This window comes from Anastrepha ludens, chromosome X, assembly GCF_028408465.1.
Source record: "Anastrepha ludens isolate Willacy chromosome X, idAnaLude1.1, whole genome shotgun sequence".
Lineage (NCBI taxonomy): Eukaryota > Metazoa > Arthropoda > Insecta > Diptera > Tephritidae > Anastrepha > Anastrepha ludens.
Genome location: NC_071503.1, coordinates 30,488,308 through 30,560,396, shown reverse-complemented (window position 1 = coordinate 30,560,396; position 72,089 = coordinate 30,488,308). Strand labels below are relative to the sequence as shown.

At 35.7% G+C, this 72,089-nt stretch overlaps 1 protein-coding gene and 3 pseudogenes across 1 annotated transcript; 3 read left to right on the top strand and 1 right to left on the bottom strand.

The window, feature by feature from the left end:
• The first annotated feature begins 22,552 nt into the window (after nucleotides 1-22,552).
• Nucleotides 22,553-30,375, top strand: LOC128869875 (cytochrome c oxidase subunit 1-like; annotated as a pseudogene).
• Nucleotides 30,376-30,452: 77 nt separating this feature from the next.
• Nucleotides 30,453-32,380, top strand: LOC128869347 (cytochrome c oxidase subunit 2-like; annotated as a pseudogene).
• A 25,349-nt stretch (nucleotides 32,381-57,729) lies between these two features.
• Nucleotides 57,730-58,881, bottom strand: LOC128869874 (NADH-ubiquinone oxidoreductase chain 5-like; annotated as a pseudogene).
• A 2,684-nt stretch (nucleotides 58,882-61,565) lies between these two features.
• Nucleotides 61,566-63,102, top strand: LOC128869872 (tigger transposable element-derived protein 1-like). The gene is made up of 3 exons (XM_054112475.1): nucleotides 61,566-61,731; nucleotides 62,016-62,905; nucleotides 62,977-63,102. The coding sequence occupies exons 1-3, from the start codon at nucleotides 61,566-61,568 to the stop codon at nucleotides 63,100-63,102; spliced, it is 1,182 nt and encodes a 393-aa protein (XP_053968450.1).
• Nucleotides 63,103-72,089: the final 8,987 nt, after the last annotated feature.

The window sequence follows — 72,089 nt, the reverse complement described above, 5'->3', positions numbered from 1 at the left end:
TTGAAAGTTTGTATGCGTAATTATATGCATATGTATGTGTGTATGCGCGTTTGGCTTTCTGGACGGATATTAGAATGATATTTTCTCATCAATATAATTTGGATTTGATGAAATAGATTATAGATATATGTACATATTTTCTGTTTTGATTGATTTATATAAAAGTCAGGTCATATCCAGTATGAACTATTTTATACCGAAAAGAAATTTCCATTTATAAAATCCAAAAAAAACAGTATTTTAAAGAAATTTTAATTAAAATAAACTCAAAAATTTTACCAAACTTTCCTGGTTTGAATTGTAAAAAAAAAATGTGCAAGAAAAAAAATATGACTTCAGGACTTGAACCTGAATTATATACGTGCCAAAAAACAAAACGAATAATTCCGCCGACTTTAGCTTCTGCACCACAAACTAACTGCCGCGCGGCCTTCTTAATCGCAAATTTATTCGCTTCGATTTCCTTAGTAGTGTGCCGAAAAATCTTATGAACTTCCTCAGTAGTTTGGTAAACGCAGAAAATATCTGAATTCTTGTCCTAGCGTGGTAAGTAAATATAGAAACCCTCCACTCGCGTCACTCGCGTGGTAAATATCTGCAATTCGCCACTCGTGAGGAAAGTTGAATTTGAAATGACCTTATTATGAATCTACAAATTAGAACTCGAAAAAAGCTCTTTTAACATTTGCTCCTTCTCATTGCATTAACATTCTCTGGTTGTACCGTTTTAGTTTGAGCTGTGGCTGGTGAGCATACATACACACAGCATATACATATGCGCAAATGTATATAAATTCACAAATTTACATTTGCATATGCCATCTTCCTGTGCGCCTGGAAATGAACCGTTTTCTTTAGAGGATTTTGATTCAGTTGAAGGGATTCAACAAAGTTTTACAGACACCAGACATACAGACATAACATATGTATATAATTTTGGATGATTTGGAAAAATTCAAATATATAGGTCATATTAAAGAGCTACCTAACATTCTTTCCTTCTAATCACCAACAAATTCTTATCGACTGCTGCTAAATTTACATAATTCAGCCCCTCACTGTTAATTTTTGTTGAAAAATGTGTCTATGGTGAAATTGTCTTTGCGAGACGAGTACCCCACGAAATTCCATACGTTCCTGTCATTGAGACTTCTCTATACATTAACGTTCTCTGTAATTGTATTCATATGTTATTACATCCACGCACGTTCATACTATACATTCATGCATATATACGCGAGCACACCGCTCCCTTCTTGCTACCGTGTACTTTTGTCTTTCACCAGTAGATATTCCAGAGAACGTTAATGTATAGAGAATTCTCCCGAGCTACGAATAGTGTGAATTGTCAAAAATGAAGTCTGACCGCGAAGACTTTTTCACCTCGCTCAACTCGACAGCGTGGAAGTTCTTAACAGAAATGATTACAGTGAATTATGTACAAGCAGAGAATGTTAATGCAATGAGAACGAGCAAATGTTAAATGAGCTTTTTTCGAGTACTAATTTGTAGATTCATACTAAGGTAATTTCAATTTCAACTTTGCTCACTAGTGGGGAATTGCAGATATTTACCACGCGAGTGACGCGAGTGGAGGGTTTCTATATTTACTTACCACGCCAAGACAGGAATTCGGATTTTTTCTGCGTTTACCAAACTACTGAGGAATTTCATAAGATTTTTCGGCACACTACTAAGTTAATCGACTTATTTCATGCCCACAGCGAAGCGAATAAATTTGCAATTAAGAAGGTCGCGCGGCAGTTAATTTGTGGTGCAGAAGCTACACTCGGCGGAATTATTCGTTTTGTTTTTTGGCACGTATTTAATTAAGGTTCAAGTCCTGAAGCCATATTTTTTTTCTTGCACATTTTTTTTTTACAATTCGAACCAGGAAAGTTTAGTAAAATTTTTGAGTTTATTTTAATTAAAATTTCTTTAAAATACTGTTTTTTTTTGTATTTCATAAATGGAAATTTCCTTTCCGTATAAAATAGTTCATACTGGATATGACCTGATTTTTATATAAATCAATCAAAACAGAAAATATGTACATATGTCTTTAATCTCTTTTACCAAATCCAAATTATATTGATGAGAAAATATCATTCTAATATCTGTCCAGAAAGCCAAACGCGCATACACACATACATATGCATATAATTACGCATACAAACTTTCAGCTAACGCAGAATATGTGCATATAAAAGTACGAATCGAATAAATGAGTGATTTAGAAAAGTTCATTAGTAATTATAGTTTAGCGCAGTCGTGAAAGACGTGTTGTGTATGCAGTACATCGTCCCATATGTTACTCAGGTTCAAGTCCTGTACTCACTTTTCGTTGTTCGATATTTTTATTTAATTTTTTGTATTTGGTTTAATTAGAATTGATTTAAAATAGTGTATTCAGGTTTTTCTAATACCTGTTACAGTCGAACTTCGATAACTCGAACTATGACATGCCACAAAAAAAAATCGAGCTATCAAGATTTCGAGTTATCAAATATAATATACATATGTACAAACCTGATGGAAAAAATAAAACAATCCATAAAACTCAAGGGTTAGCAAACAATTTTATTGATAAAAAAGTACATGCTTCAAATTATGTATAGTTGCTATATAATATTGTATGTATATATTTTAAAATTATATATACATAATTAAGAACATTGTATGAATAGATGTATAGCTTTCATCCGTTTAAAGTAAAAAAGTCAATTATTTGGGATTGACGAGAGGATTTTTTATTATGATCTTCAAAAAAAGCTTCAATATTATTTAAACCATTGTACAGAGAATCGGTTGTATGTTCATTGGCTTTTAAATATGACCGCAAAATCTTGAACGAATTTGCAACTAGCTCGTTTGAAACTGATTGCAGCATATCATTTTGCAAATCATCTTCTATATCACTTTCGCTATCATGCTCAAATTCGGATTTAGGTCCCAATAGCTCCATAATATCTTCATCTGTTGGAAACTCTGAAGTAACAATATCGTCATTTACATGCATAAAATCATTAAAGGTGGCACCTCCTGTACCTTTGATATTTTGGCAAGCTTCATATTCACTCTGCAGTTGAATTTCTTCTTTACTCCTTTCTTTTATGCGTTCGCTTATGAAAACCAAAGGAATGTCATCTTCTTCCTCCCATTCAGAATATTGACCGAAGCCGGCTTTTCTAACACAATCAGAGATGGTTTTAGGCTTAACGCCGATATTCCATGCAATAGTTATTTCATCAACACAGTCCATTAATGTAATGTTAAGATTTCTGTTTTCTTAAAAGCATTTGATAGTATTTTTTTAAATTCTGCGACGATAATGACATTTTAAATTTTGTATGACACCTTGCTCGAGTGGTTGTAATTTTGATGTCATATTCGGGGGAAAAAATGCAAGTTCGATAAACTTTAATCTCTGTTGGATGTCTTTAGGATGGGCTGGGCAGTTGTCAATAAGAAGTAGAATATTTCTTCCGGCTTTTCCAAATTGTTTGTCTAAGTTAATAAGTCATTCTTCAAAAAAGGCTCCCGTCATCCACGCCTTTGAATTTGCTTTATAGTCGAGAGGTAACCATTTAACACCTCTAAAACAGCGGGGTTGATTACTTTTACCTATCAAGAGTAATTTAAATTTTTCTGATCCATCCATATTTGCGGCAATCATCAACGTAACTCTCTGTTTACTGTGCTTTCCTCCATGGCATTTCTGGTTTTTAAAAGTTAAGGTGTTATCTGGAAGACATTTAAGGAATAAGCCCGTCTCGTCTGCATTAAATACGTCCCGTGCTTGATAACCTTCTAATAAATGAGGTAAAACATCACGTTGCCATTTCATACAGTCTTCTTCGCTTACATCATTACTCTCACCACCTGCCTTTTTATGACATATACCAGATCTTAAAAAAAAAAAATAACTTTAGGTGCCAGCTTGCACATTTATTTTATGAATGTACATATGTACATACATTCGTTTCAAATTATCGAGCCAACCAGTGCTTGCCTTGAAATTCGGTTGTTCTGATTTTTGACTAAATTCCAATGCATTTGCTTTAAGTAATCCTCCGGATATAGGCAAATTCCGTGTTCTTGCCGATTTGAACCATTCTAAAACTGCCTTGTCCACATTTACGTATGTTTGCTTTTTTAGTCTCTTTGAACTCCCACTTGCACAACCACTTTCGATTGCAGTAATAACCGTTTGTTTATTTTTTAAAATAGTTGACACTGTATTTGCCGGAATAGCATACTTTACAGCTACATCTTTTTTTCGCGCACCCATTTCTACTTCCTTTATTAGTCTAAATTTTTCATCAATAGATAAAGTTTTTAGACAACGTTTTGATGACATGTAAACAGAGTTTATTTTCGCCTAAGAACTACTAATAAAATACCTGTGGACTTAAACAGTGCAGCGACCCAACTGCTGACATCTGTTTGCTATAAAATAAGCAACACGTAATAAGGGGATTCCCCCGGAAATTCGACTTATCAAAGCTGGCGACAAATATTCTATTCGAGTTATCAAGATATTCGAGTAATAGAAGTTCGAGTTATCAAGTAAAAATTACTCACAATTCTCACTCTAAACGCCATTGCCAAGCAATTTGATTCGAGATATCAAATATTCGAGATATCTAAGTTCGACTGTATTTAGAAATTTATTTTCTATATAACATTATTCATACTTCTTTTGAATTGATTTATATGTAAAACAGCCATAAAGGCAATCATTTGAATATGCATTCCTATATTTAATCTCTTCAGTCAAATCTGAACTACTTACATACACATATTGATGAGAAAATATTCTAATATCCATGGATGCATCCAGAAAGCCAAACGCGCATGCACGCAAATGTATACAAATATATACAAACCTTCAACGAACGCAAAATGTATGCATATAAAAAACAACAACTGCGACCGTCTTCTTGTTCGTCAGTGAAAAGATGGGATATGTATACCCTATGAGCAAAAAGAACCGGGAAGGTGATGTTGACTGTTTCCTTCGATTGCCAAGGCAAAGTCCACCATGAGTACCTTCCATCGGGCCAGACAGTCAATAAAGAATATTATTTATCCGTTTTGAAGCGTTTGAGAGAAGCTGCATGTTGCAAACCGCCGGAAATGTGAGCAAACAATTCTTGGATTTTGCATGATGGTAGCGCGCCATCGCACTGATCACAGAGAATACGACGAAGGAGCTGAAGGCCATGTCGGCCTGCCGGGGGTGTTTGGAAGACTGGGTTAAACGGGTCATATTTTGAAGGAGATAATATAAATTTGCCTGAAATTTAACTCTGTTTTGTTTAATTTAAACATTCCCGGTACTTTTTGATCATAGGGTACATATATGCGGCTTTGCGAATAGAAATGTGTGATTCGCTGGAATTGTTCAAGGAATCTAAGTCGCATTAACTCGCGACTGTCGAACAGTTAGAACACATATTTACATACATATAAGGGTGCATACATACACACGGAGCCGCGGCCACTCGACATAACAAACATTCAAGATTTATCAAATATTGGCAAATAAATCCACGCGAAATATTCCAATATTGACTATTTTCGAATGGTCGCGAAAATTGGCATATGGGCGGCTCGTTTTATGAATGAAATTGAAATATGAGCTCGAACTTAAGAATGAACTTTTTGTTTTTGTTCTAAATTGTTCAGCGCCGTCTCTGATAGAATCATGGCCGCTGCGACTGCGTCTACGAATGTATTTTGTTTTTGTAGTCGCTAGGCTTAGATTTTAGCTTCGGGCGACATGCGCATGTGAGGTATGTGTTTTTGTTGTGTTCTAGAACATTTTAGAATGTGTGCTGGCAAAGCGGCCATCGCGTTGCGCTTGCTGTTGCTTTTGCGTCTATCAAAGTATTGTGTTTTTGTAAGTACATTATTAGGAATATCGACTGGTGAAAGACAAAAGTACACGGAAGCAAGAAGGGAGCGCTGTGCTCGCGCATATATGCATGAATGTATGAACGTGCATGGATGTAGTAACATATGAATGCAATTATTTTGTAAGAAGTTTAGAAGGCAAGTAGGTATATATATATGTATATATGCTAGGACATAAAGTGGGTATATATACATACATAGAGCAGAATTGTTTTTGCACTTGTTAGGAAGAAACTCCTAGTGAACGAGTATGTGCGTATGTGTATTTGATTTCTTGTAAGAATGTGATGTGCTGTGACATGTGTACATATGTACATAAGTCAAGGTTATTGGGCATACATGTATGAAAGGAAGATGATGATCTTACGCTTGCGCATTATTGTTTTTCATACACAAATGTACATACATACATATGTATGTAAATGCTGTCGAATACATTAACTATAAATTGACATACAATATAAAATAAGTGTTGATTTATCTTATACCGTTATTTTTTTCTGAATGCAAATACTTCCTATTGACATGTACATACATATTATGTATATTGTCATATACCATCATTTATCTACATATAGAGTATACGTTCATTTTTGAAGGTATGTAATGAAAAACTTCATGAATTACTTTCAGAACTTTATTAAAATTAATTCGCGTCGCGCGCATGCACAAAACCTTGGTTCACAACGCAGGCGCAGAAATAAACGCACTGCGTATTTATCTTCCCCATGTGACTCGGCATCAATTCTCGGCACAAATTTTTTTTTTATTTTCTTTTTTCAATTTTTTTTTTTTTTAATGTAATCGTAAAAAAATTTGTAGTAAATTTTATGTATCCGCTTATCATTTCAAAAGTAACAATATGGTAAAAAAATAAGCAGTCGAAGAAATAAACGCACCGCCTATTTTTCCTCGCCACATCTTATCAATTCCCGGCGCCAACTTTTTTTTATAATTTTTTTTTTTAATTAGTTTTTTTTAATGTAATTGAAAAAAAATTTTGTGTAATAAATTTTACGTATTCGCTTATTATTCAAAAATAGGAAAATAGTAAAAATTTAATTGGTTTAATGACGAGGTGAGAAATGTGTTGTGTGTTGAGGTGAAAGATGTGTGGTGTTTTCAATTTTTGTGTGGGCAAAACTCAGTGTGGTGTCTATAAACTCGGTGTGCTAAATTTCCTTATTACAAATCTTTCAAATCTCAATTGTACTAAAAAAAGCTCACAGTAACATTTGCACCTTCTCATTGCATTAACATTCTCTGGTACAAGTACATTGGCTCCGCTCAGTTTTTAGTTTCTGTATGAAATCAAACTGACGAATGCCGACGGCATTTTGCAAAGAATTTGCTTGTTTCTATATTCCCGTGAGAAACGTAATTTTGTTCACTTTATATTTTCAAACATATACAATTATGAAATTATGCGCCAACATTCATCATTTTTTCTTTGTTGATTTAATCTAAAAAGAAGAATTTAAACAAAATACAGTATAAAAAGTATAAAAAATAAAGTATGAAATACAGTATAAATTTTTACTAATTGTTTGAGTCGAAATTAATTTTAGACAAGAATTCAAAGAGCATATTGGTAGTAGTATTTAGTACTAGCGTGACTTTTATGTCTGGATTAATATCATTACTTATTTGTATTTTTATATTGCGGAATTATTTACTTTGTCCTTTTTAACACACTTTTATTAGGTCGGGTTGTATGTATGTATGTATGTAACGGAATCTTTGAGCTTAATTTTCACTGGCTTCTAAAAATCTGATCGACTTGAAATTTTGCACACCTATCAGGGATGACAATGCAATAATTTGATAAAAGTTTTCGATTATCCTTATTAGGATTGCCAGGATTAATATTTTCTTTTTTTACCTGTGGGCAAAAAGTAAGGTGAATTTGGTTGTAAAATGAAAAATCTTTATTTATTCTTGTAAATCAATTTCATACCCTTCAAAACAATCCCCTCTCGATGAAATACACTTGTGCCAACGATTTTTCCAATCCCCGAAACATGCCAAATAGTCCATTTCTGGTATAGCCATCAGCACCTTCTTCGATTCAGCTTTTATCTCCTCAATCGACTCGAAACGCGTTCCCCGGAGTGGTCTCTTGAGTTTTGGGAATAGCCAGAAGTCACACGGAGCCAAATCAGGCGAATACGGTGGTTGCGGAACGATATGCGTGGAATTTTTGGCGAAATAGTCACGAAGAACGAGTGCAGTGTGAGACGGTGCATTATCATGATGCAAAAACCAAGAGTTGTTGGTCCATAATTCTGATCTTTTTAGATGAATTGCTTCACGTAAACGAAGCATAACGCTCAAATAATATACCTTATTAACAGTTTGGCCAGGTGGAAGGAATTCATAGTGCACCACACCACGAAAATCGAAAAAAAACTGGCCCTCCACGAAATAAGTTCTTCATCCCGATTACTTCTTTATCACGGCCAATAACTGCATAGCTTTAGACTCACAGTCGATAAGAAAGGAATTAAATATAACACGAATATATCGAATCATTAATTCACTGACTGCAATGATAACAATAATTTTCATTCATAATAAAAAATAGTTCAAAAAAAAAACTAACAAACTTAACTAAACACGCTTTTATTGCTAATCGAACTAAAAAGTAGAAAATAAAAAATAGTTTAAAAAAAACTAAAAAATACGCTTTTATTGCTAATCGAACTAAAAAGTAGAAAATAAATTTTAATGACAAAGAGACCTGGGATGCTTGATATAGTAAATATTACAATCATTCTATTGGCACCTACCAATGTACAGAAGGTTATGAAAGTGAAGCAAAATGCATCCCACGCTTTTAACTCTAATTTGAATTATTCTATTTGTATCTTAATTTTTGTTATAATTCTGTTCTGAGGTAGCTGACTATGACTGATCGTTCAAGTGTTATTACTTCATTATAAGTCTCTTTCTCATTAAAATTTATTTTATACTTTTTAGTTCGATTGGCAATAAAAGCGTGTTTTTAAGGTTTTTTAAACTATTTTTTATTTACTTTAGTTGAAAAACAAAATGGCTTATAATAAAAAAACATTAACCGATCATGAAATTGAAAAGTTTTTTGAGAGTTGTGATTATTTTGATCATGAGGATGTATTTGAAAGCGATGCAAACGAAAGCGACGTGGTGTTAAGTGACGACAGCTTTTCAAAAACTTCTTCTGAATCAGAAGAAGACAATGTTTCTCCGTTTGTTTCTAGAAACTCAGGCAGTGATATTGAAATATCAAATGAAACTGAAGAAGCAACTAGTTCACAAAACTTGGGATTAAGAGCGAATTCACACATCATAACATTTTCGAAAAATATATTACGTGGAAAAAACCTCCACAAATGGTCAACCGTTAAGCCTAAATCTCATCATACAGCATGTAACATAGTGCACAAAGCTCGTGGACCTACTCGCAACTGCAAAAATATCGTTGATCCCCTTAAATGTTTTGAAATGTTTATAAGTGAGGAAATATTAAACGAAATTGTACAATGTCAAATACCGAAATAAATTTAAGACACAATAATTCTTAACCTGCTACAGCCACAAATAGAATAACAAACGCAAAGGAAATAAAAGCTCTGCTTGGAATATTAGTCCTCTCTAGAGAGCTCTTTGATAGTACTTATTCTGGATCACGATATTTGGCAACCATGAGTAAAGACCGTTTTTTGTTTCTTCAAACATGTTTAAGATTTGATGACAAATCGCAACGTATCCAAAGGATCTCTGACAAATTTGCTCCAATTAGAAACGTTTGGGATTCTTTTATACAAAAGTGTATTGAAAACTATATTCCAGGTAATTATATAACAATAGATGAACAACTCCTGGCATTTAGAGGTAGATCGTCCATTCGCATGTACATACCCAACAAGTCAGCTAAGTATGGCTTAAAAATTATTATGATGTGTGACAGCGGCACTAAGTATATGGTTAATGCTATACTATATTTGGGAAAGGATCCAAGTAGAGGAAATATACCGATTGGAGAATATTATGTGAAAGAACTTACAAAAAGCATTCATGGAACAAACAGAAATGTAACGATGGACAACTGGTTTACTTCGGTTCCCTTGGCAAAATCGCTATTTAAGTCACCGTATAATCTAACACTTTATTTTTTTATTTTTGTTTTACAATAATATTTAGTTGCTTTTTTTGTGATCTCAAAATTTTGTACAACATGAAATGAACTAGTACAAAAATTAAATAAATCCTTTTCCTATGAATAAAAATTGAATTTGTTGTTTATATAGATTAATCGGATGTCAAAATAATTAAAATCATTTATTAACAGACTATGTTTGGTTTTAAGCTACATATATCTGTAGTCAATTAAAAAATACGTCGTCGATTCGACGATCATTCGTTACAACGTACGTAAAATATGTTTCGTACTCTAGGGTTAATATACTTTTGCGGAATCTCGCCCCACTGTGCTAAAATGCTGCTTTTAAGTTCGTCAATACTATCATACTGACGATTTTCGGAGTAAACCTTTCTCGCAAGAGATCCCCAACAATTTTCAATTATGTTCAAAATGAGCAAGTGGACACATTTAACTCTTACATTGCAAAATAAAATGAATAACAAAAGGAATACAAACATATTGAAGCAATTTTTAGTTTATTTGTGATTGTGCTATCATTTTGACGCTGACTGTATATGGGACAACTAAGTTCTATTGCATCTTTAATAAATATAGTGTTGCACGCATATGTATGCGCTGAAGTAACATGAACTACCTCACGAGCATCGCCTTATCATATTTCATGCAATAATTAGGGAGTAAATATTCGAATGATCGAATTCTTGCAAATGCTAAAGCAATTTCTTCTGCATATGCATCCACATATTTGCATGTGCGTATATGCACACTTGATGCCCTAACCTATGTATATATGTCGTTCAATTGATTAAATCAATAAATTCTTTATAGAAAACGCTTCATTACAAGGCACACAGCAAGATGACATGTGCAAATATGAATAGATATGTGAATTTTTTATACATATGCTATACTATGGCAACTAGAATCATGGCCTAGCCTATGCACGTACATATTCGTGTTCTGAACTTCAAGCAAAACAATGCTTATTAATATACACATAGCACGGACATACAACCGCACACGCAGGACACTCACTTTGTTCCTCTAAATACGTATGTCGTTCAAAGCTAAAATTCTATGCCTAGCGACTACAAGAACAAAATGCATTCGTAGGTGCAGGCGTAGCGTCATCATTCTAGTTGCCATGGTGCTGAACAGCTCAAAATAGTCGCGACGGCGCTGAACAGTTTCAACAAAAACTCATCATCAAAAAATTCATTGATAAATTTGAGCTCATATTTCTACGAGCAAAGTACTTTCATTCATAAAACGAGCCGCCATATGCCAATTTTCTCGACCATTCGAAAATAGTCACTATTGGAATATTTCGCATAGAATTATTTGCCAATATTTGGTAAATCTTGAATTTTTGTCAAGTCGAGCGGCCGCGGCTCTGTACAAACATATGTATACATCAATATATGTATGTAAATATGTCTTTCTAAATGCTCGATAACCGCACTTGCTGTGCGTCAAGTGCGCGCATGAGCATACAGTAACTAGCAGAAAAAACATAAGTAACTTATAAAAAAGTTCTGTGTCGGACATTTCAATACTAGAAGTAAATTTCGAAACAATTATTTTATGTCCTCTGATAGTAGGTAAATAGTTAATTAGTATATTACTTTACGTACATATGTAGTTCTTCAATTGATAAAAAGTGCACAAAACGTATGCATATATCTGCAAAGTTAGAAACTTACTCTGAAATCAGAGCACTTGAAGGTGACTGTACACATTTCAAGGTTACTGTACATACAATGCTGTGCCTATGAATGTGCGCTGCGCCCATGAATGCGCGATGGATTTCTTGAGAAGTTTTACCGTTTTATTTTGAGCTGTGGCTAGTGAGCTTACATACACACAGCATATACATATGCGCATATGTACATATATAAATTCACAAATTTACATTTGCATATGCCATCTTCCTGTGTGTCTGGTAATGAAGTGTTTTCTGTACAGGATTTGATTCAGTTGAAGGGAATTCAACAAAGTTTTACAGACACCAGACAGACAGACATAACATATGTATGTATATAATTTTGGATGATTTGGAAAAAATTCAAATATATATATACAGTGCACTCGCGATAACTCGAACTAATTAAAACAGGCGCTGTTCGATTTATCGAACTTGTTCGACTTATCAATTGAGTGTGCTATGTTAAAAAAACAGTCATCGATATCGATTTTTCGATCGATTGTTGAAAATGAAAGCCAGTAGAAAATTTCTGTAGTATAGTTTCGTTATACGAATTACATTTTGGTCCATTGGCTGGATCAATGGTGTCACATTCGGCGGCATAAACATAATTAAAATTAAACCATCCTCGGACTTTAATTCGATTTCGTTGGGATGTGATGGGGCATTATCAATTAGAAGAAGAGCCTTCTCAGGTAGTCCCCCATCTTTCAAATATTTTCTTACCTAAATATTAAAGTCATTTAATTTGGTTAAAAAAATTGTTTTAATGAATCTGGATTTTACCTGCGGCACGAACGAATTATGAAACCAGTCTTTGAAAATCGCCGAAGTCATCCAGGCTGATTTGGAATTTTTGTACTCCACCGGACAGTAAAAATTTTTGAAAACACGATGATTTCTTGCTTTGTCAATAACGAGAAGTTTAAGCTTATGGTTGCCGGTAGCGTTAGTGCAAGCCATAAATTGCCTTATCTTTCTTTTTTATAAGACTTATGGTGGACTTGGCTACCCCATATTCCTTCGCTAGAGAAGTAACACTACGTCCACGTTTAATTTTGTTAAGGACTTCAGCCCTCTCTTTTAATGTTAAACACTTCAACCTTTTACGATCCATTACTCACGTGCACTGATACACTACAAATGACAAATTTAAAGCAATTTGGTCAATGCAATATGTTGTTTCCAGAAAACTAACGGGATATTAACGTCGAAATATTCATATGGACAATACACTAGTATACATATAATTTATATACATATACTAATATATTACATATGTATCTATGTACAAAATGTACATGTTTGAAAAGAATGTGTGTACAAATAAATTTGTTTTTTTTGTTCGAGTTATAGCGCTTTTTTATTGTTCGAGTTACAAAGAAGTCAATAGGGGAAAAAATGTGTTCGAGTTAGCACGTCGTTCGACTTAGCGGCTATTCGAGTTACCGCGAGTGCACTGTATATATAATTGGCGCGAACACCCTTTTTGAGTGTTTGGCCGAGCTTCTCCTCCTATTTGTGGTGTGCGTCTTGATGTTGTTCCACAAATGGAGGGACCTACAGTTTTTAAGCCAACTCCGGACGGAGTGGAGTATGAGGAGCTTTTTCATGGGAGAAATACACTCGGAGGTTTGCCATTGCCTGCCGAGAGGCGACCGCTATTCGAAAAATGTTTTTTTTCCTAATTTTGGTGTTTCATCGAGATTCGAACCGACGTTCTCTCTGTGAATCGCGAATGGTAGTCACGCACCAACCCATTCGGCTACGGCGGCCGAAAATATGTAGGTCATATTAAAAAGCTACCTTAACATTCTTTGCTTCTAATCACCATCGATAATTCTTATCGATTGGTGCTAAATTTACATAATTCAGCCCCTTACTGTTAACTTTTGGTGAAAAATGTGTCTGTGGTGATTCGCCTTCGCGAGACGAGTACCCCTCGAAATTCCATACGTTCCTGTCATTGAGACTTCTCTGTATTTTAACGTTCTCTGGATATTCCTAATATTGTACTTACAAAAACACAATACTTTGATAGACGCAAAAGCAACAGCTAACATGGCCCTCACGTTAAACAAAAAGAGCATTCGCACTCTCACAGGCGCCCTCACGGGTCACTTCACCTGCAACAAACACTTACATAAATTAGGCATAACTAACACCAGCACCTGCAGATTCTGCTGCGAAGATGAGGAGTCTATAGAACATCTCATTATCGAATGTCCGGGGTTGACGCATAGAAGGAAAAGGTTTTTAAACAAGTTCATGCTTACAGATGAAGACCTTCAATCACTCCCTCAGAAGGAGCTGGTACAATTCCTAAGCATACTTGACAGTCAATAGACAGCATAGGGTGCACAATAGATCGATATGGTCGCAGTGCTAAAGGGCCACACCTTAACCCTTTACAACCATTAACCATTAAAAGCAAGCGCAAGCCGATGGCCGCTTTGCCACAACACATTCTAAAATGTTCTAGAACACACCAAAACACATACCTCACATGCGCATGTCGCCCAAAGCTAAAATCTAAGCCTAGCGGCTACAAAAACAAAATACATTCGTAGACGCAGTCGCAGTGGCCATGATTCTATCAGCGACGGCGCTGAACAATTAAGAACAAAAACAAAAAGTTCATTCATAAGTTCATTCATTCAAACTGTTCGACAGTCGCGAGTTAGATTCCTTGAACAATTCCAGCGAATCACATTTTTCTGTCCGCAAAGCCACATATATGTACCTTATGATCAAAACGTACCGGAAATATTTAAATAAAACAAAAAAGAGTTAAATTTCAGGCAAATTTATATTATCTCCTTCAAAATATGACCCGTCTAAAGCAACACACATGTGCCAACGTTTAATCCAGTCCTCCAAACACCCCCGGTAGGCCGACATGGCCTTCAGCTCCTTCGTCGTATTCTCTTTGATATCTTTGATCGACGCGAAGGCGCGTTATCATCATGCAAAATCCAAGATTTATTTGCTCACATTTCCGGCCGTTTGCAACATACAGCATATCTCAAAGGCTTCAAAACGGATAAATAATATTCTTCATTTACTGTCTGGCCCGATGGAAGGTACTCATGGTGCACTACGCCTTGGCAATCGAAGAAAACAGTCAACATCACCTTCCCGGTACTTTTTGATCGTAGGGTATACATATCCTAACTTTTCACTGACGGAGAAGAAGACGGTCGCAGTTGTTGTTTTTAACACGCTTTTATTAGCTCGGGTTGTATGTATGTATGAATGAGTGTAACGGAATCTTTGAAAAAGTATGTAACATATTGATTATGTCAGTATATTTTTTTGTTACTTCTCCGTTTCAGGAGTGGGGTAGCCGTTTCTCAGGCTCCCTGCACGAAATAAGTTCTTCATCCCGATTACTTCTTTATCACGGCCGATAACGGCATAGACTCACAGTCGATAAGAAAGGAATTAAATATAACACGAATATATCGAATCATTAATTCACTGACTGCAATGATAACAATAATTTTCATTCATAATAAAAAATAGTTCAAAAAAAAAACTAACAAACTTAACTAAACACGCTTTTATTGCTAATCGAACTAAAAAGTAGAAAATAAAAAATAGTTTAAAAAAAACTAAAAAATACGCTTTTATTGCTAATCGAACTAAAAAGTAGAAAATAAATTTTAATGACAAAGAGACCTGGGATGCTTGATATAGTAAATATTACAATCATTCTATTGGCAACTACCTATGTACAGAGGGTTATGAAAGTGAAGCAAAATGCATCCCACGCTTTTAACTCTAATTTGAATTATTCTATTTGTATCTTAATTTTTGTTATAATTCTGTTCTGAGGTAGTTGACTATGACTGGTCGTTCGATTTGCTATTACTTCATTATAGGTCTCTTTGTCATTAAAATTTATTTTCTACTTTTTAGTTCGATTAGCAATAAAAGCGTGTATTTTAGCTTTTTTTAAACTATTTTTTTTATAGGCATACATTCTCCGTTCGTTGTAAGTTTGTATGCATATTTGTATACATCATATATGTACGTGTGTATGCGCGTTTGGCCTTCTGGATGGATATTAGAATATTTTTTCATCAATATGTGTATGTAAGTAGTTCAGATTTGACTGAAGAGATTAAATAAATATATGGATGCATATTCATATGCATTGCCTTTATGGATGTTCTACATATAAATCAGTCCAAAAGCAGTATGAATAATTTTATATAGAAAATAAATTTTTAAATAACAGGTATTAGAAAAACCTGAATACACTATTTTAAATCAATTGTAATTAAACCAAATACAAAAAATTAGATTAAAATATCGAACAAATAAGAGTGTGTACAGGACTTGAACCTGAGGGAAATCCGGATCAATGTAGCATGCGTATGACGTCTTTCATGCTTGCGCTAATCTATAATTATTAATTTGCATTCCTAAATCGGTCGTTTATTCGATTCGCTGTTTTATATGCATACATTTTGCGTCCGTTGAAAATTTCTATGCATATTTATATACATCATATATGTGTGTATGCGCGTTTGGCTTTCTGGACGGATATTAGAATGATATTTTCTCATCAATTAAGCTTAGATTTGATAAAAGAGATTAAATATATGCATGTTTATATCTACACATTTTTTCTTTTTGATTAATATAAAATCAGTTCATATCCAGTATGAACTATTTTATACAGAAAAGAAATGTTCTAAATATCAAATTCAGAAAAACCTAAAACAGTATTTTAAAGCAATTATAATTAAATTAAACCGAAACATTTTACTAAACTGAATTGTAAAAAAGAAATTGTGCAAAGAAAAAAATATGACTCTCCAGGATTTGAACCTGAATTAAATACCACAATAATGCCATAAAAACCAAACGAATAATTCCGCCGACTTTAGCTTCTGCACCACAAATTAATTAGCTGCGCGCGTTTCTCAACTGCAAATTGATTCGCTTCGCTGTGGGCATGAAATAAGTCGAATCCCTTACTAATCTGGTGAAAAATCTAATGAAATCCCTTACTAGTGTGGTAAACGCAGAAAAAATTTGAATTCCTGTACTAGCGTGGTAAGTAAACATAGAAACCCTCCACTAGCATGGTAAATATCTGCAATCCCCCACTAGTGTGGTAAGTTGATTTTGAAAATCCCTTAGTATGAATCTACAAATTAGTACTCCAAAAAAGCTCATTTAACATGTGCTCCTTCTCATTCCATTAACATTCTCTGATACCACCGACTTATACTCAACTGCTGTTTAATTTGACCAGTTGAGTATATTTCTGTAAACTTTTGGTGAAAAATCCATATGTCCGCGCGCAAAACGACTACCGCTCAAAATTCCATGTGCTCGCGTCATTGAATATCCGTATGAAATTTTGAGGGGTACTCGTCTCGCGAAGGCTGAGACACATTTTTCACCAAAAGTTACCAGTAGGGACTGAATTATGTAAATTTAGCAGCAGTAGATTAGAATTTGTTGGTGATTAGAAAAAAAAGAATGTTAACGTCGTAGGCTATCCATGACATATGTATGTATTAAAATTGTTTCTAAAACCAGTATGCTAAATTCATGGGGCAAACCATCCAAAACCATATACAACTAAATAAAAGACTTATTAATTCCTTTTTTTGTAAAGAGAGGACTATGTCCTATATGTCTTTACTATACTTTTTATTTTTTGCCGGAAGACTATGTCTGCTTAGTCGGACTGTTGATTTATTAATAATTTGGTATGTTACTATCTACTTAATATTAAATGTCGAACAGCAATCATCACATTGAATGCAACGTGAGCTGTTTGAGGTGCATTCAATGCAAATATGTCGTCAGCACTTTAAGTAAATATCGTGAGAAAATTAAATGATTAAATTTGGCACAAACGGAAATGTGTCAGCAATTAAATTGCGACAGAGGGAATTGAGCTTTATTACAATAAATTTATTAACTTTATTAACTACGGAAATGTGTCAGCAATTGAATTGCGACAAGGGGGATTGAACTTTATTAAAATAAATATGTTATTATTAACTCCTCCCTTCTTAAATTGATTGTCCTCAATCATTTAAAAAAAACGGAATATTGTTCAATCTAGGTGGTTTGATTGGAGCTTCTAATGCTATTGGCTTATGGGATTCAGCACAATGTTGCACACTCATTGTCGCATGAGGCTCGTTATTCGTGTGTGGAATTTGAGATTCCCAAACAATTATTTTTTGTGTATTTTTAAACAAAAATCGTAAGCATGCTATGGAAATGATAGTTAGACTAAGGATAACAGAGATTGACCATCCTCCAATTTTCAAATGTTTCTGAATAGTTGAAATTATTTCCGTATTATTAATCTGTAATTCGTTAAGAGCTTCAAGTGATAAGAAACTAATATGGTCGCTTTCAAAAGGAGCGGGCTGCATTAATACGGGGATGATTTGTAAAGGTGAGGCTTCTATATTACTAAAGGCCCTATTGTTAATTTTAATAGTGCTGTTATGAAATTTAATAAGAAGTGTTCCATATATATTTCTCCGAGTTTCATCAACATAAATAGCTGTGTTGCAATCATTTACCAGGATAGCCCCTGGCTCGATCTCTTCGATTAATGGGATATGATGATTGTTGCTCGTTAAGCATGTAGAATTTTGACTGCTTATAAGATTAGGAATACATTTGGTATTTGAAATGATCCTTATTTGCTTTTCTTTACAAATTATTATATTATTATATTTTTCACAATCATTTATTTTACCATGTATAGTGTTGTCGTTTTTTAAAATCTGCTTAAATTCTGAATTAATAACAGAGTTTTTTCTTTTTACCGGTCTTAAAATTATGTTTTCATAGGTTTCCTTTCTTGTTAAGGGAATCTTAACCTCATCATGTTGGTCTCCTTGACGCGGGGATGAGGCTTAAGTGGTGGTCTCACCCCCATATCATGGGGGCCAACCCAACACGAACTAAGAGGGAAGCTCCATATGGGGATTGGCCATCTATTCGCTTTACGGAGTACTTGGTGGCCACCCAATCACCATGCGAAGATCACCGTACCGACGAAGATCCCTTTGTCATCCCCAAACCCCTTACATCCCGTATTTCCTCTCCTAGCCCACCCCCTAATCCAGGGTGTTATGCGACACCGTGCCCATTGGATGGTTTGCAGCCAGGGGGTTCACCAGACCGGCTGTATTTCAACGGCGCCTTCCTAACACCGGGCCGCCTTAGGAAGTAACTGTGGTCTTGTCACGGCATGGGGCGCTGCCGTGGTGGACCGTTTTGAATTCCCCATTATATAAATATACCACTGCGCTCGCCTCGTCGACCAGCAAAAATTTAAGCAACAAAGCTTCCATTGCAGCGGGAGCAGGCTACAGTGGTCGTAATTCTACTGCCAAACACACACATAACGCTCTTCAGCGCGGAGGTGCCGTTGTCCACGAAGACTTGGACCACGAAAGCGTCGGGGGCGCTAACACAGCGGAGGAAGAGGCTCTTCTGCGTTCTCCGGCTGGGTCCAATGGTGCTGCTTCGGATAGCAAGAACAGACCAAGTATCAAGCCAGATAAAGAGAAGCTGAAGGCCAAAGCCCGATACACGGCCGCGGTCAAAGTTTTGTGACCGATTTGGTAGCAAGTCCAACCTGACGAAGCAAGAGGAGGAACGGTTGGCTTGGGCCAGAGAGGAGATCAAAAATGGCCGGGCCTTCTACGCAGCAAAGCCAATGTTCGCAGCCTCCAATCCGAAATATGCGAACAAAATCGAAGAAGAGCTGGCCATCGACGTCGAAAGCAGCGGCAGCGGCCAGTGAAATTGCCAAGAGACACCTCATAGTGGCACTCACTGACCGTAGCGACCAGCTGGGGCGAATGTCGCAAGAACGGTGGAAAGTAGTGGAAATGAAGCTACTGGAAACCCTGTTTACTAAAATGGACGCAGAGCCGAACGCACCCATGCCAGCATTCGACGGAGCAGGGTGGTTCAGCGGAGTCAAAATCATAAAATGTAAGGATGACCCCACGCTCACATGGCTAAAGGAAGCAGTAAAAACGCTTCACGGCCTGTGGGAGGGGGCATACCTAGAAATAGTTGATCGCAGATGCATTCCCTCAATACCGAAGGCAAAGGTTTTCATTCCGCGAGTGGTAAAACCAGAATATGCGCTGCGACTACTACAAAGACAAAACACAGACGTGCCGACAGATGATTGGAAAGTGTTGAGCGTGGCAAAACCAGCAACTGCTGATGGTCAGGACTACATTATCCAAATCAACAAGCGGGCAGAGGACCTGCTTTACTCGCTTGGGGAGTTGGTAGCGTGCACCTTCGCCTCAAAAAGCGCAACCCGGCAGATGACAACCACAGCACGCTCGCTGCGGGGGAGGTGCAAAAGGATCTCGGTATATAACTTTGTTAAATCCCCTTCAACCAAATCAAAAACCTCTATAGAAAACGTTTCATACCACGCCTTTAACACCTTGTGACTTTTTTCTTTGGGGCCACCTGAAAGAGAAGGTCTACGCCAACAGCCCAGGGTCGATTCAAGACCTCAAAGATGGACTTCATGAGGCTATCGAGGACACAGATACCTTACAATTCGGTTATGGAAAATTTCATTAAAAGGATATTGTCCTATAAGTGTGGTCGTGGTGGTTTGGCTGATGTTATTTTCCACTATTAACGGCATACCTTCCTCTTTATAATGAAATAATCATCCGATCTCTTATATTAAAAAATAGCATTTCTCTTTGAATTTGCATACACGCATATAAATATTCTGTTTGTATGTATGTGCACTTCCCACGGCAAAAAATATTACGATAAAAATTCTCAGGAAATCCAGCGGACATTCATAGGCACAGCACTCATAGGCGCCGCACAACTGCGTCAACGAGCTTTAGAATACATATTTCCAATATTATAGTTTTATTATATTTGACTAGAAAATCACAACCAGCGATTGGTTGTGAGCTCGAGCAATTTAAAGTAAATAAAGTTTTTGTTTACCGCACCATTACTCGTTACAATGGTACTGGTAGCATCGCGAAATGTCATGGAGGTGGTTATCAAAAGACTGCAACTTGAAATGGTTCAAAGAGTGAAGAAGCGACTTCAGCAAAATCCCCGACGAAGTGCCAATCAAATCGCGAAATAAGTGATAATATCTGACCGTAGCATCCACCGCATACTGAAAAATGATCTCAAAAGCAAGCCCTATAAGATCCAAAAGGCGCATGATCTCACACCAAAGCAGCAACAAGTCAGACTTAAGGCGAGGCGCTTTTACTTTGAATTGAATAATAGTAATTTTCCCAAATATATTTACGGCCTGTTTAATTGCTAACACTTTGAGTGCCGGACCCTGTAACTTGATAAGAAATAGTATGAGCTCGTAACCCCCCTATTAAATCCTAATAAGAAATTAGAAGATCAACCAGCAACCATAATTGCATATACTCTTAATCTAGTACAACATAAAGAAAAAAATCCTAAATTAAAAGAAAATAACTTCACAAATAAAGGAATATATAGTCAAACAATTAAATAAATAAATAATGAAAAAATACGAAAAAAATAGTAGGAAATATAATTTGACAAAAGAAGAGGAGTTAGTTCCTTGGTAAATAACTTAATTGCATCTCAAAAAGGTTAAAGACTTTATTAGGATCTAATACTTTACATTCCAAAAAAGTCAAAAAAGCTACGCATACTAAAACACAAATTACCAAAATTAATCTACCAACAAAACATAAAATTATTTCCTTAAAAATGAAGTACTATTTGTAATATGAATCACTTACGTAAATTCTAAATTTAGTGCACTAATCTGCCAAAATAGTTATTTATGTTAATAATATTCTATTATCAATATATAGTTACTCTATTATTTGCGCCTTTCCTACTAAAATACAATATTATAATTTATTAAATATAGAAACCAACCTGGCTTACGCCTGTCTGAACTCAGATCATGTAAAGACTTAAGAGTCGAATAGACTTAATTTTTGAACAGCTACACCCAAAATTATACCTTAGTCCAACACCGACGTCGCAAACTTTTTTGTCGATATATGTAAGCTTAAAAAAAATTACACTAGGGATAAGTAACTTAATTTTATAATCATTATTAATGGATCAATAATTCATAAATAAATGATTTTTAAAAATAAAGAGTTCATTAAATTTTAGTATCACCCCAACAAAGCAATTAATATAAAAAAATAAAATTAATCTTAAAAATTTAAATAATAATAATTAGAAAGATTTATAGGGGTTTCTCGCCTTTCAATAAAATTATAGCTGTTTAACTAAAATATAAGATTCTATAATAAATTTATATGAAACAGCTTATACTTCGCCCAACCGTCTGGACTGGTCAAGACTGATATGAGACTTCAATTAAAAAACGAATGACTGTGCTACCTTTGCACAGTAAAAATACTGCGGCCATTTAAAATTATTCAGTGGGCAAGTTAAACTTTAAATATATAATTCAAAAAGACATGATTTTGTTGAACAGGCAAGTAAGAATATAAATTTGCCGAGTTCCTCATATAAACTTTTCTAAATAAAATATCCAAAACTGTTGAAAATGTATATCAAAATGTAAATTCTAGAACGTACTTGTACAGATGTATTTATCAAATTTTGCAATCATTGATGTACTTGTCAAATCTGGAAATAAATTTTTAGTCGTTCGTTGGAAATCGATCCACGTGTCGTGCAAGCCAGAAAAATGAATTCCAGTTATCTTACAAAAGCTGAAATCCATAAGGTTAGAAAACAGTGAAAATATGGCGAATTATGTGACACAAATAGTGGAAACGTCTCAACGTTTAAGAGAAACAGGATTCGCCATTAGTGACGAATGGACCGGTTGTTTGGTGCTAGCCGGTTTACCTGTCGGATTTATGCCTATGACTATGGCCATAGAACATTCTGGCATTCAAATAACTACCGACACCATCAAAACAAGAGTACTTGATATGGAATCAGTTGATGTGAGCGAAACAGAGCGCAATTCCGCATCTGTCGCTAAAGGCTGGCAGAAGAAATGTAAAAATAGCAACAATGGTAAAAATGGCGGACCAACCTCAACCTTGGAAAATACTTCAACCTCAGATTTGAAATCAGAAGGCATCAAACAACAAAAAACATATCCTTACACGCCCGAACAGAATGGGCTAAGTGAAAGACCAAATAGAACCATTGTAGAGAGAGCAAGATGTCTGGGCAGAAGCTGTGAGCACAGTTGTCTATTTAAAAAACCGGTCAGTAGACTCAGGCATTGAAAAGACTCCATATGAAGCGTGGACTGGAATTAAACCAAGATCGAACATATTCGTATATTTGGAAGCACTGTGATGGCTCACATACCAAAGGAAAAAAGAACGGCAGAGGAATTGGAGTCGTTCGAAGACAACCAAGTATGGGAAACTGTTGATGCTCCAGAAAGTGGTAGTGTAGTGCAGTGCAAGTGGGTTTTAAAACGAAAATATAATTGTGATGGTAATGTGAGGTATCGCGCAAGATTAGTGACCAAAGGTTATACACAGAAAGCTGGTGTGGACTATGAAGAGACATTCTCGCCGGTCATTAGATATTCAACCTTGCGCTTATTATTTGCATTAAGCGTTCAGTTCGATATGGACATTACTCACTTAGACGTTATAACAGCTTTTCTTAACGGATATTTAAAAGAAAGTATGTATATGCATTAAGATCAAGTAAAGTGTTAAAGTTAAAAAAGGCTGCGTATGGCGTAAAACAATCTGCACTGGCCTGGTATCAGAGAGTTGAAGAAACATTGTATAATTTAGGATTTAGCAAAAGTAAATTAGAACCTTGTGTGTTTATAAAAAATAATAGCAATGGTGAGAAAACTTTTGTTGGAATTTATGTTGAGGATTTCATAATATTTTCAAATGATAAGTCAGAAACTAATATTTTAATTGAAACCTTGGAACAAAAATTTAAGATTAAAAATTTAGCTCAGGTAAAGCCATATTTAGGCATGTGGATTAATATTGATAAACATGCGAATATAATTACAGTGGATCAGGAGCAATATAGTGAGCAATTGATTAAAAAGTTTAACATGTCTGAATGTAATACAGTTAGTACTCCTTTAAAAATGGATTTTAAAGTTGAAGACTAGTACTTTGCGACGCCGTTGTGAAAAATTAAAAAAAAAACTTTACCTTGCTAAAAAAAAAAATTAAAAAAATGGCCAAAATCTGCATTTTTTGACTATTTAACATCAAATTGCCAAAAATCCTGACGTGCTGGAGCATTTTCAAGGTCATATGCGTTTTCAGCATAAAAAAACCCTTAAGAAACACCCATAACCGTTGTAGAAACTGTACCTCGCATTTTGGTACATAAACTTTATTTTTACTTAATTGTAAAATGTGAAAAATTGATGGGTGATATAACTTTTTAATAATTTTTTTCGTAATCAGGACACCAAATTACAAAGTAATTAGTTAAAATTATCGAAAACGTTTTTTGGTTGTTGGCCTGTTTTGTTATTCACATGTTCCATGGAATTATGCTAAGAGAATTTTAAAATATTTGTTAAAAACAAAGCATTATTTTTTAAGATATTCTAAAGAGAGAACAGAACAAGAGGGGTAGAAGATGCAGACTGGGCTAGTGATAGCATTGATAGACGTTCTTATACTGGCATCTGTTTTACTAAATCTGGATCTGTCATCTCTTGGGAGAGCAAAAACCAAAAGACTGTTGCTCTCAGTAGCTGTGAAGCGGAGTATATGGGTTTGTCAGAGGCTTGTCGAGAGGCCATTTATTTAAGAAATTTAGAATATGAGTTGACAGGTTGTTTCAACAAGATAATATTGTATAATGATAGCCAAAGTGCATTAAAACTGGCAAATAACCACCAATCTCATAAACGATCTAAACATATTGATGTAAGGTATAATTTTATCAGAGATGGAAGTAATAACTGTCTAGTTGAAACTAAATATTTGCCAACTGCTAACATGCCTGCAGACTTATTGACTAAGGGATTGTCAGAAATAAAACACTATAAATTTATGCAAATTCTTGGTACTGTTTCATATTAATTTGTTTTAACAGTATTTGTATTGTTTGGAATTTTGGTATAGTGGGGGTGTTGAAAATGTATATCAAAATGTAAATTCTAGAATGTACTTGTACAAATGTATTTATCAAATCTTGCAACCATTGATGTACTTGATAAATGTGGAAATAAAATTTTAGTCGTTCGTTAGAAATCGATCCACGAGTTTCATTTATAAAAAAAAACAATATTTCCTATGCATACTAATCAAATCATTATTACTTTTTATTTAAAACTAATAAAAAAATTTATAAATTAAATTAAAACAAAAAGAAATAATAAAAATAAAAAAAAATGTATAACAAATGTACAAATGATTGATGATTCTATGCATATACCTATTTATTAATTATTTAATGTTTAATTTCAAAGCGTATCCCTCAAATATTCAAATTATTAAATTTTTAAACTTAAAAAATAAAAAATTAAAAATTTGCAAATAAAAAACGTTTCTAAAAAACCAGATACTTTTTAAAAACGAATAACATTTAATTCCTAATAATTTATATTATTTAAAATAATTTTGACATATTAACTTTAATAAATTATTTGCTGCTATAAAGTCGAGATTAATAAACAATTATTAATTATTTGATTCTTCTTCTTCTTAATTAGCGCTATAACCGCTTACGTGATTTTGGCCGAGTTTAACAAAGCGCGCCAGTTGGGCACACCAAGTAAAGCCAAGTCCTTCTCCACCTGATCTTTCCAACGCAGAGGAGGTCTTCCTCTTCCTCTGCTACCATTAGCTGGTACCGCATCGAATACTTTCAGAGCCGGAGCGTTTGTATCCATTCGGACGACATGACCCAGCCAGCGTAGCCGCTGGATCTTTATTCGCTGCGCTATGTCTATGTCGTCGTAAAGCTCATGCAGCTCATCGCTCCATCGTCTGCGAATTCGTCGCTGCCAACGTGCAAAGGTCCAAAAATCTTACGCAGAATATTTCCTTTAAACGCTCCAAGCATCGCTTCATCGGATGTTGTCATCGTCCAAGCTTCTGCGCCATACGCTAGGACGGGCATGATGGGATGCTTGTGGAGTGTTAGTTTTGTTCGTCGAGAGAGGACTTTACTGCTCAGTTGCCTACTTAGTCCAAATAGCACTTGTTGGCAATAGAGATTCTACTGGTTCCTAAATACATAAAGTCTTTTACAACATACGAAATTATAACTGTCAACAGTGACGTGGGTGCCGATACGCGAGTGCGCCTGTTTGACTGTGCGACTGTTTGGTTGAAGACAGGAGGTACTTCGTTTTGTCCTCGTTCGCCACCTGACCCATTCGCTTTGCCTCTTTATCCAGTTTGGAGAAGGCAGAACTAACAGCGCGGCTTTTAAGGCCGATTATGTCAATATCATCGGCATACGCCAACAATTGTACGCTCTTATAAAATATTGTGCCTGAGCGATTAAGTTCTGCGGCTCTTACGATGCTCTCCAACATCAGGTAAAATAAGTAACACGACAGCGAGTCACCCAGTCTGGAACCTCGTTTGGTATCAAACCGCTAGGAGAGGTCCTTCCCAATTCTGACGGCGCTGCTGCTGTTGAGCAAAGTCATTTTGCATAGCCGTATTAGTTTTGCAGGGATACCAAATTCAGACATCGCGGCATACAAGTAACTCCTTTCCGTACTGTCGAATGGAGCTTTGAAGTCGACGAAAAGATGGTGTGTGTCGATTCTCCTTTCATGGGTCTTTTCCAAGATTTGGCATATTGTGAATATTTGGTCGATGGTAGACTTTCTAGGTCTTAAGCCACACTGACAAGATCCAATCAGTTGGTTGACGGTGGGTCTCAGCCTTTCACACAATACGCTCGCTAGAACCTTATAGGCGATATTTAGAAGACTAATCCCGCGGTAATTGGCACAAATTGCAGAATCGCCCTTCTTATGGATTGGGCAGAGCACACTTAAATTCCAATAGGAAGGCAAGCTTTCATCCGACCATATTTTGCATGGGAGCAGATGCATGCACCTTACCAGCTCCTCACCGTCATGTTTGAAAAGCTGTTCTTTAGACGTGTCAGCGCTATTCTCACCTCGTCATGGTCGGGTAGCGGAACGACAATTCCGTCGTCGACGACAGGATTATCGGGATCTTCACACTCTCTGTGACATGCGCAGCTGTCACTGTTTAATAGGTTGAAGAAGTTTTCCCTCCATAATTTGAGATTGCTCTGTACGTCAGTCACCAGATCGCCGTCTTTGTTCTTACAGGAAAACGCCCCGGTCTTAAAACCTTCTTTAAGCCGCTGAACTTTCTGGTAGAATTTTCGGGCGTTGTTCCTATTGGCCCACATCTCAAGCTCCTCGCACTCACGTATTTCGGCCTCTCGTTTCTTCTTTCGGATGATACGTCTCTCTTCCTTTTTTAGCTCTCTGTAGCAATCGCAGATGGCTCGCGTTGCGCCTGGTCGCAGCGTGGCTCTATAGGCGGCATACTTTCTTCCTGCGGCAGCATGATATTCCTCGTCGTACCAACTGTTTTTTCGGGCTCGCCGGTATCCGATTTCTTTTTCGGCGGCGATACCTAGGGTACAAGAAATGTTGCTCCATTGTTCGTGCATGCCGGTTTGTTGGGCAGTACTCTCCGAGACCAGGAGTGAGAGTCGAGTGGCGAATCTTCTGGCTGTCTGTTGTGATTGCAGCTTTTCGATGTCGAACATTCTTTGTGTAGGTAGATGTACGGTTTTTGCTGCACAGAGGCGTGTGCGCAGTTTGGCTGCAACAAGGTAGTGATGCGAGTCGATGTTGAGTCGTCGGATCGTACGTACATCTAATACACTAGAAGCGTGTCTTCCATCTATCACAACATGATCGATCTGGTTTCGTGTTTTCGATCAGGAGACAGCCAGGTGGCTTGGTGAATCTTCATGTGCTCGAATCTGGTGCTACAGACTACCATGCTTTGGGCCCCGGCGAAGTCGATCAGCCTCTTTCCGTTACAGGATGTTTTGGTGTGCAGGCTGAATTTTCCGACTGTGGGACCAAAAATTCCCTCCTTGCCCACCCTGGCGTTGAATTCGCCAAGCACGATTTTTATGTCTGGGCGGGAGCAGGAATTTATGCCCGCATCGTCCTTCTCTTCTGCGGGGCGTGGACGCAAATTAGCAATATGTTAAAAAAACGGGCTTTGATGCGGAACGACAGTACCTACTTGGCGACGAAGTCTCTCTCCCACAGCAAATCCAACACCGAATTTGCGCTCCTTTGCATGGCAGCTGTATTAAACGTCAGAAGCTCCTACGCTTTTGTTGCCTTGTACCTTCCATCGCATCTCTTGAATGGCAGTGATGTCAGCCTTTACTCTCACGAGGACATCAACAGGCCGGGCAGAGGCACCTTCCCCATTAAGGGACCGGACATTCCAGGTGCATGCCCTCAAATCGTAATCCTCTTTTCGTTTGCAGTGGTCATCAGTATGGGGGAGGTCTCATCCGACGCTTTTTTAGTCTTTTCATTGGGGGGGATTTTTAAGTGGCGGGTCCCAAACTCAGCGCACAACCAGCTATCCTGGAATGTTTCGCCTTCTTACGTTAGCCCACTCCCGAACGGGTGTTCGGAAGCTATCCAGAGGATGCGGGGGCTAATCCCGGACGTTGTGAGCTGTTTGAACCTTATGCAGAAGAATCGTCCTGGCCACTCCCAAGTGAATGGCGACCAGTAACTTTCCCCACTTGCGTGGACTTCTACATATGGAATCATTATTTGACTACTTGTACAATAATTTTATCTTGTATTTCAACAACCCGCCGTAGCCGAATGGGTTGGTGCGTGATTACCATTCGGAATTCACAGAGAGAACGTTGGTTCGAATCTCGGTGAAATACCAAAAAGCAGGAAAAAGTTTTTTTTAATAGCGGTGGCCCCTCGGCAGGCAATGGCAAACCTCCGAGTGTATTTCTGCCATGAAAAAGCTCCTTATAAAAATATCTGCCGTTCGCAGTCGGCTTAAAACTGTTGGTCCCTCCATTTGTGGAACAACATCAAGACGCACGCCACAAATAGGAGGAGGAGCTCGGCCAAACAACCAAACAGGGTATACGCGCCGATTATGTATATATATATTTCAATATTACGACTAATTCTAGTATCTATTTTTTATGTTTTACCTAAAAACATAGCTAAAAACTTTATAACGTAGCTGAAAACGAATTGTAAAGCTTTAAGTTAAATAAACTAATAACCTTGAAAGCTATAAATACAAGTTAAATCTTTAAAGTGCCTTTAATTATTCTTATAAGTTCTCATTATTATGAAACGGCTTTAAAATTGCAGTCCAATGTCATTATTGACAATAAAGTTTCTAATTACTTTGATAAACTAATAATTTGACTACAAAGAGTTTATTCTTTTAAAAAGATTTAAAATCTATCGGCTAACACTTCAGCCATTAAATATATTTAAAAAAATTAGTTAAACCTTTTATAAGTTAAATTTATTTATTTAATATAGTAAATTCTTTATCGCGACAATGATTATTTTCAAGAAATCATAAAGGTGACCAAATTTATAATGTATCATAATTGTAACAGCTCATGCATTTGTAATAATTTTGTTTTTATAGTAATACCTATTATAATTGAAGGTTTCGGAAATTGATTAGTACTTTTAATATTAGAAGCCTTTGATATAGCATAAATAATATAAGATTCTGGTTATTATCCTCTTTTCGCACGCCACTACTAGTTAGTTAGTATGATAGTACCTATAATAGAAAACAGAGCTGCTACAGGTTGAACTTTATCACCTGTTATCATCTCATTGCTCATGGAGGAGCTTCAGTAGATTAACCTATTTTGCCATTACATTTAGCAGGAATTTCATTAATTTTAGGAGCAGAAAATTGAAATTTGTAGTAATTAAAAAACGATCTATTGGTGTTACATTTGATCGAGTACGATTATTTGTATGAGCTGTAGTATTTGTGATGCTGCTATTATTATTATTACTTTTATCTTTACCAGGAAGAGGAGATCCAATCTTATATCTAAATGTATTCTAGTTTTTTGGTCACCCAGAAGTATACATATTAATTTTACCTGGACTTGGAATAATTTCGCACATTTATAGTCAAGAATCAGCTAAAAAGGAAACATTGGGTTCTTTAGCAAAAATTTGTGCAATAATAGCAATGTTGGAATAGAAGTAGATACACGAGCATGCTCTACATCAGCTACTACAATTATTGATTAAAATTTTTAGTTGATTGACTACACTTGATGGGACTCAATCACAATCACACATTTATTGCAGTAAATTTAAGATTTTCCCATCAACACTTCTTAGAATTAGCAGGAATACGTCGACGATATTCAGATTACCCAGATTACCTACGATTTTTTTCCTATTAATTATTTGAGAAAGTATATTTTCCCAACGACAAGCTATCTACCCTATACAACTATGTATGTTCATCAATTAAATTACTTCAAAATACGCCTTTTGCTGAACATAGTTGTTCTGAATTATCACTTTTAACTAATTTCCAATGTGGCAGATTAGTGCAATATATTTAAGCTCCATATGTAAAGTACTTTACTTTTATTAGAATTATAAACATAAATTATTCAATTATAATAATGACAACACAAGCTGCCCTTGGCCTTCAAGAAAGAGCCTCTTCCTTAATAGAAGAATTATCATTGTCCATGACCATACTCTTATAATTTTAGTAATAATCACAACTTTAGTAGGTTATTAAATATTTATATTATTTTTTAAATCATATTCAAATCTTAACTTACTACATGAACGAACTATTCAAGTAATTTGAATAATTCTACCCACTATCATTCTTTTATTTGAGCCGCTCAATGCACTCATTGATTAACTCCACTTTTTGAAAAAACTTAATTTAAGTGTCAAAGCCCTTGGTATAGTCATAACTTTTTATGTTTATAAAAACTTCCCTGAATAATAAATATTGGCACCGTTAAATGCAAACTTTTTTGGCAACTGAACAATAAGTCATTTATTTCAGAAGCCATTTCGATTAACTCCATACTCTAATATAAATCGTTTCAGTACATAAAGACTTACGCTGCAAACTTCGAAAAAATAATAACATATTCGGATTCGTGTACCGGTCAAAACAGAAATATTAAAACCGTCTTAAGTTTATTGAAACTTGTTCATGGAAATCAAAACTGGATGAATTGACATGATACTTTTGAAAAGTGGACACAGCCATGTGCCCAATGACCCAGATTTTGCCATTATTGAGTCATGTGTGAAAAAAAATCAAAACATCTTTTCACCAGATGATTGGCACCATATAATCAAAACGTGTAAAAAGAAAGCGCCGTTTCATCTAATCCAAATGACTCAAATTTTTTGTCAACAAAACCAGTAGAACAGTCTATCATTGACAGAAAAGTAACCGTCACAGGGCTTCCAATAAACTGGCTAAAATACGCAACGCAAAGGTCCAAATCCTATCTCATACAATTCAAATATGACTATAATGAAGATACAGAATTTCAAGCCATTAATATAAGAAAATCTTTAGTGGGTAGACCGCAAAGTTTGAAAAATATGGATCAGATTTTATTATATCCTAAAGGTAAGCCTGTGACAAAGGAAAAATAGAGAGACATGATGAACCTGCTAAAATTCATTCCTCCTGTTAAACACGATTACTATAAGAACTTGTCAACAAATCGATATGCCGAATCCTCGCATACAGCTGATGAAGAAGACATTATTTATAATATTGCTGAATCATCCCAAAGAATAATGTCGCTAACATAAAGCTGATATAAATTAATTACGAGAATTATTTTATAACCAAACTTCCAACATTCATTTATATGGAAAAGCTAACTTTATTACTTTTTTCAGATGCCAAGTCGATTAACTCCATCAGTCACATAAAAACTGTAACACTACTGACGATTGTTTGTTGGGTATTCTTTCTTATTAATTTTATATACCGTTAGATGAAAGCTATATCTGGAATTATGCATTTCTCGTTATATAATTGAATTCATATTATCAGAGGAATTTTTAAAAACAATATACATTACATCATCGCGTTTTTCAACTTTTCGTTCTATGGAGTTAATCGATATGTGCCACTGAGCGGCTCATTTATTGCATCTCTTTTCGACTCTTATATTTAACTGACGAAATTAATGAACCTTCAATAACTTTTAATTGGGCACCAATGAATATTCAGATTTCATAAATGTCGAATTTGATTTCTATATAATTCTAACAAATGAATTAACAACAGATAGGTTTTGATTACTAGATGTTGACAATCCCGTTATTTTACCAATAAACTCACAAATTCGAATTTTAGTATTAGCTGCAGATGTAATTCACTCATGAACAGTTCCTGCTTTTGGAGTAAAAGTTAATGGAACTCCTAGTCGATTAAATGAAATTAATTTTCTAATATATCGACTAGGTCTATTCTATGGTCAATGTTCTGAAATTTGTGGTGTTAATTTTTTTTATACCTATTGTTATTGAAAGTATTCCTGGGAACCATTTTATTAAATGAATTACAAATAGAGTAAATTCATCATTAGATGACTGAAAGCAAGTATTGGTCTCTTAACCATTTAAATTAGCAGTTACTTTTAATGATAATATACATATGTATTATATAAAAAATTAGTTCAATATTATAATATTAGTTTGTCAAACTAAAATTATTTAACTTTTTAATATTTTTTTATTCCACAAATAGCCCTTATTGGTTGATTAAATTTATTTATTATTTTTTCTCTTACCTTTATTCTTTTTGGAATAATAAATTACTATTCTGTGATTCCTCAATCCCCTAAATCTAATTCCATTCGATTTGCCATCGAATCTTTTGGCGTCCCCCGGACCAGATGCCATGCTGAAGGAAGGCATAGAGTCAGTGACTGCAGCCCTGAAGAAAATCTTCACTGCATGCTTGGCTCTGGCTTATATACCACGCTCGTGGAGGATCGTGAGGGTCGCTTTCATCCCTAAGGTTGGAAGAGATGACTACACCAGCCCCAAAAGCTTTACCAAGCAGCACGACCTCTTTCATGCTGAAAAGTCTCGAACGGCTAGTGGAGTTGCATATGCGTCAGAAGTAGCTGAAGGTTCACCCACTCTCTCCATTTCAGCATACCTATCAAAGCGGTAAACTCTGCGAGTCGGCACTGAAAAACCTTGTTGCTGGGGTTGAGCAGGCCATCGACAGAAGGGACTACGCTGTGGGCACAGATGGGGGCTATAGATGGGGGATATAGATGTTGCTTTTGATAATGCCACTTTCGACAGTAAGTGCAGCTCTGCCAGCAGACATGGTGTAGACCGAGTGCTGGTGAATTGGATTCGTTCAATGCTGTCCCAAAGAATCGTCTCGGTGTGGGCGGAGGATGATCTGCTGGTGCCGTCCGGGGTTAATAGAGGCTGCCCTCAAGGTGGTATGCTGTCTCCATTGCTCTGGTGCATCGTAATCGATCCTCTACGCACCACCTTAAACGATTCGGGAGTCTACACAAAAGCATATGCGGACGACGCTGCCTGCTTGAGAACGGGCCCTGAACATCTATAGAAAAGTACAAAAAACACTGGATATGATTGACACTTGGGGTTGTGCGAATTGGCTATCGGCAAACCCCACCAAAACTGGTATTGTCCTCTTTACGAGAAGGAGGAAACTTGATGGACTCGTTCTGCCTAAGCTAAAAGGAGTCACAATCCCGCTTTCCAAAGATATCAAATATCTTGGAGTAATCCTCGATAGTAAACTTCTTTGGAAGTCACACGTTGAATCAAAAACATCCATAGCACTGACAGCCTTCTGGGACTGCAAAAGTATCTATTTCTCCTAGCAAGGTCCTATGGATTTATACGGCTCTGATGATACCTATTATCATCTATGCATCAGTGGTCTTGACTCGTGGGAGTCAAAAGGGCATTATCGAGACTACACCGCACTGTGGCCATCTGTTGCACCGGAGCTTTTCCGACTACTTCAGACCCGGCATTAGATGCTGTGATTGGTTTGCCACCACTTGATGCTTTCATCCAAAGAGAGGCCTTGAAGGCCTTCTGCAGGCTGAAACACAAAAGGAACCTGTACGACCCCTGTCCGGCATTGGAAAACAGAGAAGGCATGGACTTCGATCCAACGATTCTCTCCATGCGAGGTGACTCCATGCCGTCAAGAGTCATACTTGAAAAGAGATACAGTGCATCGCTATCAGAAGCTCAGTTGTGGTCAAACTCTGAAAATAAGCCCGGCAAACACTGTTTTCGCATTTTCACGGATGGCTCCAGGACCGAGCATGGCTCCGGCTCTTGGGCCTACGTGGAATCCAGCAGGACAAAACTGCACTTTGCCTTTGTGCATGCATTTGTGCTTCAAGCGGAGGTGTATGCAGTTCAAGAAGCGATGAACTTTGTTGTATAAAACCCATCAGTGGCAGATCTATAAGTGTCTGCAGCGACAGCCAAGCTGCGCTTATGGCCTTAGACAGCCCCCCAGCCACATCAGGAGTAGTCGAGTCCGGTAAATCTAGGCTGAACTATGTCGGCAGACATAACAGCCTGATGCTAACATAGGTTCCAGGACACGTGGCTATCGTGGGAAACGAGACCTCTGACTCCTTAGCTAAGATGGACTCTGAAGCCAACTTCTTTGGCCCAGAAGCCGTTTTGCCACTCCACTTTGCGGTCATCAAAGCCACGATTAGCAAATGGGTTACTACAACCCACAAGCGAGCTTGGCAGGCTAACAGAGGCTGCAGATGAACTAGACTGATGTTACCTGTCATGTCCGACCGACTGTCGCAAACCCTCCTGTCACTAAGCAGAAGGTAGTGCAGACGGCTGGTTGGACTGATGACGTGCCACTTTCTGTGAGCGAAGCACATGGAAAGGGTGGGCATCTCAGACAGTGTACTTTGCCCAGCTTGTGAAGAGGAGGATGAGACGGCGAACCATTTTCTTGGCAATTGTTTCGCGTCTACGCAGTGAATGCAATTGGATTCTGCTTTGCAGTATTTTATTTTATGCCCTGATTTCCCGCATCTGATGTACGTATCCCTTCTGTCACGGCCACTGCAGTTTGCTTGTGTGTGCCTTATCCCAAGGCACCGATAGCATCTTTTTATTTGTTCGCATGGTGGCATCTTTGCTCGGGTCCAGCCGATTTTTATATCGCCGATATCGATTAGCTGCGCGGCCCCTTCTACAGATGCCGTGCGGAAAGCACGTACTTGCTCCCGCACATTCAGCGCCGTTATTCTCATCTGTATCTGTTCCTTTTGATTGGTAAGCAGTTTCTGGACTGCTGTTTCTACCTCCACCTTGACCGTGAAGGTGTCGAGATCTCGTATCTCAATCGTGGCGGTCGGATTCAACTCCGCGAAGGAAGCCGTGTCCTGCACAGTGCTTTCCAGCTGGTGCACGAACTCTGTCGTGACTTTCTCTCCCCTACCCAACTCCAAAAGTATAGCCCCAGCCTTCATTTTCCTGGCGGACCGTACTTTGACTGGCTCATCAGTCGTAATCTTCACGCACAAGATCTTCAGCACATCTGCACAGCTAAGGCCTTCCGTGGGTTTTATCAACAGCTTTTGGTTTAGCGTGTTGTGTTCGCGGCTTGCTCCTTTTGCTTGGCACGGCTAGCTTATCGTTCGGCTTCTTTTGGTTGCCCCTCTTGGTAACTGTCTGCCAGCCTTCATCTGTTTTCTCAGGGGGTTCTTTTTTGTTCCCTGTTGGTCCATTTGCCCTGGTTTTCTTACAACTCTCAGGGGCAGCCGGGTTCGCCACTATTCGTTTCGGTTTCATCGTCGCAGAGGATGGAGTATCTGTTATTTGTTGAATGACAGTGTAATTACTTTGGCTTCGAGAGCAACCTTCGGTCTTCTGCTGCCTTCCACGAAAGTCTATAATTCAGCGTTACATCTAGCAGCTCAGCCATTTTTGACTTCGTTGCTAGTGTTCTTTTGACGTCTGAACGCCTGCTGCATAGACCTTATCACCAACTTACATTGGGAGATCGCATCTTCCTCCATCCTCTTCATGTTTTTTATTAGCTCGAGCCGAGGAGACGTTTTAATAGCGTCGATTGACGCAATATCTTTTGTGATGTTCTGCCACTGCAAGACTACTATTTGGCGAATACTGCGCTGAAGGTAGCCCTCCAATGGCGGTATTGGAGGCATCCTTCATCTGAAGGCTGATGTTACTGTGCCCGTTGCCGTTTGCGGGGCTATCAGCTTTGACATTTTTGAAAGCAGTGCGGGCTGGTCCGCTTCCAACTGCATTAAAGATTGGAACGATCTTTGGCGGCGGAGATCTTAGTAGTAAACTACTTGACCGCTAGACCGCTCTTGCATCCACATTATCATTTCGACTATCTCTAATTTCTTCATCTGTGTTTTGCTCGGTGGTTTGTTTTCTAATATGGGTATTCATTTTCAAATTCGTTTGAGTCCCGACTTCGGGCCGCTATCCTTACACGAAAGAACAGTTTCCCTAAGTGTCCCAATGGTTATCTATGCGAGCAGGGAGGTCAGGTGAGGGTTGACTCGACGCTTCATGAGCAATAGAGTTCAGAGCCAGGACAGGAACTAGTCAGGATTTCTCAACTAAGCCTGTACCACCAACTTAATGGTGACATGTAAGGAACGGACCCGATGGCTTGCCAGAGTTTTAACAGGACGGAGGCGATTGTAGCATTAGCCTATCAGCCATTTCGGTGAGATGTCACCCTCCTCTACTGAGGTAGAGGCATATTTTCCAGTATACCGTAATCAGGATCTTACTGGTCTTGATCCTGATGAGATTTACAACCCTGCCGCTGAAGGTACTCGGGGTATACCAGGCCTTTCGAGCCGAGCCCCTTACTCTCCTACCGGATTTAAGTCGCCTTTTACGACAGGCATGCCTTACTGCGGATGTATACATTTCCGCGACCCGCTGGGTCAATTAGCAGCTAAGATAATTGCAGGACATTATTATGAACTCTCCTAGGGAATACTTGCCCCTTATTTTCATATGCTACGATTTCCCTAATAATTATTACCCAAATTGCTTTATTAGTTCTTAATCAGCAGTAGCGATGGTTCAATCTTATGTATTTGCAGTGTTAAAAGCTTTATACTCTAGGAGAGTAAATTAATTTAATGCCAAGAAACTCTAGTCACCCATTCCATTTAGTCTTCAATCACTGACCCTTAACAGGAGCTATTGGGGCAATACCATCAGTTTCACGTTTTGTTAAAATATTCCGTCAATATGATATTTCTTATTTTAATTAGATTTAATAACATATTCATATTAAATATGAGGAATAATTTTATTTATTCTATCAGAAGTTTTATCTTTTGTATTATTTTTTGAATCAGGAGCTTCTTGACCTCCTTAGGAATTAAACCGTTTAATCCATTTCAAATTACTTTACTAAATACAGCATGCAATAACTGCAGATGAAATAGCCATCAAGAGAGGTATATTCCTAGGCGACTCATTAAGTGCCTTATGGTTTTGCATATGTTTAAACCCCTTGTCAAATGCGTTAAACGAAACAAGCTATGGATACAACATCAAAAGCGAAAAGGCCACAAAACACAAAATAAACTATCTCCTATACATGGATGACATTAAATTATTTGCCGCCACTCAGACACAGCTGAGAGGACTCCTTAAAATAACTGAGACAATAACTGCAGACTTAAAAATGCAATTCGGAATGAGCAAGTGCAAATCACAACACATAGAGAAAGGAAAACGGGTAGAAATGCCAACCGAAACGCTGAACAAGGAAACGTTAGAGAACATGGAAGCAAACGAGTCATACTAATATTTAGGATTTCAAAAGAGTACCAAAATATGTAGACCACACATTAATAGAGAAACAACTATGCAGGCAATATGAAAACACCTCATTCTAATACTTAAAACATATTTTAACTCTAAAAATATTACCAAAGCTATAAATAGGATACATATGTTATCCCGGTACTAATACATTCTTTTGAAATTTTAAAATGGTCGGAAACAGATTTAAATAATATAGAAATAGGTTAGTGACTAACCAGACATAGAAAATTACATCCTAACTCATGCATACAAAGAATAACCCTACCCAGAGCAGAAGGAGGCAGAGAGATCATAGATATTCACAACCTACACATAATCAAACAATAGCACTACGTAAATTCTTCCACACACACACATATACAGTATGCAAGTTAACACGCGCTTTGTTAATTCTTCAACCAATAATCGCTGACTTGACACTTACGCCAGTTATTGACCCAAAAGCCAATAATAGCTGTGTCGACTTAAAAATAGAATGCAATAAATTGGTAAACAGGAAATTGTTTTCTTCTTTATTAATGTAATATTTGCAAATTACATTATATTAACCAATAATTGCTGATTGATATTTACGCTAGCTGTTGACCGAGAAGCTAATAATAGCTACGTCGACAGTAATATGTTAAAATTCACTAAAGCAATTAACAGGAAATTATTCTTTTATTCTGCAATTACATTTTTATGCCGAGTAAGCGTCTGGTACATATTCAATGTAATCAATATTTTGTATAAAAACTAAGAAATGTAAATTTAGCAACAGCGGCAAAGAAAAAAAGCTAAGACAAGCAGCAGGAAAAAGCGTAAGACAAGTAGCAGCAGAAATAAAAAGATATTAAGACAGGCAGCAACAGTGAGAAATTTCACCACCGAAAGGGGGACCTCCGGTCTTATAATATAAAGTTTAACTCTGCGATTCCTACGGGACCCTCCAGGGTAAAAAAGCTCTACTTCCCAGAAGGAGTAAAAATCAAAACACATTAAAAAAAGGAATATATATAAACATATATAAGTAAATATATATATATATTAAATACGAAAATACGAACAATCTAATCCGTCCTCCCGTCCTTGCCCCTCAAGCGGCGAATGATAGGCAACTAAGTGTAGAATACTTAAGGGCCTTAATAACGAACATAGCAACAGATATTTTGCAGCAAGAGGGACCAAGAGTAGTACAGGCTACCCTTAATCCAAATGCATTTTTAAGTTCAGCGATAGACCAAACAATTGAGCATAGGCATCGGGGTAACTTGGCAGATTTAGATAAAATACCAGACGTAGTTAAATGTCTCAAGGATTTCTCTGGACGTCCTGGGGAATTTAACTTCTGGAAGAAAAGTGTAGATCGTATATTGAGTATATACGAACCATTAAAAGGAACTCCAAAGTATTACGGAATACTTAGCGTCATTCGAAACAAAATTACGGGAAATGCCGATACGGCATTGGAATCTTATAATAAGCCACTAGATTGGTCAGCGATTGTAAAGTGTCTTGCAATGCATTATGCAGACAAACGGGATATTTCCCCTTTGGAATATCAATTAACCACCTTAGTGCAAGGTAATAAAACTATAGCGGAATTCTACCAATAAGTGTATAAGTATCTATCGTTAATACTTAACAAATTAGGATGTGTAGAAATGGGTAGCGAATCTCTTCGCATGATGACCCAATCTTATATGGACAAGGCACTTGATACATTCGTCAGGGGTCTGAATGGGGATCTACCACGGTTATTAGGTATCAGAGAGCCTGCTGATCTTCCCCAAGCTCTGCATTTATGCATGAAACTGGACAACCAGAATTATCGAACAAATCATGCACAAAATATTAAAAAAGGATACCCAAATTCGGGAAAATATCCAACACAACAACAGTCCTTTTACCCACAATTGGCTTACGAACCACAAGTAAATCACACAAGGTGGAAGGCTAGACCACAATACTCCAACCAAAATCAATCTACTAATGCTCCTCCAAGGCCATCGAAGCCTCAACCGAAGCCAGAACCAATGGAAGTAGATCAAAGCTTACATTCACGAAAAATCTACTATATGAATAGAACACCTCAGAATCAGTTTCACGGCAAAACACCGCCATCGGTTAACAATCAGCCGCCCACCAAAAATCAAAGGACTTTTCATATAGACACATCAGGAGAGGGCAACCAAGCGGAAACTGAATACGACGAATATGCAAAATGCAATGACGTTCATTTTTTAGCATGATTAGATCTTCGCTTCCATACATCGAAGTGAAGATGGAGAGCGGAAACATTTTGAGATTTCTAATAGATACAGGCTCTAGTAAAAATTATGCGAAACCAAATTTAGCCAAAAAACGAATACAAAATGAAAAGCCTTTCTATGCAAAATCAATTGTAGGAGATGTAAAAATAGTAGAACACACCTACGTAAAACTCTTTAATATAGAAGAAAAAATTAAATTTTATCTTATGCCCTTATTGAAATCATTTGATGGTATTTTAGAGCACTAAAAGCAGTAATATACATCGCGGATAATAAGATGATTTTAGGAAATGGCCGTATGGTCAGACTTAAGCAGAAGGATTCACAAAGCGTAAATGCAATAAATATTATATAAAAGAGGAAGGCTTATCCCCCAAACAGAGGAACATTATGAAAGACATCGTAAATACATATCCCAATCTTTTCTCTGAACGATGAAAAGCTAACATATACAACAAAGGTCTTAGGACAAATTAGAACATTAAATGATTCACCTGTATATTCAAAATTCTACCCCTATCCAGCATCTTTGAAAGGCGAGGTAGAATCACAAGTGAAAACATTACTAAATGTTGGTATTATAAGACCACCCAGATCTCCCTATAATTCACCCGTGTGGGTTGTACCTAAGAAACCAGATTCAGAAGGTAACAAGCAGTATCGCATGGTAATTGATAATGGAAAATTCAATTCGGTTACAATGCCCAAAGGTACCCAATACCCGAGATATCGGAGGTAATTTCCAATCTTGGAGAAAGCAAATTTTCCTTATTAGACTTGAAAAGCGGTTTTCATCAGATTCCTTTAAAGGCATCTGATATCGAAAAAACGGCATTTTCAATCAAATCCGGCAAATACGAATTTACTCGTTTGCCGTTTGGGCTTAAAAATGCGCCATCCATTTTTCAACGAGCTCTAGATGACATTTGGCGCGAGCATATAGGTAAATTCTGTTACGTCTATATTGACGATATTATTATTTTTAGTAAACCTGGAGATGAACACCTCAATCATATTAGAAAAATCTTTGCAACTTTAGAAGAGGCCAATATGAAAGTCCAGTTGGACAAATGTAAATTTTTTCAAAAGGAAATTGAGCTCCTAGGATACATTATATCCTCAAATGGCATAAAAACCAACCCTGAGAAGGTCCAAGCGATTGCAAATTTTCCGCAACCCACAACTTTAAAAGAACTTCGAAGTTTTCTTGGTATGTCGGGATATTATCGTAGATTTATAAAAGACTACGCAAAGTTAGCAAAACCCCTAACATCTCTTCTTAGAGGGGAAGAAGGGCGAATATCGAAGAATAAATCTTCAAAAGTTAGAATAATTTTAAATGAAGAAGCCATAATAGCCTTCAAAAACATAAAACTTTCACTTACTTCTTAAGACATTGTACTCGCATATCCCGACTACAACAAAAACTTTCAGTTAGTAACAGATGCCTCCAAATTTGCTCTTGGAGCAGTCTTATCGGAAGACTCTAAGCCATTAGCGTTCATCTCTAGAACTTTAAGTTGAGCCGAAGAACATTACGCGGCTAACGAAAAAGAAATGTTAGCCATAATCTGGGCTTTAAACTCATTTAGAAATTTTTTATACGGATCAGCCAAGGTGGAAAACTTTACTGACCACCAACCACTTACATACGCGCTTAGCAATAAAAATAACAATTCGAAAATGAAGAGATGGAAGGCAGCTCTTGAGAAGTACTCTTACGAATAATTTTATAAACCTGGTAAATAAAATGTCGTGGCCGACGCCCTATCGAGAATACCTCATACGGAAACACAGGTTAACACTTTGTCTATGGCAACGAATTCGGATGACAGTTTATCCCACAATTTGATATACAGTGTTGAAGCACCTACTAACGCTTTCAAAAATCAGATATTCCTCAAGATCAACGAGATCCCCACTTACCAGTTCAAAACAATATTTCCAACATATCATCGTCACATGGTTACAGAAGCAGAATTCTCTCAACAAATACTTATCTCAATTCTTAGGAGATACCTCAACCCATCGGTGATAAATTGCATTAAAACCGAAGAATCCGTAATGGGGAAAATACAAGGATTATACCCATTACATATCAGCAAATATCGTATCAGGTTTTCGCAAGTAGAAGTTCAAGGCATAAAGAGCAGGAGGAAGTTATTATTAAAACACATAATAGAGCCCACAGGAATAGTAAAGAAAACAAAACACAGATTTTAGAAAGGTACTACGTTCCCAGAATGGCAAATAAAATTAAGAAAATTACACTGGATCACAAATTTCAACTTTTTTTCCGCACCAGAGACGCCGTTATGAAATTCCTATGTAAAATCACCGTCTGATTCCGAAAATCAAGGTTATTTTTTATTCTATGGTAACGTTTTCGAGATATTTACGAATTACCGTTATTTCAAAAAAAAAAAAAATTCGGCCCACTTAATCATATATATCTCGAAAACGAATTGAGGGATTCCAAAACCGTTTAAAGCTTTTAAAAGGTAATAAAATTTGCTATAAACTGTGTGTAAAACACTTTTTGCTAGGCCCTGCAGATTCAAAGATAACGAACTATCATAACGGATTTTTTAAATTTTTTTTGTAAAAATATAAAAAAATTTGTACTTTGAGAGAAAGGATCTTTAAAACTTTTTATTTTTTCGTATTTTTTTTGTTTTCACTCTAAGCTCTGTTTTATTACAAAAAAAATAAACTTTGATTCAATAAAATCGATGAACTAATACAAAAGTTACAAATATTCAAGTAAATATATCCATTTAATACTTAAGTACCCTACTGGTAATATGTGTTAGTATTCGCATGTCAGTTAGTCACATGTAGATTTTGGAAGGGTTATTAGATACAAAAAATTGTTAGTGTCGTTATCTCAAACACAGATACATTTCAAGCAAGTTCATATGTTTAAGGCAGGTAGTGTTTTCTATGTACAACTAGGGAACCTTTTTGTATAGGTAGGCTTGCATTTTTAGCTGAATTATACTTACATAGGTATAAATAATAGTACATGTGCCTCGTTCCTTCATAATTTCTGCAAGGATCGCCGGATACTGTTCACTTTATAATTACAGTTTATAATCCGTCATTTACTTAAAAATATAATATGAATAAAAGGGCGTGAGAGTTTGAGTGTAAAAATGATCCAGATATGTTTTGTTTCATCTGCGGGGAATTTATCGTTAAAAGGATGCGACGTGTGTTTTCAAATCCTTTGAAATTTGCATACCATAAGTGTTATGGAATTGAGCCTAGAAACAATGAAAAACCATGGACACCGAATACTGTGTGCACCACATCTCGAGTCGAATTGATATTTTCGGCAATCGGAACCAAAAGGTACATCGTAAAAATTAGGAGTTTTCTCTCTTTTAATGCATATCTGACTAATTTCTTAAACTATCTATTTAGGCGACATATGAAATTTATTACACCAATGGAGTGGACGGAACCAACTTGCCATTCAACGGACTGCTATATTTGTAATATACAAAAGTATTTGGGGTTGGAAAGTGAAGAAAAGTAACCTATGCGAGCGTATCTACAGTGTCATTACCAGAACTAAATTCAACGGAAGCTACATTGCCAGAATCAAATTTAACTTTAGTTCCGGCTCCAGTTTCATTTGTCAAGGCTTTGGACAAAGAAGACGAAGCTTTTCATTATTTGAAAACAATCTTTCCACAGATTTCAGAAGCAAAAATAAAGGAAGGGATTTTTGTGGGGCCGCAAATAAGGAAAATAATGGCCAATACCCATTTCAAAGAACTATTGTCACCAGTGGAGGCAGCGGCGTGGGACTCTTTTGAAAAGGTTGTTACTTCTTTTTTAGGCAAACACAAAAGTCCTAACTTCGAGCGGATAGTGAACGATTTAATCAAAAACTATGCGGAAATGGGTAAATAAAAAAACACATATAAGACCGTTTTCTCAGTTAACTTTAAAACTAAACAAAAAACTTGAAAGCAGAATATATAGCCCTTAATCTGAATTTATTGCCCTGCTCCGAACAAACAAGAACGACCAAAATTTGTTCTGAATTGGAAGATTAATCCAGCCTAAGAAAATTATATGCTAATGTGTCACTTATGTATTTATCTAATTCCCTTTTTAATTTTCTTTCAGGAGTAGATATGTCTTTAAAAATTCATTTTCTGCACTCCCATTTCAATTTTTTCCCGCAAAATCTTGGCGACGAAAGTGACAAGCATGGCGAAAGGTTTCACCAGCAAATGAAAATGATTGAAAGTCGGTATCAAGGAGTCTGGGATGTCGCTATGATGGGTGACTACTGTTGGTTTCTCATAAGAGAAACCGATCCTTATATAAATAAGCGTCAAAACAAGACATATAACTTTTTCAATTATAAAGTAAGATCATAGAGTTAAGACAGAATCAAATGTACATATGCTATTATTTGTAGGGAACTTAAGTTTTACTATATGGATATATTTACTTGAATGCTTGTAACTTTTGTACTAGTACATCGATTTTGTTGAATCAAAGTTTATTTTTTTTGTAATAAAACAGAGCTTAGAGTGAAAACAAAAAATATACGAAAAAATAAAAAGTTTTAAAGATCCTTTCTCTCAAAGTACAAATTTTTTTATATTTTTACAAAAAAAATTTAAAAAATCCGTTATGATAGTTCGTTATCTTTGAATCTGCAGGGCCTAGCAAAAAGTGTTTTACACACAGTTTATAGCAAATTTTATTACCTTTTAAAAGCTTTAAACGGTTTTGGAATCCCTCAATTCGTTTTCGAGATATATATGATTAAGTGGGCCGAATTTTTTTTTTTTTTGAAATAACGGCAATTCGTAAATATCTCGAAAACGTTACCATAGAATAAAAAATAACCTTGATTTTCGGAATCAGACGGTGATTTTACATAGGAATTTCATAACGGCGTCTCTGGTGCATTTTGGCTGTAAACCAGTGTTATCAAAACATGTGTTACATGCAAGGAAAATAAATACGAGCGTAATCCACCAAAGCCTCAAATACAAGCCACACCCATACCTCAATTCCCAGGTCAAATAGTCCATATAGATATATTAATAGTGGGAAAACCACTTATTTTAACAGCTGTAGATAAATTCTCCAAATATGCAGTAGCAAACGTTATTCGCTCCAAAGCAAGCGAAGATATAAGGCAACCGCTAAGGGATATCCTTTTTGCCTTAGTACCAGAAACAATAGTTATGGACAACGAAAGATCCTTTAATTCAGAATCAATAAACTTCATGATCAATAATGAATTTGGCACAGATATATATCGAACACCTCCATATACTAGTTCTTCAAATGGGCAGGTAGAACGCTTTCACTCCACCCTACAGGAAATAATGCGCTGTCTCCAAGGCGATAAATGCCACCGATCCTTCAGTGAATTATTAGAAAAATCCGTCAAGGAGTACAACTACTCCGTACATTCTACCACAGGGAAAAGACCAATAGAAATATTTTTTGGAAGAAGAATTAGCAGTGATCCCAAACTCTTTGAGAAGGATAGACAGGAAATCAGGGAAAATTACAAAATAAACAAAAACAGGATCTTTCTTATCACAACAAAGATAGGAAAACCCCAAAAACGTTCTCAGAAGGAGACACTCGATACGTTAGAATAAACAAGAGAATATGAAGTAAGTTGTCAGTTAGATATAAGAAGGAAATAGTAGCAGAAAATTTTAACACAACCATAAAAACTAAGTCAGGCAGGATAGTTCACAAAAAAAATATTAGACAAAGTTAAATTAGTTACCCTCACTTTTCACAGGAAAATGCTATTAACGACAATATTTGCCATGACATTCGTACTTGGTGTCAAAAGCCAACAAACTGACGTGCAGAAATTAACTAATAACAACGGATACAAACCCATTAAGACAGGAGAATTGAAAACGATTAATCATTACGACAAGGTACTACATTTTATCAACTTAACTACATACGAAGACACGATGTTACGTATTATGGACAACATAAATATTTAAAAAACGACTTCCTCTGAGGACTCGCAAATTATGGAATCCATTACCGAAAATTTTCTATTACTGAAAGCAAAAATAGACAAATTACACCACCGAAATTAAAACGAGGACTAATTAACGTAATAGGTAAAGGCTTGAAATTTATAGCAGGCTCCATGGATAGTGACGATGAACGAGATATCAAGGATGCACTAGATCAGATACATAGTAACGAACAAACGATAACAGACAATGCAATCAAGTTAATGTACTTTAACAATTTTTTAACGCAACAAATAGAAAATATTACGAACCACATAAATAGGCAACAGACCTTTAAAAGCGACTACATAAATACATTCAGACACTCCACAATGAACAAAATAAAAACATTAGAAGACGACATTGAATTTATTGAGCATACTTATAGGATTAACAATGACATAACGCTCTTGAGAAACCACTTAGACGACTTGAACAAATCATATTTTCTACCAAATTGGGCATCGTTCCCACCGACATAGTGACGCAAAAAGAACTGGATCTAATCACGGACTACGACAGCTATAGGAATATCAAGATAGCCGTAATATTTCAGGAAAATACCATTATAAGGCGTTATTCAATAGGTGCGCTTCAACTTATTTCCAATAGGGAGGGCGAACAACGCAATATTTTTTATTTTTCGCTTGTCATTTGTAAACTTCATTAGTATACATTTCATCATGGAACGCTACACACTTGAGCAACGCTTGCAAATCATTGAATTTTATTATAAAAATGCGTGTTCTGTTAAGAAAGTTTAAAGTCGAAAAATCATCTTCAGTGATGAAGCTCACTTTTGGCTCATTGGCTTTGTCAACAAGCAAAATATGCGTTACTGGGCAGAAAACAATCCACACGTGATTCATGAGGCACCGTTGCGTCCCGAAAAAATCACTGTTTGGTGCGGTTTACATGCCGGCGGCGTAATTCGCCCATATTTTTTCGTTGACGAGAACGATCGCCACTTTACTATGAATGGAAATCGATACCGCGACATGATAAACGATTATTTTGGCCGCAATTGAATGGTATGGACTTAGACGACATGTGGTTTCAACAGGACGGGGCCACAAGCCACACAGCACACGCTACAATTGATTTGTTGAAGAGTAAGTTCAATGAACGCATTATTTCCAGAAATGGACCGGTCGAATGGCCGCCGCGCTGGTGTGATTTGACGCCTCTAGACTATTTTCTTTGGGGTTATGTGAAGTCATTGTCCTACAGTAACAAGCCGGCGACGATTTGTGAGCTCAGAGCCATAATTGAACACGAAATTGCTGGAATTTCGGCCGATTTATGGAAAAGAGTGGTCGAAAATTGGGTTCAACGATTGGACCTCGTAAAACGTGCACGCGGTGGTCATGCAAAAGAAATCGAATTTCATACTTAAATGTATATGTTCAAGCTTGATAATAAAAAAAAAATTAGTTAAAAAAGTCAAACCGTTTGTGTTTCATTAAAAAAAAAAGTTGAAGCGCTCTTACTGAAAAACGCTTTACTTACTTAACTTATTCCACAATTTTCCGCAAGTATACTATCCAAAATATAATTTGAGCCCCTCCACAATACATTAAATAAATCAATTGTTTTAAGCGAATATCAAGTACTTGTAGATAATAATAATTGCATTTACAGTTTAGATGTTAGGGATAAATTAGAGAAAAATTTAGTTAGGAAAAATGACGAATGTTTAATCAATATTTTGGAGTTTAGAGAAGGTCAATGTAAGCTTAAAAATTTAACAGAATCTTCAGTAACAGAAATCGAACCAGGAATATTAATACTGAAACATTTTTATGGAAATATAAATCATGATTGTAACAATTTAAAATTTCTAAATAAAGGAACATTTTTGATAAAATTTATAAATTGTAATATCACAATATCAAACGTAACCTACAACAACTTTAATCTAAAACTTTCTGACACATTTATTCTACCAAATTTAATAACGCATATAAGAGAAAAAAATGAAACAAATTTGAATTTAAAAATCAAGACTCTATATGTAAGCCATTTAGAACATAAGAGCGACATTCAGTTGTTGGTAAAAGATAAAAAAAATAAATATATAATTAGCATAAGTACTGATGTAATAATTATGCTAATTTTTATTATTGTTTTTCTCATTTTTTTATAAAAAAAAATTATTATAACCAAAAAGTGCATGTAACTAAAGAGTATGAAACAGACGTACCTAAAGGCCCATTTTTCCAGGTCACTTCATAATTTTATTACACTTGTGCCGATTGAGGACAATTGACCTAAGAGGGGAAGAGTTAACACGCGCTTTGTTAATTCTTCAACCAATAATCGCTGACTTGACACTTACGCCAGTTATTGACCCAAAAGCCAATAATAGCTGTGTCGACTTAAAAATAGAATGCAATAAATTGGTAAACAGGAAATTGTTTTCTTCTTTATTAATGTAATATTTGCAAATTACATTGTATTAACCAATAATTGCTGATTGATATTTACGCTAGCTGTTGACCGAGAAGCTAATAATAGCTACGTCGACAGTAATATGTTAAAATTCACTAAAGCAATTAACAGGAAATTATTCTTTTATTCTGCAATTACATTTTTATGCCGAGTAAGCGTCTGGTACATATTCAATGTAATCAATATTTTGTATAAAAACTAAGAAATGTAAATTTAGCAACAGCGGCAAAGAAAAAAAGCTAAGACAAGCAGCAGGAAAAAGCGTAAGACAAGTAGCAGCAGAAATAAAAAGATATTAAGACAGGCAGCAACAGTGAGAAATTTCACCACCGAAAGGGGGACCTCCGGTCTTATAATATAAAGTTTAACTCTGCGATTCCTACGGGACCCTCCAGGGTAAAAAAGCTCTACTTCCCAGAAGGAGTAAAAATCAAAACACATTAAAAAAAGGAATATATATAAACATATATAGGTAAATATATATATATATTAAATACGAAAATACGAACAATCTAATCCGTCCTCCCGTCCTTGCCCCTCAAGCGGCGAATGATAGGCAACTAAGTGTAGAATACTTAAGGGCCTTAATAACGAACATAGCAACAGATATTTTGCAGCAAGAGGGACCAAGAGTAGTACAGGCTACCCTTAATCCAAATGCATTTTTAAGTTCAGCGATAGACCAAACAATTGAGCATAGGCATCGGGGTAACTTGGCAGATTTAGATAAAATACCAGACGTAGTTAAATGTCTCAAGGATTTCTCTGGACGTCCTGGGGAATTTAACTTCTGGAAGAAAAGTGTAGATCGTATATTGAGTATATACGAACCATTAAAAGGAACTCCAAAGTATTACGGAATACTTAGCGTCATTCGAAACAAAATTACGGGAAATGCCGATACGGCATTGGAATCTTATAATAAGCCACTAGATTGGTCAGCGATTGTAAAGTGTCTTGCAATGCATTATGCAGACAAACGGGATATTTCCCCTTTGGAATATCAATTAACCACCTTAGTGCAAGGTAATAAAACTATAGCGGAATTCTACCAACAAGTGTATAAGTATCTATCGTTAATACTTAACAAATTAGGATGTGTAGAAATGGGTAGCGAATCTCTTCGCATGATGACCCAATCTTATATGGACAAGGCACTTGATACATTCGTCAGGGGTCTGAATGGGGATCTACCACGGTTATTAGGTATCAGAGAGCCTGCTGATCTTCCCCAAGCTCTGCATTTATGCATGAAACTGGACAACCAGAATTATCGAACAAATCATGCACAAAATATTAAAAAAGGATACCCAAATTCGGGAAAATATCCAACACAACAACAGTCCTTTTACCCACAATTGGCTTACGAACCACAAGTAAATCACACAAGGTGGAAGGCTAGACCACAATACTCCAACCAAAATCAATCTACTAATGCTCCTCCAAGGCCATCGAAGCCTCAACCGAAGCCAGAACCAATGGAAGTAGATCAAAGCTTACATTCACGAAAAATCTACTATATGAATAGAACACCTCAGAATCAGTTTCACGGCAAAACACCGCCATCGGTTAACAATCAGCCGCCCACCAAAAATCAAAGGACTTTTCATATAGACACATCAGGAGAGGGCAACCAAGCGGAAACTGAATACGACGAATATGCAAAATGCAATGACGTTCATTTTTTAGCATGATTAGATCTTCGCTTCCATACATCGAAGTGAAGATGGAGAGCGGAAACATTTTGAGATTTCTAATAGATACAGGCTCTAGTAAAAATTATGCGAAACCAAATTTAGCCCAAAAACGAATACAAAATGAAAAGCCTTTCTATGCAAAATCAATTGTAGGAGATGTAAAAATAGTAGAACACACCTACGTAAAACTCTTTAATATAGAAGAAAAAATTAAATTTTATCTTATGCCCTTATTGAAATCATTTGATGGTATTTTAGAGCACTAAAAGCAGTAATATACATCGCGGATAATAAGATGATTTTAGGAAATGGCCGTATGGTCAGACTTAAGCAGAAGGATTCACAAAGCGTAAATGCAATAAATATTATATAAAAGAGGAAGGCTTATCCCCCAAACAGAGGAACATTATGAAAGACATCGTAAATACATATCCCAATCTTTTCTCTGAACGATGAAAAGCTAACATATACAACAAAGGTCTTAGGACAAATTAGAACATTAAATGATTCACCTGTATATTCAAAATTCTACCCCTATCCAGCATCTTTGAAAGGCGAGGTAGAATCACAAGTGAAAACATTACTAAATGTTGGTATTATAAGACCACCCAGATCTCCCTATAATTCACCCGTGTGGGTTGTACCTAAGAAACCAGATTCAGAAGGTAACAAGCAGTATCGCATGGTAATTGATAATGGAAAATTCAATTCGGTTACAATGCCCAAAGGTACCCAATACCCGAGATATCGGAGGTAATTTCCAATCTTGGAGAAAGCAAATTTTCCTTATTAGACTTGAAAAGCGGTTTTCATCAGATTCCTTTAAAGGCATCTGATATCGAAAAAGCGGCATTTTCAATCAAATCCGGCAAATACGAATTTACTCGTTTGCCGTTTGGGCTTAAAAATGCGCCATCCATTTTTCAACGAGCTCTAGATGACATTTGGCGCGAGCATATAGGTAAATTCTGTTACGTCTATATTGACGATATTATTATTTTTAGTAAACCTGGAGATGAACACCTCAATCATATTAGAAAAATCTTTGCAACTTTAGAAGAGGCCAATATGAAAGTCCAGTTGGACAAATGTAAATTTTTTCAAAAGGAAATTGAGTTCCTAGGATACATTATATCCTCAAATGGCATAAAAACCAACCCTGAGAAGGTCCAAGCGATTGCAAATTTTCCGCAACCCACAACTTTAAAAGAGCTTCGAAGTTTTCTTGGTATGTCGGGATATTATCGTAGATTTATAAAAGACTACGCAAAGTTAGCAAAACCCCTAACATCTCTTCTTAGAGGGGCAGAAGGGCGAATATCGAAGAATAAATCTTCAAAAGTTAGAATAATTTTAAATGAAGAAGCCATAATAGCCTTCAAAAACATAAAACTTTCACTTACTTCTTAAGACATTGTACTCGCATATCCCGACTACAACAAAAACTTTCAGTTAGTAACAGATGCCTCCAAATTTGCTCTTGGAGCAGTCTTATCGGAAGACTCTAAGCCATTAGCGTTCATCTCAAGAACTTTAAGTTGAGCCGAAGAACATTACGCGGCTAACGAAAAAGAAATGTTAGCCATAATCTGGGCTTTAAACTCGTTTAGAAATTTTTTATACGGATCAGCCAAGGTGGAAAACTTTACTGACCACCAACCACTTACATACGCGCTTAGCAATAAAAATAACAATTCGAAAATGAAGAGATGGAAGGCAGCTCTTGAGAAGTACTCTTACGAATAATTTTATAAACCTGGTAAATAAAATGTCGTGGCCGACGCCCTATCGAGAATACCTCATACGGAAACACAGGTTAACACTTTGTCTATGGCAACGAATTCGGATGACAGTTTATCCCACAATTTGATATACAGTGTTGAAGCACCTACTAACGCTTTCAAAAATCAGATATTCCTCAAGATCAACGAGATCCCCACTTACCAGTTCAAAACAATATTTCCAACATATCATCGTCACATGGTTACAGAAGCAGAATTCTCTCAACAAATACTTATCTCAATTCTTAGGAGATACCTCAACCCATCGGTGATAAATTGCATTAAAACCGAAGAATCCATAATGGGGAAAATACAAGGATTATACCCATTACATATCAGCAAATATCGTATCAGGTTTTCGCAAGTAGAAGTTCAGGCATAAAGAGCAGGAGGAAGTTATTATTAAAACACATAATAGAGCCCACAGGAATAGTAAAGAAAACAAAACACAGATTTTAGAAAGGTACTACGTTCCCCGAAATGGCAAATAAAATTAAGAAAATTATCAAAACATGTGTTACATGCAAGGAAAATAAATACGAGCGTAATCCACCAAAGCCTCAAATACAAGCCACACCCATACCTCAATTCCCAGGTCAAATAGTCCATATAGATATATTAATAGTGGGAAAACCACTTATTTTAACAGCTGTAGATAAATTCTCCAAATATGCAGTAGCAAACGTTATTCGCTCCAAAGCAAGCGAAGATATAAGGCAACCGCTAAGGGATATCCTTTTTGCCTTAGTACCAGAAACAATAGTTATGGACAACGAAAGATCCTTTAATTCAGAATCAATAAACTTCATGATCAATAATGAATTTGGCACTGATATATATCGAACACCTCCATATACTAGTTCTTCAAATGGGCAGGTAGAACGCTTTCACTCCACCCTACAGGAAATAATGCGCTGTCTCCAAGGCGATAAATGCCACCGATCCTTCAGTGAATTATTAGAAAAATCCGTCAAGGAGTACAACTACTCCGTACATTCTACCACAGGGAAAAGACCAATAGAAATATTTTTTGGAAGAAGAATTAGCAGTGATCCCAAACTCTTTGAGAAGGATAGACAGGAAATCAGGGAAAATTACAAAATAAACAAAAACAGGATCTTTCTTATCACAACAAAGATAGGAAAACCCCAAAAACGTTCTCAGAAGGAGACACTCGATACGTTAGAATAAACAAGAGAATATGAAGTAAGTTGTCAGTTAGATATAAGAAGGAAATAGTAGCAGAAAATTTTAACACAACCATAAAAACTAAGTCAGGCAGGATAGTTCACAAAAAAAATATTAGACAAAGTTAAATTAGTTACCCTCACTTTTCACAGGAAAATGCTATTAACGACAATATTTGCCATGACATTCGTACTTGGTGTCAAAAGCCAACAAACTGACGTGCAGAAATTAACTAATAACAACGGATACAAACCCATTAAGACAGGAGAATTGAAAACGATTAATCATTACGACAAGGTACTACATTTTATCAACTTAACTACATACGAAGACACGATGTTACGTATTATGGACAACATAAATATTTTAAAAACGACTTCCTCTGAGGACTCGCAAATTATGGAATCCATTACCGAAAATTTTCTATTACTGAAAGCAAAAATAGACAAATTACACCACCGAAATTAAAACGAGGACTAATTAACGTAATAGGTAAAGGCTTGAAATTTATAGCAGGCTCCATGGATAGTGACGATGAACGAGATATCAAGGATGCACTAGATCAGATACATAGTAACGAACAAACGATAACAGACAATGCAATCAAGTTAATGTACTTTAACAATTTTTTAACGCAACAAATAGAAAATATTACGACCCACATAAATAGGCAACAGACCTTTAAAAGCGACTACATAAATACATTCAGACACTCCACAATGAACAAAATAAAAACATTAGAAGACGACATTGAATTTATTGAGCATACTTATAGGATTAACAATGACATAACGCTCTTGAGAAACCACTTAGACGACTTGAACAAATCATATTTTCTACCAAATTGGGCATCGTTCCCACCGACATAGTGACGCAAAAAGAACTGGATCTAATCACGGACTACGACAGCTATAGGAATATCAAGATAGCCGTAATATTTCAGGAAAATACCATTATAAGGCGTTATTCAATAGGTGCGCTTCAACTTATTTCCAATAGGGAGGGCGAACAACGCAATATTTTTTATTTTTCGCTTGTCATTTGTAAACTTCATTAGTATACATTTCATCATGGAACGCTACACACTTGAGCAACGATTGAAAATCGTGCAAATTTTTTATAAAAATAATCGTTCTGTTGCTGCTACTTTAAATCCAAATAATTCCAAAAAATCATCTTCAGTGATGAAGTTCACTTTTGGCTCAATGGCTTTGTCAACAAGCAAAATATGCGTTACTGGGCAGAAAGCAATCCACACGTGATTCATGAGGCACCGTTGCATCCCGAAAAAATCACTGTTTGGTGCGGTTTACATGCCGGCGGCGTAATTGGCCCATATTTTTTCGTTGACGAGAACGATCGCCACGTTACTGTGAATGGAAATCGATACCGCGACATGATAAACGATTATTTTTGGCCGCAATTGAATGGTATGGACTTAGACGACATGTGGTTTCAACAGGACGGGGCCACAAGCCACACAGCACACGCTACAAATGATTTGTTGAAGAGTAAGTTCGATGAGCGCATTATTTCCAGAAATGGACCGGTCGAATGGCCGCCGCGCTGGTGTGATTTGACGCCTCTAGACTATTTTCTTTGGGGTTATGTGAAGTCATTGTCCTACAGTAACAAGCCGGCGACGATTTGTGAGCTCAGAGCCATAATTGAACACGAAATTGCTGGAATTTCGGCCGATTTATGGAAAAGAGTGGTCGAAAATTGGGTTCAACGATTGGACCTCGTAAAACGTGCACGCGGTGGTCATGCAAAAGAAATCGAATTTCATACTTAAATGTATATGTTCAAGCTTGATAATAAAAAAAAAATTAGTTAAAAAAGTCAAACCGTTTGTGTTTCATTAAAAAAAAAAGTTGAAGCGCTCTTACTGAAAAACGCTTTACTTACTTAACTTATTCCACAATTTTCCGCAAGTATACTATCCAAAATATAATTTGAGCCCCTCCACAATACATTAAATAAATCAATTGTTTTAAGCGAATATCAAGTACTTGTAGATAATAATAATTGCATTTACAGTTTAGATGTTAGGGATAAATTAGAGAAAAATTTAGTTAGGAAAAATGACGAATGTTTAATCAATATTTTGGAGTTTAGAGAAGGTCAATGTAAGCTTAAAAATTTAACAGAATCTTCAGTAACAGAAATCGAACCAGGAATATTAATACTGAAACATTTTTATGGAAATATAAATCATGATTGTAACAATTTAAAATTTCTAAATAAAGGAACATTTTTGATAAAATTTATAAATTGTAATATCACAATATCAAACGTAACCTACAACAACTTTAATCTAAAACTTTCTGACACATTTATTCTACCAAATTTAATAACGCATATAAGAGAAAAAAATGAAACAAATTTGAATTTAAAAATCAAGACTCTATATGTAAGCCATTTAGAACATAAGAGCGACATTCAGTTGTTGGTAAAAGATAAAAAAAATAAATATATAATTAGCATAAGTACTGATGTAATAATTATGCTAATTTTTATTATTGTTTTTCTCATTTTTTTATAAAAAAAAATTATTATAACCAAAAATTGCATGTAACTAAAGAGTATGAAACAGACGTACCTAAAGGCCCATTTTTCCAGGTCACTTCATAATTTTATTACACTTGTGCCGATTGAGGACAATTGACCTAAGAGGGGAAGAGTTAACACGCGCTTTGTTAATTCTTCAACCAATAATCGCTGACTTGACACTTACGCTAGTTATTGACCCAAAAGCCAATAATAGCTGTGTCGACTTAAAAATAGAATGCAATAATATTTGCAAATTACATTGTATTAACCAATAATTCCTGACTGATATTTACGCTAGCTATTGACCGAAAAGCTAATAATAGTTACGTCGACAGTAATATTATATGTTAAAATTCACTAAAGCAATAAACAGGAAATTATTCTTTTATTTTGCAATTACATATTTATGCCGAGTAAGCGTCTGGTACATAGGTATTCAATGTAGATAATCAATATTTTGTATAAAAACTAAGAAATGTAAATTTAGTTTTAAGTTATAAAATTAACTTCAAATAAAGCGGGCATACTGCCTAGCCATTTTAAGTTCTTAAATTAACTTCAAATAAAGCGGGCATACTGCCTAGCCAAAATACGCAAAAAAGTATTTTATTTACGTTCCCTAATCTTAGAGGAACGTATTTTGCACAAAGCAATAGCGCTGTAGACAAAAATTACTCACCACTTAATCGACATAACACACAAGGAACATTCCCCCTTGTAACAACCAAAAAAAAAGCAATATGGTCGCAGAAACAACTTCATGGAAGACACATTCATATAATGAACGATGCGAATGTAGGTAGGACATCCAGCTATATATGGTTGAAAAAAGGCGAGTTGTATCCAGAAACCGAAGGATTCCTAATTGCGATTCAAGTTCAAGTGATCTTGACAAAGAACTACCAAAAGTATATTCTAAAAGATACAAGGATTATTGATGACAGATGTCGCAAATGCCAAATAAATACAGAAAACATAGACCACATTACTTCTGGATGTCGTCTTTTGGTACGAAGTGAATACAGAGAAAGAGATAACAATGTGGAAAAATACTACACCATGAAATAGCGAATAATCTGCGCTTAAGTACAAATACTTCACCCTATCACGAATACAACCCCGAGAATATATTGGAAAATGAAGAATACACGATATACTGGGACATCGCCATAAGAACAGACAGAAAAATCACCCGCAATAGACCGAATATAACGCTAATGAGCAAACGAACAAAAACCACCATTTTCATTGAAATAAACACACCCATTGATACGAATATGCATAGAAAGTATTCCGAAAAATTAGAGAAATACAATGATGTAACAATAGAAGTGAAAAGAATCTGGATACAAAATATAGTAAAAACCGTACCTTTTATTATGTCTGCAACTGTGGGATACTTCACAAAAGTTTTGTCAATAACCGCAAATTTTTGCACATGAAAGCCGATATACATCACGAAATTCAAAAAGCTATTATCTTAAAAACAGGCAACATAACGCGCAAATTTTTAAACCAACAATAAAACTTAACTAAAAAATAGTGCCAAAACGACTTGCATTCGTTAAATGCCGTCGTGTTTGGTGAAATGGACCCCGCCTCACGCGGTATGCGGGGGGGGAAATGGCGAGGGAATATTATAATAATAATATACTAGTCAAGAAAAAACGAATTGCTTATTGCAATCAGTTTCGACCTAATTTTAGGTAATGAAATACTCTTACTCTATATTAATTTAAATCTATTTAGTAAAATCTTAATTATTAATTTAATTGAATCCAAAAAGAAGCATATCACTGTTAATGATAGAACTGAGCAAGGAAAAGCTGCTAACTTTTATTTTTAATAGTTAAATTTCATTCATACTTCTGTTTATATAGTTTAACAAAAACATTACATTTTCATTGTAAAATTAAAAAACGATATTTTTTTATAAATTACAAAATTGTATTCATAATGTTGAAATGTTTGATAAATAATATACTACACATATAAATAAAAGTTTTAAAACTAAATTATTCAATTTTACAACTCAATTTATAAAATTAATTATATAATTAATAAATTACTATATTATATTCACTATATTCAAGAATTAAATAATTACCCTAATATCTTTAGTGTTATACTCCATAACTTGAGCTACTTGAATAAAATAAGACAAAAAAATCTAAAAAGAAAAGTAATTCATAAAACAAATAATAAAAGATAAATCTTTAAATTATTACTATGTAAAAAATAAACTAATTGAGAATATTCAACCAATTTATTAAATGAATTCTGCCGCCCTATAAATTCTGATCCCCCTTGATCAAAAGGCTTATAAGCAATTCTACCTAAAACTGAAAAAGGATTAATTTCCCCATAAGTAGAAATATAATGATTAAACCTTATGGAACCGCAAAAATAACTTACTAAATAAGTATTTAATGATTTATTAAAATTATATAATGATACATTAGCAATTAAATAACCAAATAATCCTCCTATAATACAAACAAATAGAGTTAACAACTTTAAATAAAATGGTAAACAAATCCTATAAGGAGTTGGAAAAATTAATCATCTAAGTATTCTTCCACCAATAATCCTCAAAACTAATAAACCTCTCATGCCACGTAATATTACTCCCCTTCATCTCTTAACATATTTAATGAACCACGATTCAATTCAGCAGTTTTATAAGTAGAATAATAAACTAAACGAAAAGAGTAACAGATAAAGAGTAAATAATAAAGCCTTAAATAAAACATGATTTAACTTATAAAATCCCATAGACGAAATTCTTATTATTAAACCCAATTGGCTTAAAGTAGATAAAGCAATTTTTTTTTATCAAATTCAAAATTAGCCCCTAACCCAGCCATAAATATAGTTAAGGGAGAGTTACATAATAAAATATTAAAACGAATTAATAAATAAATACCAGCAGTTACAATTGTAGAAGAATGAACTAAGGTGTTAGGTGTAGTCAGAGGACGGAAAAAATGATGATCTTCAATAATTTTTTTTTCTAGTCAATTGCTTTATTTTACAAAAATAAAAACATAACATTAATACATCATGTTTCGACTTGCTATAGCAAAATTAAAAAACAAATTAATAATTTTAAAAGTTATCGCTGTTTGTGTGGAACCCGTTTCTCCAGGAGTGCCATGCGGGGATCATCACAAGTCCTTGGAGATTCCTCTATAATTATCCATCCAGAAGCCCAAACGCGCATACAAACATACATATATGATGTATATAAATATGCGCTACAAGACAGCTGACTATCATATTAGCACTCATATTATCATCATCGCTATCATCATCCAACTACACAATTTTGTTCTAGCCATGGGAAAGTTCTGATAGTTTCCCCTTGTCGGTGTAATATTCTATCTCTCTTTTACCAATAGCAATTTCTTATAACTGAAAAATATATCTACTATGCTCTAAAACTACTCATTTTCGTCATCAAAAAGTAATCAGCACAAACTCCTCAATAACTCCTCATTAAAAAGTAATCAGGCTGATGAGTTTCGTTAAATTGTTTTATTTAGAAATTATAAAATTTATTTTTTTGTTTACATTAAAAAACATTTACACACCAATTCGGTGTTTCATCTACTGAGATTCGAACTCACAAATTTTTAAGTCTTAGCCAAGCATCTACTCGCTCGGCTATAACAACTATACAACAAACACAGCTAAATTTCACACTAGAACTTTTTTCAGAGCACCACATGATTTCCTTAAAATTAATTAACACTGATGACAGAAGCTCCTCATTTTTGTTAAAAAGTAATTAGACTGCGGAGTTTACTTAAAATGTTTTATTTAGAAATTATAAAATTTATATTTTTGTGTTTTCATTGAGATTCGAACTCACGAATTTTCAATATTTTTTTGTTTTCATAAAAAAAAATTTTTCACTCCAATCCGGTGTTTCATCCACTGAGATTCCAACTCACAAATTTTCAAGTCTTAACCAAGCATCTACTCGCTCGGCTATAACAAGTATGAAAAAAACACAGCTAAATCTCACACTAGAACTGTTTTCAGAGCAGCCACATTATTTCGTTAAAATTAATCAACTCTGATGCCTTGGCGTTTAAAGTACAGTAGATATATTTTTCACTTATATAAAATTGCTATTGGTAAAAGAGAGATAGAAGTCACACCGAACAGGGTAAAAAAGAATATCAAATGAAATATTTGATTTCCCCATTAAAAAATGTTGTATATGCTATTCTGATAATGAGCATGTATTAGAGACTCAAAAAAAAAACTTTTCGTCAAAAGTGCTCAGCACTGTCTTGTAGGGTGCATACAAACTTACAACGAACGGAGAATGTATGCCCATAAAAACAACAAGTGCGACCGTCTTCTTCTCCGTCAGTGAAAAGTTGTGTGCAGCTTTGCGGACAGAAAAATGTGATTCGCTGGAATTGTTCAAGGAATCTAACTCGCATTAACTCGCGACTGTCGAACATTTAGAAGACATATTTACATACATATAAGGGTGTATACATACATACGGAGCCGCGGCCGCTCGACATGACAAAAATTCAAGATTTATCAAATATTGGCAAATAATTTCACGCGAAATATTCCAATATTGACTATTTTCGAATGGTCGCGAAAATTGGCATATGGGCGGCTCGTTTTATGAATGAAATTGAAATATGAGCTCTAACTTATGAATGAACTTTTTGTTTTTGTTCTAAATTGTTCAGCACCGTCGCTGATAGAATCATGGCCACTGCGACTGCGTCTACGAATGTATTTTGTTTTCGTAGTCGCTAGGCTTAGATTTTGGGCTTGGACGACAAGCGCATATTGAGGCATGGAGTGAATGCGCTCCGTTTTTGTTGTGTTCTAGAACATTTTGGAATGTGTGGTGGCAAAGCTGCCATCGCGTTGCGCTTGCTGTTGCTTTTGCGTCAATCAAAGTATTGTGTTTTTGTAAGTACATTATTAGGAATATCGACTGGTGAAAGACAAAAGTACACGGAAGCAAGAAGGGAGCGCTGTGCTCGCGCATATTTGCAGGAATGTATAGTATGAACGTGCGTGGACGTAATAACATATGAATACAATTATTTTGTAGGAAGTTTAGAAGGCAAGTAGAAGAAGGTATGTACACCTAATTCTCTTTTTACACGATTTTTTTTTAGACGAATTTGATTTAACACGAGTTAAAAAGAGAAAAAAAAATTTTTTTTACACGAATTGTTTTGTTTTAACACGATTTTCAATATTTTATGAAGTTTTCTTGAATCTCATAGAGCAAATCGGATTCATTGTTTGGGATTTTTGTTTTAGCATATCGGTTTAGGTTATTTGTTTAGGATCGTAGAATATCAGCATGTAATCGCATCTATACAGGATGAGCGGCTTTGGGCTGTTATCGTGTACAGCTGTTGCTATAAAAATATGTGTATATGAGTGAGATTCCCCGAATTATGCATAGAGTAAAGACGTAATGTACTTTTTACGCAATTAAGTTTGGTTTTGAGAGTTGAAAAGAAAAGACGCTTAGTTTTTGTGAGTATTTAAAACATTATAAGTAAAATAAAGTTAGTGCTCGTATAGATTTATTAACTCAATAACAGGTAAGCTTTAAATAATTTTCAAATCTTTGCATTATTAATATGAACAATATTTTGGTAGCCTTAACACAATGTCACATAATTCACCTGTAATAAAAGCCAAGAGGAAGGCGATCAGTTTAGATACTAAAATTAAAATTTTAGATCAACTTACAACAGGACAAGGAGCAACGGCTGTAGGAAAGCATTTTGGTATTCATGAAGCTACCATAAGAACGATCAAGAAAAATGGAACTGCGATTAGAAAATCGGTATGTTCTGGAACGAAAATAAATGCTATTGTAAATCATCGTCATACATAAGAGATGTTGCCAAAGAGAAGATGGAAAAAGCTTTGGTAATGTGGATTGAAGATAAATCACAAAAAAGAATACCAGTAGATGGAATTGCTATCAAGCAAACTGCATTAAGAATTTATAAACGTATTAAAGAAGTTGAGCCAGGCACTTCATCTCAGTCAAAACAACCCGAATTTTCTGCAAGTACAGGTTGGATGACAGGTTTTCTTAAATGACATGCTCTCCATAATGTAAAAATTAAGGGAGAAACTGCGTCTGCAGATGAATTGGCTGTCAAAAAATTTCCTGAAAAACTTAGAAAAATTATTGAAGATGGAGGATACACCCCAGATCAAGTTTGGAATGTAGATGAAAGTGGCCTCTTTTGGAAAAAAATGCCGAGCAGAACTTATGTTGCAAATCGCAGAAAACTGCCGGTGGTTTAAAAGTAGCAAAGGACCGTGTAACATTGTTATTTTGTTCCAATGCTTCAGGAGAACGTATGTTAAAACCACTGCTAGTAAATCGTGCTTTAAGACCACGCTCGATGAAAAGTGTAGATTTCAATAAACTGCCAATTCACTGGACAGCAAACAAAAAGGCATGGATGACCAGTGCAATCTTTACAGAATGGTTCCAGAAATACTTCATTTCAGAAGTTAGACGCTACATGAATGCAAAATGTCTAGAATTTAAAGTTCTTTTAATTCTAGACAATGCACCTTGCCATCCGCTCTTGGAGCACCCAAATGTGCTATTTTGCTATCTTCCGCCTAACACTATATCCTTAATACAACCGCTAGACCAAGGGGTCAATGCTACTTTTAAAAAGTACTACATAAAACGTTCATTCCAATACGTGGTAGACAAACTAGACCATAATGAGGATTCAACAGTCATTGATATGTGGAAAAAATTTTCTATTATGGACTGCATTAATCAAGTTGGGTTAGCGTTAGCTGACTTAAAGCCATCAACCTTGAACTCATGTTGGAAAAATATTTGGCCAGAATGTGTCAAAAGCAAAGATCCTGATCCTGTCATCCATAATAACGCTGTTTTTACTGACATCACAACGCTGGCACATACAATTGGTGGAGATGGATTCGATGATCTATCATTTGCCGATATAGAGGAATTATTAGCTGATAAAAGCTTGAGCGAAAATGAAATTATAGACCTTCCCCTTGAGACTCATCAAGACAGAGAACATAGCGATAATGACGAAGAAGATCCTCCCATTTTAAATGCAACTCTAATTAAAGAAGGTATTGATCTTGCCAGAAAATTAGGTAATCATTTTCAACAACATGATCCTGATGAGGAACGAGCTGCAAAATTTCAACGTGTACTGAAATCATTAATGGCATCTTACTTTATAAAGGTTTATCACGAAATCAAACACAATCTTTAATGACTGATTTCCTTCTAACAACTACTGAATTATCAACACAGGAGCCTAGAGATGATAATCCAGAAACAATTTCACAAGATGATGAACAAAATAATTCTAGTGATGGCAGTGATATTCTAGTCTTACGCAAACGTATGCGTTTATTGTCAGAAAGTGACAATGCATAAACGTTTTTTATGTTTATATTATTTTTACTTGTTTTATATTAATGAATTTCAGATATTATTTTCTTTTTTTCAAAGTATAATTTATTTCTTATAATATATTTAAAGAATTAAAATGTGTTAACACGAAATAAATTCTTTAGTGAACTGTAAAAAGAATTTTTTAGTATTGTTTTCACCTAATTCTCTTTTTACACGAATTTTTTTTTTACACGAATTCTTTGGGAACGTATCTATCGTGTAAAAAGAGAATTAGGTGTATATACATATGTATGTATATATGCTAGGACATAAAGTGGGTATATATACATACATAGAGCAGAATTGTTTTGCACTTGTTAGGAAGAAACTCGTTCACTAGTGCGTATGTGTATTTGATTTCTTGTAAGAATGTGATGTGCTGTGACATGTGTACATACATAAGTCAAGGTCGTTTGGGCATACATGCATATGTACATATGTATGAAAGGAAGATGATGTTCTTGCGCTTGTGCATTATTGTTTTTCAATACAGAAACTATAAATTGACACACAATATAAAATAAGTTTTGATTTATCTCAAACCGTTTTTTTTTTCTGAATGCAAATACCTCCTATTGACATACACATACATATTATGTACTTATATTGGCATATACCATCATTTATGTACATATAAAGTATACGTTCATTTATATATGTATGTAATGAAAAACTTCATGAATTACTTTCAGAACTTTATTAAAATAAATTCGCGTCGCGCGCATGCACAAAACCTTGGTTCACAACGCAGGCGCAAAAATAAACGCACTGCGTATTTATCCTCCCCATGTGACTCGGCATCAATTCTCGGCGCCAATTTGTTTTTTTTTTTCTTTTTTAAATGTGTTTTGTTTTTAATGTAATCGCAAAAGAATTTGTAATAAATTTTATGTATCCGCTTATCATTTCAAAAGTAACAAAATGGTAAAAAAATTAGCAGTCGAAGAAATAAACGCACCGCCTATTTTTGCTCGGCACATGTTAGACTCGATATCAATTCCCGGCGCCAACTTTTTATCTTATTATATTTTTTTTTAGTTAGTTTTTTTTTAATGTAATTGAAAAAAAATTTTGTGTAATAAATTTTACGTATTTGCTTATTATTCAAAAATACGAAAATAGTAAAAATTTAATTGGTCTAATGTCGAGGTGAGAGATGTGTTGTGTGTTGAGGTGAAAGATGTGTGGTGTTTTCAATTTTTGTGTGGGCAAAACTCAGTGTGGTGTCTATAAAGTCGATGTTCTAAAATCCCTTACTACAAATCTTTCAAATCTCAATTGTACTAAAAAAAGTTAACAGTAACATTTGCACCTTCGCATTCCATTAACATTCTCTGCTCCTACTAATTAAGCTATTTTAACAATGCACTTTACATATTGCGGAGGTCCTGATAATCTTCTCAACATAGATATAAAAGAATATTCTGGTAATCACGTCGTGCAGAGGTGTTAATTAAAGCACCGCAAATCCTACATATGTAAAGGGTCCGCCATATAACTTTACGGAATTAAAAATGCTATTAAAAGGAAACTACTCAATCTTTTTCCAAACTGTTTTTTTATTTTGAAGTACAATCCTTCCGGTTAATGATGGAACACAACTTCATTCATATGGCTGCCTCGGCTAGCCATGCATCCCATACGATCGGTCTAATTTTTCAACACATTTTCGATTGTATGGGGCTGTATTTCAGCTATGACATCGCGTATGTTGGTCTTCAGTGCATCAATTGTTGCTGGTTTGTTGGCATAACACTGGTTTTTGACGGCACCCCAAAGATAATAATCCAACGGCGTCAAATCGCAGCTTTCTCTTACTTTTTTCGCAAAGTAACGCACATACGCTTCATTCGGTGCTTTTGTTCTTCCCATTGCCGTACGTAATTTTCGTACACATTCTGCAACATTACCATGATTTTCAAAGTAATGTTGCAGTATTTCCCAGCGTTCTTTGAGCGTATACACAACCATTTTCGTTCAGCGGAAGAATAAAACTAATTTTCTGTCAAATCAGATGACAGCTACCATTCTTCAAGTATTACCTAGTTCAAATCCATAACGATAGATGGTGGACCCTCTATATTCCTTTCTAATAATAAATAACTAAAGAAGAAATTAATAAAAAAAAAGATATATATCATAATCTTATTCAATCAAATAAAACAGTTATTGATGATCTATATACAATAGTACCAGAGAATGTTAATGCAATGAGAAGGAGCAAATGTTAAAAGAGCTTTTTTCGAGTTCTAATTTGTAGATTCATAATAAGGTAATTTCAAATTCAACTTTCCTCACGAGTGGGGAATTGCAGATATTTACCACGCGAGTGACGCGAGTGGAGGGTTTCTATATTTACTTACCACGCTAGGACAGCAATTCAGATTTTTTCGGCGTTTACCAAACTACTGAGGAAGTTCATAAGATTTTTCGGCACACTACTAAGGAAATCGACTTATTTCATGCCCACAGCGAAGCGAATAAATTTGGGATTAAGAAGGCCGCGCGGCAGTTAATTTGTGGAGCAGAAGCCAAAGTCGGCGGAATTATTCTATCGAATATAATTCAGGTTCAAGTCCTGAAGTCATATTTTTTTTCTTGCACATTTATTTTTTATAATTCAAACCAGGAAAGTTTAGTAAAATTTTTGAGTTTATTTTAATTAAAATTTCTTTAAAATACTGTTTTTTTTATATTTCATAAATGGAAATTTCTTTTCGGTATAAAATAATTCATATTGGATATGACCTGATTTTTATATAAATCAATCAAAACAGAAAATATGTACACATGTCTTTAATCTCTTTCATCAAATCAAAATTATATTGATGAGAAAATATCATTCTAATATCCGTCCAGAAAGCCAAACGCGCATGCACACATCCATATGCATATAATTACGCATACAAACTTTCAACTAACGCAGAATATGTGCATATAAAAGTGCGAATCGAATAAATGAGTGATTTAGAAAACTTCATAGTAATTATAGATTAGCGCAATCGTGAAAGACGTGTTGTGTATGCGGTACATAGTCTCATATTTGACTCAGGTTCAAGTCCTGTACACAGTCTTTTGTTCGATATTTTTATTTCATTTTTTGTATTTGGTTTAATTAGAATTGATTTAGAATAGTGTATTCAGGTTTTTCTAATACCTGTTATTTAGAAATTTATTTTCTATATAACATTATTCATACTTCTTTTGAATTGATTTATGTATATGTAAAACAGCCATAAAGGCAATCATTTGAATATGCATTCCTATATTTAATCTCTTCAGTCAAATCTGAACTACTTACATACACATATTGATGAGAAAATATTCTAATATCCACCCAGCAAGAAGAGTGGAGGTCACGTTACCCTTCACGTAACCGCCACGCGTGGCCGTTAAACTGTCACTAACCACGCCCCTTTACAATCACGTTGTTAAAAGCGTTGGGAAAATCGTGCCAAAAACTTTGTGTACGTGTGATTTTTTATCCCTTTCATACATATGGATTCATTTGCCAGTGCCAGTTTCATATAAACGTAGCAACGAACAAAATAACTTTTAGGCCAGCGCCGGCAGCACAGCGCGATAGCCTAGCGGCTAGCAATGTGGGCTTCCGATCCAAAATCCTTGGTTCGAATCACAAAAAAAAAATTTTTTTATACATTTATTTTATTTTGTTTTATGATATGTTTATGAGGAGAATTTTTTCATGGCAGAAATACACTCGGTGTTTTGCCATTGCCTGCTGATGGGCGACCGCTATTAGAAAAATGTTTTTATTAATTTTGCTTTCACCGAGATTCGAACTGACGTTCTCTCTGTGAATTCTGAATAGTAGTCACGCACCAACCCATTCAGCTACGGCGTTTGTTTACTTTGACTGATGCAAAAATGAGGAAAAATATTTGAATCAAGTTTGCTTACTGCTTACACATTTGCCAAAGGTTGACAATTTGATTCTCGGCCTACTTTGATATCAAAAAGAGAGAAAAGATATCTTTTTGACTTATTGCTTTGACAGCCACTTGCCGTTTTCTTTGTTTTTTTTTTCTATTGATGCAAAAATGAGAAAAAATATATGAATGAAGTTTGCTTACTGCTTACACATTTTCCAAAGGTGACGGAGAATCAAAAAAAAGTCGATTGTGTTAGAGTTTCGGTGACGCCCCAGCAAAACCTGCGTGCATATGTGTTTGTAACAAATAAAAACGTGTAATTGTGTTAGAGTTTCGGTCACGCAGGTTTTGCTGGGCATGGATGCATCCAGAAAGCCACACGCGCATGCACGCAAATGTATATAAATATATACAAACCTTCAACGAACGCAAAATGTATGCATATAAAAAACAACAACTGCGACCGTCTTCTTGTCCGTCAGTGAAAAGATGGGATATGTATACCCTATGAGCAAAAAGAACCGGGAAGGTGATGTTGACTGTTTCCTTCGATTGTCAAGGCATAGTCCACCATGTGTACCTTCCATCGGGCCAGACAGTCAATAGAGAATATTATTTATCCGTTTTAAAACCTTAGAGAGATGCTGTGTGTTGCAAACCCCCGGAAATGTGAGCAAACAATTCTCAGATTTTGGAAGATGATAACGCGCCATCGCACTGATCAAAGAGAATACAAATCGGCCTGCCGGGGGTGTTTGGAGGACTGGGTTAAACGTTGGCACATGTGTGTTGCTTCAGACGGGTCATATTTTGAAGGAGATAATATAAATTTGCCTTAAATTTAACTCTGTTTTGTTTAATTTAAACATTCCCGGTACTTTCTGATCATAAGGTACATATATGCGGCTTTGCGGACAGCAATGTGTGATTCGCTGGAAGTCGCATTAACTCGCGACTGTCGCACAGTTAGAAGACATATTTACACACATATAAGGGTGCATACATACATACGGAGACGCGGCCACTCGACATGACAAAAATTTAAGATTTATCAAATATTGGCAAATAATTCCACGCGAAATATTCCAATATTGACTATTTTCGAATGGTCGCGAAAATTGGCATATGGGCGGCTCGTTTTATCAATGAAATTGAAATATGAGCTCTAACTTATGAATGAACTTTTTGTTTTTGTTCTAAATTGTTCAGCGCCGTCGCTGATAGAATCATGGCCACTGCGACTGCGTCTACGAATGTATTTTGTTTTTGTAGTAGCTAGGCTTAGATTTTAGCTTTGGGCGACATGCACATGTGAGGTATGTGTTTTTGTTGTGTTCTAGAACATTTTAGAATGTGTGGTGGCAAAGCGGCCATCGCGTTGCGCTTGCTGTTGCTTTTGCGTCAATCAAAGTATTGTGTTTTTGTAAGTACATTATTAGGAATATCGACTGGTGAAAGACAAAAGTACACGGAAGCAAGAAGGGAGCGCTGTGCTCGCGCATATATGCATGAATGTATGAACGTGCATGGATGTAGTAACATATGAATACAATTATTTTGTAGGAAGTTTAGAAGGCAAGTAGGTTTACTCGTATATGTATGTATATATGCTAGGACATAAAGTGGGTATATATACAAGTTAACACAGTCAATATTCTCTGTTCATAAAAATGCAGAAACAGCAAAATCACATTTTGTGCGAACGGAAGTCATCGCGACAAAATGTGAAGAACCTTACTTATATTCCCTGTTCATAAAAATGCAGAAACAGCAAAATCACATTTTGTGCGAACGGAAGTCATCGCGACAAAATGTGAAGAACCTTACTTATATTCTCTGTTCATAAAAATGCAGAAACAGCAAAATCACATTTTGTGCGAACGAAAGTGATCGCGACAAAATGTGAAGAACCTTACTTACCTGTTCCATTTGCAATTTGATGATTAGCCAATATTTACTTACATGCAATATTTAGCGGAAGCAATCGCAACGGAATATAAGCCGCCGCGACTTCCAACAACAACAATAATAATTACAAAATATTGAATTACACAAATAACAATTTAGCAAGTAAGCAATTTCATTGTAAATTGTAGCAAAATAAGAATTTAGTAAGTAAGCAAATTGTATTAGTAAGTAAGCAAATTGTATTAGCAAGTAAGCAATTTTGTACTATATAAGACAGTATCAAATAAAGCAAGCAGGTTCAGTTGAAACTTAAAATCATGTTTACGAGTCGTGGCCTGCAGTCGATAACTGGCGCCCAACATAAATTAAACCTTCAAAAAAGTGTGAAACGGATAAATCCTACAAGATTTTTATTTAAAAAACAAAAAAGGATACAACATTTTCTAGTTTATTGATTGATTAATTAAGCTCTCAAAAAAAAGTGTGAAATAAAATCCTTAAACCACAAACACTTTATTAAAAATCAGGATCAAATATCCTAGCTTTCAAAAAGTGTGAAACGGATAAATCCTACAAGACTTTTATTTAAAAAGGATACAAAATTTTCCTGGTTATTGAGTAATTAAGCTCTCAAAAAAGCGTGAAATAAAATCCTTAAACCATAAAAACTTTATTAAAAATCTGGATCAAATATCGATGAGACCGCATTGAAGTACAACCGCCTGCAGCCGCCTACTACCTTGTAACGTGACACCACCTGTACCCAAGTAAGGAAATAAACCTCCAAAAAAGGAAAAATCAGGACGTCCAAGTGATGACCAAAGTAACGCTGTTCCTCATATTATTGTAAGTTATTTATATATTAAGAAATTATCCTTATACCAAAATCACAACTAAATTATTTTCAATTAAAAATAAAAAAATGGAAAGTATTGAAAATGAAATAACGCAGTTAACAGGCGCGCTCAATTTGCAAATCGAGCAGATGAGGGTTATGAGCAGTAGAATAGGTGAATTAGAAAATAGGATTAGTCCTCCTTCAACAAATAACCCCGTACCTATTGCGCCAGCAACAGAGGCGGAACTCAACGAAATGAGGAGGTTGCCAGACTGCGTGAAAGATCTGCAAATCTTTGACGGAAATCCGATTCAATATATTTCATGGATCTCTAGTGTAGAATCTATTTTAAAAGATTACGAGGTAGTTAAAACCAGACCCATCTTTCGTGCTATAATGCAGCATATTAGGAATAAAATAAGAGGACCGGCGGATACAGCCCTAATCTCTTACAACATATTTAACGATGACTGGGAAAAAATTAAGACCTGCCTCTCCTTACACTACGCAGACAAGCGTGATCTCAGAACTCTAGAATACGAACTAACAACATTAAGCCAGAGAAATTCTAGTGTAGACCACTTTTACGCCAGGATTAACTACCAACTCTCACTTATAATAAATAAGATTAAGGCTCAGGTACATTCAGAGGAAGCTATAAGCGCTCTGATAGATAGCTACAGGACTAGGGCACTCGATGTTTTCATTAGAGGAGTGCAAGGTGAGCTTTCGAGGATATTAATAATCCAAAAGCCGGAAACATTACCTGAAGCCTATGCCTCCTGCTTAGAAATTCAAAATATGAACTTAAGAAATCATTCGATTTACCCAAAAAGTTCCGGCAATGCGAACTACAAAAAAAAACAATTATTCCGCAATACCAAATTCATCAAACGAATTGAACGTTCGAGAAAAGAATAAAATGTATAATTTTAAAAACCAAAATAACGCTAGGCAAACTCAACTACAAGGACCACCTCCACGGCCTACACAGCCAAAACCACCTGTCCCAATGGAGGTTGATCCATCATTGCATTCTCAAAAGGTAATTTATATAAACAGACCAAACAATGCACACGCTACGAGGTCACAGAATACCTCAAATATACCAAGGAAACAACCAAAACTGTATAATATTGAGTCAGAAAACGAAGAAATTGATGAACAAGAGAATGGCGAGGAAATAAATTTTATGATAGACGCCGATCAAGCCTTCCTTACATAAATTACCACATAAAAAACAATGGAATTCTAAAATTCCTAATTGATACTGGAGCTAACAAAAATTTCATTTCCGATAAAATTTCTGCAGGCTCCAAAAAGTTAGATAAACCATTTACCGTGCAATCTGCAGCCGGACAGGTACTGATAACCCACAAAGTAAGTGGTAAATTTTTCAAAAATTTGGGCATTATGACAAAACTCGACTTTTTCGTATTGCCAAATTTAAAATCTTTCGATGGCATAATAGGGGACGACACCTTAAAAAATTTAGGAGCTATAATTGATAGGAAAAATAATACGCTACGATTAAATGATACCGAAATTAAATTACAAGAAAAAACGGGTAGGCAAGTAAATACCCTAACCACTGCTACTAATGATATAGAAACTACTAAACGAAAATACGCAGAAATGTTTGGTCCTGTTTCGGACAGCGGCACTATTGACACGAGTGTCCGCGCAGAAATTAAAACAACAACAGAGGAACCCGTTTACACAAAATCATACCCCTACCCAGCGAATCTTAGGGAAGAGGTGGATAAACAGATAAAAGAGTTGCTAAAGGACGGCATAATTAGGCCTTCAAAAAGTCCTTATAACTCTCCCTTGTGGGTAGTGCCGAAGAAGCCAGGGCCATCTGGGGAAAAAAGGTACAGGGTGGTTATAGATTTCAAACGCTTAAATGCAGTAACCATTCCTGACACATATCCCATACCGGATATAAATAACACATTAGCAAGTTTAGGCAAATCCAAGTACTTCACCACACTAGATTTAACATCTGGATTTCACCAGATCAAAATGAAGGAAAAGGATATAAAGAAAACAGCGTTTTCAACGGCCAATGGTAAATACGAGTTTACCAGGCTACCGTTTGGACTTAGAAACGCGCCATCCATCTTTCAAAGGATGATTAATGATGTTCTGAAACCCTTAATCGTTCTACACGATCAATAACTACTTAATTAAAACGACTAATAAAATACTGGATGATTACAATAGAATACTCGACGAAATCGACGCAAACGATACAGTTAGATTCGAACAATCCTTATATATTGTAATAAGCTAGGATTAATAAAATATGAAATCTCGCAAATAGTTTT

Coding starts and splice junctions, on each gene's coding strand:
- LOC128869872 (XM_054112475.1), top strand. CDS start 61,566: ATGGAAAAAGCTTTGGTAATGTGGATTGAAGATAAATCACAAAAAAGA. Junction 61,732..62,015: donor CGAATTTTCTGCAAGTACAG/GTTGGATGACAG, acceptor CCAATGCTTCAG/GAGAACGTATGTTAAAACCA. Junction 62,906..62,976: donor TGGCATCTTACTTTATAAAG/GTTTATCACGAA, acceptor TTATCAACACAG/GAGCCTAGAGATGATAATCC.